General features: G+C 37.6%; 3 protein-coding genes across 3 annotated transcripts; 2 read left to right on the top strand and 1 right to left on the bottom strand.

Annotated features, from left to right (window-relative positions):
• The first annotated feature begins 4,104 nt into the window (after positions 1–4,104).
• LOC107792442 (ABC transporter I family member 6, chloroplastic-like) lies at positions 4,105–6,963 on the top strand. The gene is made up of 4 exons (XM_016614651.2): positions 4,105–4,359; positions 5,300–5,350; positions 6,098–6,274; positions 6,688–6,963. The coding sequence occupies exons 1-4, from the start codon at positions 4,114–4,116 to the stop codon at positions 6,772–6,774; spliced, it is 561 nt and encodes a 186-aa protein (XP_016470137.1). The 5' UTR covers positions 4,105–4,113; the 3' UTR covers positions 6,775–6,963.
• Positions 6,964–7,626: 663 nt separating this feature from the next.
• LOC107792443 (uncharacterized) lies at positions 7,627–13,300 on the bottom strand. Its single transcript, XM_075252090.1, has 4 exons — positions 13,151–13,300; positions 12,429–13,004; positions 11,286–11,558; positions 7,627–8,417 (listed from the first exon to the last, which is right to left on the bottom strand). The coding sequence occupies exons 1-4, from the start codon at positions 13,187–13,189 to the stop codon at positions 8,148–8,150; spliced, it is 1,158 nt and encodes a 385-aa protein (XP_075108191.1). The 5' UTR covers positions 13,190–13,300; the 3' UTR covers positions 7,627–8,147.
• Positions 13,301–25,991: 12,691 nt separating this feature from the next.
• On the top strand, positions 25,992–29,993 carry LOC142180004 (uncharacterized). Its single transcript, XM_075250921.1, has 6 exons — positions 25,992–26,947; positions 27,032–27,365; positions 27,611–27,796; positions 27,911–28,402; positions 29,479–29,575; positions 29,728–29,993. The coding sequence occupies exons 1-6, from the start codon at positions 25,992–25,994 to the stop codon at positions 29,991–29,993; spliced, it is 2,331 nt and encodes a 776-aa protein (XP_075107022.1).
• The last annotated feature ends 30,955 nt before the right edge of the window (positions 29,994–60,948 follow it).

The raw sequence follows: 60,948 nt of genomic DNA, 5'->3' as shown, positions 1-60,948 counted from the left end.
GTGGCTCTTCCGGAGCCTTCAATCAAACTTATATTACCAGAAATTATTGAAACATTTATTTTTTCTTTATGCAAATAAGAAAAGTATTTCTGATCTTTGAATATGGCATGAGTTGTTCCACTATCAATTACACAAATATCTTCATGATTGGCCTTTGATCTAAACACAATTTGAGGATTATCTATATTCTTCAAAATGACATAAACAAAATATATTATAGTAAATATCATCATCAAAGAATAAATTTTTATTTATGTGCAATAATTACATAACCATACTATCTACTACAAACAACAAAAATTAAAATATTTACATTTCTACAGATTCATCACCGATCACATGACTTGTTTCTCCTTCTGGGAGTGCAAAGTAATCAGCTACATCCAAATGTATGAAGTCTAAATTATCTTCAGAAATAAAATTTGTTTAGTATTTTTCTCTGTCTTCTTCAGGGGGGCTTAATAAAGCTCAACTAGGTGCTTTGGCATATGACAGATACGTGACCAGTGCCCTTTTCCTCCACATCTATAGCATGCATTTTCTGCATTTGTTGCTTGCACCGTTTCATGCTTTTGTTCCTTCCTTTTCCATTGCTGGTGGTGAGAAGCGTTCTTTGATGCACTATTATTACCATGATTATAATTTCTTCCCCGACCACGGCCATGACCACGACTGGGGCCACGACCTCTTCCACACTTAGCTCGGTGGAAGTTCGTCTCATTCACTTTAGGGAATGGATAAGAACCAGTAGGTCGGCTCTCATGGTTTTTCATTAATAGCTCATTATGTTCCTCGGCTATAAGAAGATGTGAGATAAGTTCAGAATATTTTTTAAATCCCATCTCTCGATATTGCTGCTGCAGGAGCATATTCGAGGCATGAAAAATGGTGAAAGTTTTCTCCAACATATCATGATCAGTAATATTATTACCACATAATTTTAATTAGGAAATAATTCTGAACATAGCAGAATTATACTTACTGATAGATTTAAAATCTTGTAGCCTTAGATGAGTCCAATCATAACGTGCATGTAGAAGAACGACCATCTTCAGGTGGTCATATCTATCTTTCAAATTATTTCACAGTATGACTGGATCTTTAACAGTGAGATATTCTATTTTCAAGCCTTCATCAAGGTGATGACGTAGGAATATCATTGCTTTGGCACGGTCTTGGTTTGATGCTTGATTTTTGTCCTTGATGGTGTCTGCCAGACCCATCACATCAAGATGAATTCAGCATCAAGCACCCAAGACATGTAGCTTTTGCCTGATATATCCGGGGCTACAAATTCTAGTTTAGAAAGATTTGGCATTATTTAGAAAAGAAAGTTCATACCTCTGATACTTTCAAAGTATTTTCTCGAGATGGCAGAGTCTCGTGCTGATAACGTGTTATAAAATAAAAACTGTAAAGTAAAGACAAATATAGAGAGAAAACTGATATATTATTCAACTTCAAACTGATGTACATAATGAACTGAAAACTCCTCTATTTATAGAAGAAAGGAAAATGTTGTGTTAGCTGCTACTGCAAGCTGCTGTGTAAGCTGCTACTGCAAGCTGTTGTGCAAGCTGCTATTGTACCAAATATAGATAATCTTCTACAAGGGGTAATATTTATCCATAACGGAGTACCGAATAAACTTATTGTACCAGATATAGATAATCTTCTATCAGTGGTAATATTTATCCATAATGGAGTACCGAAATGATAAAATTCTTCAGGAGGCTTATTATTAGTAGAGTACTAAATAGATAAACATATTTACGACGGAGTCCCATATGAATAAGTTTCTTGAGGAAGCTTCTTTATAATTAAGTACTAATAAACATCCATAATATAATATATTCATAACAATATAGGAATATATTTTTATATTTTGAGTTAAAGTAGGCTTTTCATTATTATAAATATAGATGTTTCTAGTTATTTTATGTGTGGAGATCTACACAGCTTTAGATAATATTTAGAAATTTTAAATACTAGTATCCGTACCCACGCGTTGCGCGAAGAATGTAAAATATAACATTTTAAAAGAAAATATTATTTGAAAATACGGTAGACGAAAAGGAAACACATTAATACATTCAAATCATATGGAAATAGACTTATCCCTTATAATACAGCTAGTGAGAAAAGGACCTAGAAGCTTTCTTGTGCAGACCATAGGCAATGGCAGCAGCTAGCTATAAGCTAAGTAATAATACGCATAACATTCAGCCCATAAATTGTAGAAGCGAAAATTGAAAATAGGGAGCAAAATAAGCACATTCAGATCTTTAGAACCTTATGAAAAGTTTGAATACAAATTCTTAAACTGAGTAAAAGCACTCAACCATTACAAAGTTGTACCTTTAGTCTCCTTTCAACCTCATTATCAATAAGAAAATGCAGCAGATGTATGACTATGACATAACCTTTAGTACTACATGGTTTCACTCTAAGTCCTCCTTTTCTTGTCCCTCCCTTTTCTCAAATTTTGTAAGCACCGCAGGACAAAATTATATTTTAGTCATTGCTGAACTTTGTCCATAAGCAATCAACTGGGAAAAAAGTCATAATTGAAGTTTTGAATTCAATTATATTTTTGAAGCATACCAACAGCTACGTACTGAGTAATTACCTATGAATAAAATAAAAAAATTATAAATTATGTTGAAACTGTTTATCAAATATAAATGTAACTATTGGAAAACCTCAATATTTTTGAGCTTTCATAAGTTGAAAAACAACAATCAAAGGATCAGCTGTAGATGCATTCAAGTGAGGTTGAATTTGATCCACAAGTTCACTCCATAAGGTTGCCGAAATCTTGTTCCTCCTATATGTTTCACAGAAAAAGTACAATAAAAAAAATCCGTTTTACTGCAAAGTATAGTTTCTATTTGTGAATGACTTACTTATCATCTTCAAGTTCAATATTCATAAAGACACTTTTGTTGTCTCCTTGCTTGTAGGTCTGAACAGCTTCATAGGTCACAACCTGACCAACGATATCTACAAATATAAAAGTTAATCACATAATTTTAATAAACGTAGTATTAGAATTAAATGGAAAAGAAAAATTACCGAATAATTCAGCCTCATCGACATCATGTTGATTCGTGAATTGGTCAAAAGGACGCAAGTTAAAGATGTCCATATGAAATAAGTAAGCAATTATCAATCAGATGTTCACAAACAGAAATAGAAATAAGACTACACCACATAATCACTTCAAGTGGGTAGTTTCATCTTTTTGAGGATTGCTGGAAACTAATAAACAATTGCATATTGGAAAATCTATGAACCATAGCAGCAAAGAAGAGGAAGAAAAAAGTGAAAGCAATGATAAATATGTTACCTTTGCATCTGGTAATACCAACTCTATCGAATAAGGTATTTCAGGTTTGTAGCGATCCGGGATTTCTCACATTCGAACTTCTCTTACTTTTAAATTTCATTGCATGGAGTTGCTTGAAATTTGTCTGATGTCATGAAGTTTTGTAACCATATTTGCAAAGTTCGTATGTTGACCAAAGCAAAAAGAGAATAGAAAAGGAATTAAAAGGAGCCGCATAAAATTGTCATGTAGTTATGGAGAAAGTGGATAAGTTATGGAGTTAGGTTGGGATACCCACATTTGGGAAGATGATTGTGGTTATTTTAAAAAAAAATATGTTTCTTCCGGTTTATTTTTGAAATCTATCCATATTGCACATTATCCAATTCCAAACGTGGGAGTAACTCCAGACGTGGTTGAAGTAATTTATTTTTTAATTTACAGGTTTAACAAATTAAAAAAATTATACCAACAAACGTGGGAGTCAAAGTAGATATGTACTAAATTGGGAGTTTTAAAGTTTGTGAACTTCTGTAAACCAATTAAAGAAGTTTTAAACGTTTTGAACTTCTTTTAACAAATTAAAAAAATCGCAGAACACATTAGCATATAAGTTCAACTGCATTAGCATATATTTAAATTTCTATTTTAAATTATTTTTGAACCTCCAAATTAGTTGAAGGTTTGTCCTAAAATTGGACACATATTTAATTTATATATTGACACTTGGCACAATAATATGGCTTTGCTTCTCCTATTCTATATAGATAGAAGATTATTCCCTCATGGCGGTTAATTATTCATCAACCCATCCAATTCCTTCTTTCAAAAGCTCCGCTTCCGCTACCTCAGTTCGCCGCATTTTTAGAGTTAATGCCACCGCTATCGTTGAGTCCCCGTCGTATTCCGCCACCGGCGGCGGAGATGACACGCGGAAGCTGCTGCTCCAAGTGAAGGACCTGTCTGCTGTGATAGCTGAATCGAGACAGCCCATTCTCAAAGGCGTTAACCTCACTGTCTATGAAGGCGAGGTGTTTAATCTTCCAAATTACTCATTAACTACCCTTTTTGTTTGGAACCAGTTAATGTGATACTATTTCCATATTAGTTCGTTTTACAAAGAATGGCACATTCTAGGTGGATTTAGTATTTCTAGAATATGCATCTACCACTAAAAAAAGGAGAAAAAAAGTATTAAGTGTGAATTGATCTTAATGTTTCAGGTAAATAACTCAACATTCAATTAAGTGTATCATTTAGCCTTCTTGGAACATTGGGGCCAGCAGATAATATTATATAAATTCTAGGAAATATATATATAAAGATACCTACTAGCGGAAAGACCATGAGTTCTCGTGCACCATCACTAGAACAGTAAATCTGCCCCTGACATTGCTATGTTAAGAACTAGTTATGCTCTATTTAAAAAGTGTTCCGTTTAATGAGAACAACCATACAAATATTATGATATGTTTAAAAACACAAGTTTTAAAAGTGTTATCGCCACATTATTGCATGATTAAGACCACAAGTTCATTTATTTCTTAAATTTCGTGTTAAGTCAAACTACATCACTTAAGTTAGAACTTAGGATGTACATAATTTCATTTCTTTGCAGTTTTCACAAGTTTCACCAATTTATGTTCACTTTTTTCAATCATTAGTGACTAATGTATGTATTTCCATAAAATTTTGGTTTTATGGATTTAATTTAGTACTTTGTTGGACTCCTTAACACTTGAAAAATGGGAGGAACTGTATGTATTTATGCTTTGTGGAGATAGTAATAATTAGATGTTATAACTGAATAAAATAACATGGATAAATGAAATGTTCCTAAATTTTGTAGTTCAATTTAGTAACCCGTGTGATAGGTTTCCAGCAAACTATTGTGTCATTTTCCATTTGTGTCACGGTTGCTAGCTGCTTGGAATGCCTCAGTTCTGATGTGATTATTATTATTTGAACTAGGTACATGCTGTAATGGGAAAGAATGGTTCTGGAAAGAGCACTTTTGCCAAGGTTAGTGCTTTTCTATCAAAAAAAATTTGTTTTAGATTGTAATCACCTAGTTCTTTTATTACTAAGATATGGAATTGAGTATTTTGTTTTTATTTTGGATGATAATATTTGGTATCCACCTTTTTCTAGGCCTTAAATTTGCAACTACATTCATTCTTGTACTTTTTCTCTAAGTTCCAGGAACAATATATAAAACGCTTTCTATTGTTGATTCTTGAATTGGCATTAGCCAATGCTTGGCTATTTTCTATCTACAAAATCATGGTTTCCAGCTTATGTTCTCTGAAACTTATATTACTTTATGTATCTTGTAAATGCATCTCACTAAGATACCTCTTTGATGCTGAAGTCAGTAACTACCAGCTAAGATTAAGATAAGATAGACTTCCTGAACAGAAATGTCAATGAAGGATTTAGCGGTGGAGAAAGGAAGCGCAATGAGATTTTGCAATTAGCGGTATTCCATGTTCCTTGTCTTTCCTGCTTTGTCATTAACATGGGATAAATGTTTATTCTTGTGGCTGCAATATACAGTGAGAATCTAATACTGTCCAGATAATTGTCTGATTTTGACTGGACTTCAAATTTTTTGAATGATATTTTGGTCTATTACTGCCTAAAACTCGCATATTATGAGAACTTTGTCTTTTGATTGCATAGGAAAGGTTGTTCCAGCTCATCTCTAGGATGAAGCGTTTTACTAACAAATGCTTTATAGCTTTCTAACTTTTGCTGGTTTGTCTGCAGGTTCTTGGAGCAGACTTAGCAATACTTGATGAAATTGATTCCGGTTTAGATGTTGATGCACTTCGAGACGTGGCAAAGGCAGTAAATTGCCTGCTGTCCTTTAAGAATTCTGTGTTGATGATCACACATTACTTGAGATTGCTAGAGTTTATCAAGCCAACCTATATTCATATCATGGTAAGCAATTGCTACTGAACAGAGTTACTAAGGGATACAAAAAATAATAAGGTCGACTATCCAAGTTGGATGTTGATGAGCAGAAAACAGGAGAGTTGAGATTGTAACTAGGAATCTATCACCTTTTACGCATACCGCTATATGTTTCAAACAAGTAAAAATGTTTGGCTATATGTGCATATGCTATATTTAGGCAACCAGTACTTGTTTCTTCATATATCTGCATTCTACTAATCTCACTTACTTTTGTTCGCTCAGAGTCTGGACCATGCAGTGTATAGTATGTGTATCTCTCAAGATTATGTGTTTACATACTAATGATTAGTTGCAACAAACTTGTTTGTGTTCTCTTCTTTACTTTTACGCACCCTTAAGTTTTTTAGTTTCAGTGGTTAATATCATTACTTTTCCAGGAGGATGGGAGAATTGTGAAGACTGGAGATATTTCGATAGCTGAAGTTCTGGAGAAAGAAGGGTACAAGGCAATTTCTGGCACATAGGATATATAGTGAAGAGAGGCCCTCCATACAACTTGTTTTGCGTTTCTCATAAGCTCTGAGTAAATTTCGCATTTGGATATCCTGTGATAGCTTCATCCACTCACTTCTTGTAAATTGTGTTTCCTATTCCAGTTATACTTGTTGGGACTTACTTTTTGGCTAATTTATATGTCAGAGATTAGTCTTTTCATCTTCTCAAACATACTACATGATATTCTAGTTTATGATACCGTAGGAAAAAAAATGGTAACCTTTTATTGAAGTTTTGCCACTTTGCTGATTACTTCTTAATTTGAGTTCATTTAATGCAAAAAATCCTAAAGAAGAATCAAAGATGGTAAACACCTTTTAGCTGAGGATCAATTGGTCACCACTGTACCAATGTCCATGCAGAAAACCAATGTGATATTCCTACTAGACAGCGAATTGGTTCTGATTACCCTCCGCATCTTGTTCTATTTGGCAGATCAAAACTATTGGAACTTTGTCATTTGAAGAAGTTGCACTTCGCCCACAGAAGGAAATATGCAGATTGCAACGAGTAGCAAAGCTTTGATACATACGTTACTTAAAGTACCTGTATATCTTATCAAAGATTTGAATGTGCTCTCTTCATTTACTGTAGCAATGCTTGGAGTCTTTAGGACCATGTTGGTCAAGCGCAGACTTTTTGTAAAATTTCTATTTAAAAGAACTGAAGCAGAAGCATTGATCAAGTAATTTATGCTTCTTGGTAGAGGCACCTATGCCATGGCACGATTCATTTTCAGGTGAAGAGCAATGCAAATGACAGAATCTGCTCGAGTGAACTAGGACAAAAAGATAATACCTTTAGCTGCTAAGAACGACTTGAAATTATGGACTCAATTTTAGAAAATCAAAGATGTATGTAAACTGGCCATCGCTTGATGGAAACTAAAGAACTTTAACAAGAACAACACTCAATAGGCAAACTGGCCATCGCTTGATGGCAACTAAAGAATTTTAATTGCAATCCCATATCTTCATGGTGTATATCAACCATTATTACTAGGGACAACTCAAAGTAGTTATTTTTGCTTCTGCCAGGAGGAGCCCCACAAGGTTGCACAATGAAATAAATCACGTATGGATTACATTAAGGATTGATACTTCCAGGGATATCATACTTATTGGTGAACGACATACCATTACAGAAAATTCTGAGTGTATGATCTATATTCCCTGCCTGTGCATGCCAAAGTAGCTGTTAACTCAACCAGAGGTAAGGAAAACTTGCAAACTCAACAGTTAGAGCATTGTTAGTCTTTGGATGCTCTACTTAGTATACTGCCTTTGTAAACAACTCCACTGTAAAACCAAAGAGGTAACCGACAAAAAGTGCTTCAGCTTAATCATCTTGAATCACCTTTTTCAAGCTTTTCAATTTCTTCCTGATGCCTTCTCTCCGCTTCTTGAAGTTCTCTTTCAGCATCCTCTTCATCCTCCAACTCGTCGCGATCTTCGAACTCCTTAGTTGCTGCCATTGCTTTAACAACAGGATCTCTTAGCTCAGCAATTAGACCACCACCAACCCTGTATTCTTCTTCATCACCAATCAGGAATAGACGTTGGTCCGGTCCTGAGGCCATCGGTATATCTACTGCCAATAATTTCATATCATACTGCAGAAAGAAAAGGAGGAGGCAAAAACGTTAGCATAAACATGGCTAGAATGAACATGAGACCAGTCAGATTCTTCTGCTTTGTTTATTTATCTGGTGTTTTAGCAACCAAATCGAGAAGCTTCAACTTCTGGTGACCTTTTCTTTTTAGGGTACTTCAAGTTCTGGACAACTCTAGTGAAAAAGTATATTTCAGACATTTAGAATTAGAAATACTACACACTAAATGATCATTTGACGAACTAACATTATGGCCTTATTTAGTCCAAAGTGAGAAAGGTAGGGCTCAAAACAATCCAGCTCAAATCATCATATCATACTATATTATAAGCAGCTATATTATAAGCGGGAATCCCCAAAGTAAAAGTTGAATTACCATATTACCCATTAAAAGCCGAGTGACCATTTTGCCCTTAAATTACACATTTACTCTTATAATTTTTGGTACTTAAAAGTAAATTTACCTTTCAAAAAATAATAATATCGTATTAAAATGAAATTAGATAAATAGACCAATACTTGCCCAAGTGCAATTCACACTTACTACAGCCTATCCAATGCGTTGCAACTGCTTTCATATTTCAATACTCAGTGCAACCTTTAGAATACCTATTTAATATTTTAATTCTTTTCAACTTTCAATAATAACTACAAATGGGAAGGTGAACCTTTTCAGTACCTTTTATATCCTACTCAAATCTAAAAAACGGACAGTTAACTTATTAAACAATTATTCTTTCTGTCAAGCCATTATCCATTAAACACATCATTCTTCAAAATTATGCATATTGCTTAGCATCAGCTACACAGAAAACCATACTACAAGTGCCAAATCAGGTTAATTGATTTCTTTTTTTAGTCACTTTCCATAGTCTTTTACTAATTCTATAACTAATTAATGGTATTTTACCTTGTTATGTTCTGTGTAAAAGTTTCCCGATAAATCAAATGATAAAAGGAATTTTGAGAAATTCATGAAACCGTCTGAAATTTTAAATTATTTGTGGTCCACTCTATTTCTATTCTTTTATTTCTTTCTTTGGTTCTTTAAGCTTTACAATAATTTAATAACTGTAATATCATTCATTTCTATTTCTTTTTTTCCATTTTTGTCTATTTATTATTCATTGTATGGTTCGATAACAATATCTCCATTTTGTTACTCTTGTGAGATGTACTGATACATCATCTTATATTGTAGTTTTCATGTTCTTTTAGCATATTTCATAAAAAAAACATTCTTCTAGCATAATTTTTAGATAGGCTTGTGAGTAATCTGACATAAGGTAACTTTTCTGGTGCATTAACATACATATGAGCTTGCATTTCATTAATTTTAGTATTGTTATATATATAGTATTGCATCTATAAACTTTTGGTCCTCTAAAACCTATCCTAAAAAGAAAAATTTTTGTCATCTAAATACTCCCTCCGTTCACTTTTACTTAACACATTTGACTTTTCACGCCCCTTAAGAAACAATGATTGACATGATAATTTTACCACGATAACCTTATTAATTGACACTCAATAATTGAACCCAAATTCCCAAATAACTTCCGAAGAAAAAAATACTCCAAAGAACAATAGAATAAAAGATGACTTTAGTGGACTTTTGTGTTTAACGAAGGGTGATAATGAAGAGTTCTCCGTGAATTCCAATATTGAGCATTGGAAAGCTACAATTGACTATTATTTATTCAATAAATATTGGTTAATGAATTAAGGGTATAACAGGAAAAAAAATTGTCTTTTCTTGATATGCGTAAAGTGACAAGTAAAAATGAAAATCTATTTTTAGTATACATGCCAAGTAAAAGTGAACGGAGGGAGTATGTAGTAATTAGAGACATTATTGCTCTTTAGGAAAGGTTGATGATTGGCTTGACATTTTGGTCAAATAATAATCGCCAGCATGTTCTTTTTACGTACTGTTCTAATAATGCTTTAATTAATGTATGTTTACTGAGTATGTTATTTATATTACTGGTATGGTTTTTTTATTTAAATTTTTTATCTTTTTCTTTCATTTTACCGTCATTTTATAAATTCACCATAGACATAAGGAGGCAAATAAGTCATTTACTGAGTAGAATTTCAATACCCAATTTATCAACCATTAATAGTAATGTTTATGGGTCGTACAGTTAGTCTTCATATATTTACCTCAGACAAAAGAAAGAAAAAATCGTACTGATTGGCATGGGATACACGAGCGTCCAGAAACTAGTAGATTATAAAACCAATTAACCCGAACTTATGCTCACGGCATCAATATCTAGCTTCATTAAATTTGAAAACTCAGTATATAATGGGTTAAATCTGCAGCCAAGCCAAGTACTGTGACGATTGCAATTTCATATGGATATCTTCTCCTTTTTGGGGGGTCCTTCTCTTATTAGCTGGAAACAAGAAAATATAATGCTTGATAACACTGGACCACAACGTGAGATCCTATATTTGTATTGATAAAGCTCACTAAACACACACACACACACACACACACACACACACACACACACACACACACACACACACACACACACACACACACACACACACACACACACACACACACACACACACATATATATATATATATATATATATATATATATATATATATATATATATATATATATATATATATATATATATATATTCTTTTAGTTCATGATGCTATAAAAACTATCCCTTTTAAAGCTTTAAATGTTCCACTTAGGCACGATTAGTCAAAAAAAGGAAAGTTACTGGCAGTTTTGAAGCTCAAGATATGTGACAATATTCAGGTATGAAGAGAAAATTACAAAGACACACAGTTAGGCTTCATCATATAAAACAGAAGAAGAAGCTGATTTGAAATCAAACCTGGCCTTTCTTGTTCTTGACTTCAACACTCACTAAACCTTTCCGCTCAGAACCTCGTATTGGAAAAATCAGAAAACATCTTTTGCCCCTGAAACGTGGCTTGAAGTTCTTAAGGGTAATACCACCTCCTGACATCACATATGCTCTCAAGTCTGTTCCAGAGAGTGGAGCCCCCATAACCTCAAGAATTCCAGCTTCTGTATTAAGTCTTCGCATTGCCATTCTGTACACCTTATCAGGATTGATGGTAAATCTTGAGCGAAGATACAAGCCCTAACATAACAAAGCAAAAGTTTTCTTAATTATAGTTATCAAGAAAAAGTACAGAGGATGCTTGTTCAGCAAGAATTCAAGACATAGAAAGAAGAAGGAAAACTGGGAGACTTCAATCATAGACTATCCACTGTTCAAAGCACTAAACAGTTCCTAGTGCCAACTATCAAGCAGGTAGAAGGAGTTGGAGCCCCACATATTGTGATGCGCAACTTTGAATGTTAACTTGGATTGATCATTTCAGGACTTTGAAGCTCATGGTCCAAAAATTAGCTTTTTACCAAGCCAATTATGCCGTTAATTTGCGAGGTTGAGAAGTTCCTATCAGCACCTACTATATTCCATTATTACCTAACAAAAAGGTCCTTAGACATATTTGTGGGTTTTTTGTTAAGCTTGCTCACATTGCCGTTCCAAACCTGGATAAAGGAGAAGGGTTGTGGTAGGCTGACAGCCATCGTAAAACTAGGCAATTTCATGATAAATCCTCACATCCAGAGGATGCAAAGCAAAATATAAGTAAGATTTGCTCCAGAACATGTTCATTAAGTTCTTAAATAAAGCTCATGGAGTAGACATATTTGTGGTTTAATTTTTTATTTTCTATTTTCACAAAGAACATTCCAATTCTCACATTAACAGTTTTTTTATAAGGCACAGTAAGACATCAATACCAGCTAAGACACACTAAGGATGCAATTAGCACATTCAAAAGCTCAGCAAAGAGCAACTCTAACAACAATATAATTTCCAAAAACGCACAATTTACACATCACATATATCTTACGCATCAGCATCAAAGTGAAAACACCAATAAAAGAGTCCAACACAATCAACTACATTCAAACAGGAACTTAAGAAGAAACTCACAGCAAACGCGACAATGGCGGAGGAAAGAGCAAGGAAGCCATACTTGGCCATGCCTTCAGACAATCCAATAAAAGCAGTAGCAATCCCAAACAGAACCCTCCAAAGCAAAATGCAAACCATAACACCCGCTGCGCCAAACAACACGAGAGAATTCCTCTTCCAAAATGCCTCTATCTGCAACCCCACAGCTCCCTTGTACCGCGTAGCCGTGTCCTTTGCAGCCACAACCGGATTCTTCAACAGATTTTTCCCAAAATTCCCACTCTTAAACGAGAAGTACCTAAACCCTAACAATTTCCTCAAATTACCATCTGGGTCCAACTTTTTAGTACCAGGGTTTTGCAAAATCCGGGGTAACGGCGAAGACGAAAAATGGACTCGTTGGGAATTTGAAACCCATGGATTAATAAAGGGTTTTTCGATTAACTTGGGATGATTAGAAAGGAAATGAGAAATACCACTGGAAGTAGCATTGGGGTTTGAAAATTGAGGGGGTTTTGATGAAATGTACTGATAAATATTCCTCAGGACGAATTTTGAAGATGACGATTTCGACATTTCCACAACTGATACAACCTGGGGATAGATTTAGATTCACGTAAAGCACAAACTCTCAGGAATATTGGTGAGCAGATCAAAATAAGATAATCGTTGAGTAGCTGAATATTTGATAGGGAAAGTGAAGCTAAATACAGAAATAGAAAGTGGATTTTAAAAGTTACTTGGACAAGATTTGAAGCGCCTCTAGGGGCAATGAACATTCGGTAGCTTACTCTACAGGGCAGGCTGCTCTGCAAATCTCTCCCGCTCAGGTCAGCGGTGTAGTCAATCGCTCCTTGATAACGAATTTTTGATTTTTCTCCCCCTTGTAATTTGATAAATTTCACTTCAGTTCTTAAAGAAATTAAATTGCACTTCCTCCGTTTTAAAAAAGATTACCATTCTTTTTTTATTAGTCCGTTTAAAAAAGATTGACATATTTAAATATTTTCTTAATAGAAAGCATTTAAAGTCATACAAATGCTATTACTTTTTAAGATCACATTATCTCAAAAATCTTTTTTTTATTAAAATTTATGTTAAATCAAAGTAGGATAATCTTTTTGAAACGGAATGAGCAATCTTTTAGATATTACTTCTTTTTTTCTTTTTCTTCACAAAGTTATCAAGGGGAAGAGGGAATGCAACTTGCTTATTAGTATCCCTGAATCACTGCTATTAGAATTAGTAACACTACAATTCAGTTATGACCTTTTAGCTATTGGATGTCTCTGTATGAGCCTGTGTCATTCTTTGGACTTTTTTTTTGAGGTACATGCCACGACCCAAAATCCTATATCTCAGTACTAGACAAGCCGACAACATCAATAACCCACGATTTTCTTTAAATTAAAATAAAAACATAACGTTTCATACAATACCAAAAATCTAGCAATTTTCGATACAGCATTCCCAAAACCTGTTCACTTAGTACATGAGCATCTAATATGAGTACAAGTCTGGAAAATACTGTCTATAATAGTCTGAGACCAAATACAGTAAACAAGGAGATAGAGAAAGAGAGACAAGGTCTGCGGAACACGGCAGCTACCTCAAAATCTCCTGAAAATCAACTGCATGAAATAATCAATACCCGCTATGTTCAGGAACACCTAGATCTGCACACGAAGTGTAGGGTGTAGTATGAGTACAACCAACTCAGCAAGTAACAATAATAACTAAGGAACTGAAGATAATAACGAGCTACACAGTCATAGTTCACTTTCAGTAGTTCCAGCAAAGAATAGACATGCTTTCAAATCCGGCAGTTTAAGTCAAATCAATTTTTATACAGTTCAATTTCAAGTAATCCGAATATAAATTCTTTCAGAGATTTTACAACAATGACAGATAGCAACCAAGTGCAACAACAAATGCTAAGCAAGTACAGCTTCTCAGGCAACAGTCACTCAACTTATCACAACAGCTCAACCACTCGGCTCCCAGCCCTCAGCACTCACACTCAATGGATATCGCGCTCACTGGGGGTGTGTACAGACTCCGAAGGGGCTCCTACAGCCCAAGCGCCATAATCTGCACGGACAACTCACGTGTTGCACGGACAACTCACATGCTATAATATCCTGCACGGACAACTCACGTGCCATAATATCCTTACCTCACCGACAGGCCCTCGGCCTTACTCAGTCCTCAACCTCTCAGGTCTCTCGGGCTCTCAGAAATCACAAGGATCAGCCCAAACAAAGATAACATAGTATATCAACAAATATCCAGAAAGACTGAGGTATAATACGCAAGAAAAATCATGATTGAGTACAAGACAGCAATTAGCAAATAATTCAATAAGTACGCGACCTCTACGGGTCTCAACAGTACTATAACATAGCATAGATTTATAGTCAAATTTCTTCAACACATAGAGATCATATAGCTAACAATAAATTATTCAACTTTACAGTTTCTCGGAACGGACCAAGTCACAATCCCCTCGGTGCACGCCTACACTCCCATTACCTAGCATGTGCGTCACCACCAAAATAATCACATGATACAAAAATCTGGGGTTTCATACCCTCAGGACCAGATTTATAATTGTTACTTACCTCAACCCGTGTAATTATTTATTCCGCTATGCCCTTGCCACGAGAATTGGTCTCCGAAAGTCTCGTATCTAGCCACAATTAATTCGATTCAGTCAATACAAATTATTGTAATTAATTCCATAAGGAAATACTAATTTTTCCAATAAAATCTGAAATTAACTCAAAAATCGCTCGTAGGGCCCACGTCTCGGAACCCGACAAAAGTTACAGAATATGAACGCTCCTCCAACCACGAGTCCAACCATATAAATTTCACCAAAATCCGACACCAACACGACCCTCAAATCTTCAATTAAAGCCTATGAAGATTTCTACCATTTTCAACCCAATCCTTACCCATTTTAACTTAACAATCTTTCCACAACCTTATTAGTATGTATACATAATACTCTTACATCCAAGAATCATACTATAAATCACTCATTTTTACTCCAAACCCGAAATTGAAGAATTAGGGAAAGAAATTCTTACCTCTTTGAAGCCCTAGCAAGATCCTTGTGAAATCTTCAAACCTTGAACAAGAATTGATGGATAAATGACTAAGTCTTCACTTTTTCTCTCTAAAATGCTCTCACCTATCTCTAAAATACCAGATTTTGGCTTTAAAAAAATGAGCTTTAAGGGCTATAAATCGAAGTTGGGTCGGGTCAAAAATTAGAAAGAATGGAAGCTTCGACACAGTTATGCGATCCGCATACCGGCCGCATAATTTGGCCTCCAAAGCTGGGCGTTACTGACCCGGTCTGCGGTCATTATGCAGTCCGCATACTTGTTCTACGGTCGCATAATGCACCGCAAAACAGGTTTGCGGTCGCATAGTACACCGCAGATTTTCCTCAAATCTTGCCCCTCACCCGATCCACTTTGCGACCATTATGCGGTCCGTAGAGTGATTCTGCGACCGCATAGTGGTCGTAGAAATGACCCTTTTCCGACAAGATTTTCCTTTACACATCGATGCATTGTTCAACCCAAAAAGTCCGAGCCGCGGCGAGCTGAGAAATTTTTATAATCTTTGTACTAATTGATCTACCTCGGCACACTACTAGAAATTCGCTAAAAACCGACCAAAGTTGGTCGGTTATGGCCAATTACCGACCAAAATGCGACCATTACAGTGTGGATGGTGTTTTGATGGTCGGAATGGCTTACCGACCAAAGTTGGTCGGTAGTTTAAAACGACCATCTGATAAGTTTAATTACTTACCGACCAACTTTGGTCGGAAATATATTTTATTAATTTAATTTTACCAACCAAAGTTGATCGGTTTAACTAAATTATATTTTTTTTATTAATTATTAAAATTAAAAAAAAACGACCAACTTTAGTCGGTAATTGAAAAAATATATATTTTAAAAATAATTAAAATTAAACATTACCGACCAACTATGGTCGGTAATCTCAACAGTGCAGGCAAAATACCGACCAAAGTTGGTCGGTAATGTTGAATTCTGGGAATTCAATGTTCATTAACCGACCAACTTTGGTCGGTATTTTGGAATAATTTATTTTTTTTATTAAAAATCGACCAACTTTGGTTGGTTTTTCTGGGTTTAATTTTGGCATAAAATGCCTGTTTTGGCAGCTACACCACCTGCCAGCATACCAATACACCTAATAACAACAACAACACAATAACAACAACAACAACAACACAAAAACAACAACCAAAACATTCAATAAATACTTTAAAACTAACAAATTAAAGTTCAATTGAACATAAAAATTCAAAACCAAGTTAAAACTAATTACAACTAGTTCAAAACTGGTTCTATTTGTCTAGTTCAAAGTATATAAAAGTCAAGAGGTGTTTTCTACAACATCATCATCACCGTCTGATGAACTTTCATTTACAAGACGATATAGAGAACGGTCTTGTGGAGGATGGGAAGCACGATCACGGGGAGGACGGGAGGAACGATCACGAGCAGGACGGGAGGAACGATCACGTGGAGGTCGACCCTCTGGAGATGACTCACGAGATCGGGGAAACAGAAAAGCTCCACCAGATAGGAGAGTTCTGATCTGAGCTTGCATGCCAAGGAATTGAGCATCTCTAAGCCTTTCTCTTTCCTTGGCCGCTTCTAGCTCTGATGTGAGCTTTGTCACTGTCTCCCGTATAGCGGAGAGGCTCTCCCTATTAAGTTTCTCGCCTTGCGAGGAAGTCCCTATTCCTCGCATTCCACACTTATAGCGATGGAAGTTTTTAGTAGGAAGCCCGTATACCTTCCCCCATTTTGGACCACCAACAGACTCCAACCATATTCTTTCAGCATCCTCGTCCGAAAGTTGGGTTGGCTCACCCGATTCACCAGCTGGATGACTACGGATGAATTCCTCCACGTTACTTTGGTAGCGACCCTATATTATTTTAAATTAAATCAGTATTTCAAAATTTTTATCAAAGTAAATTATAATACTTAAAGAAAATTGAAAGCTTATATATGCAGTCGAGGCCCGGTCCTCGACCCACCTATCTTGATCCTCCTCTTTCTTCTTCTTCACAATATGTGTCTCCTTGAATAGCTCATCATGACTCATTGAACGCCCATACTTCTTTTCCTGAAAACAAATTAATTTAGTTAATAAACAGAATATATATACTTAGAAAAGTAAAATAATTTAAGCAATTACGTACCAATCTTCTTTTTATTGTCCCTAGGCTGATCGCACCTCCAGTGTGCAAGGAGCCTCCCTTCTCGGATGCGCGAGTTTTCTTTCCTTTTTCGCTCCTCTCTAAGAACTCTTCGGCAAGCCATTGCCTTTGCAAATCATTCCACAAATTCTCAAGTAACCAGCCAGGCCTCTTGTTCTTCTTTCTTGCATCCGAGAAAGCATCCGCCAATCTCTTGCGAGCTTTATAATGAAATTTGTAGCCACTTCCGTGCTATAGCGGTCTTCCCATACACACTTGCTCTGTATTTCAAAAGTTAAATATTAGATGGAAACATCATAAATATAAATTATTAAACTATTTAAAAGAACATTTATACCTTAAATTGATTGAAAATTTGCTCCTTTAGTGAGAATGGGCAATCAGTCCAAGTCGCATAAGGGCCATCATTAAATTAGCACGCAAATTGAAATTCTGCTTGGTTGATATGTCATATGTTTCAACCTCATCATACCACAATTGTTTTAACTCATCAATCAAAGATTGCAAATATACATCAATCAAACTTTTCGGATTACGTGGACCGGGGATAATACAATTTAAGAATATATATGTACTAGTCATACACAAACTCGGGTGGTAGATTATAAGGTGTAAGAAAGACAGGCCAACATGAATATGGTGTCGCGGATATAGAAAAAGGCGTGAAGCCATCCGCACATAGACCTAACTGAATGTTCCTTGGTTAACTAGCAAAATCTGGATATGTCCTATCAAAGTGCTTCCAAGCTTCTTCATCTGAAGGATAACACATAACACCAGGTGGTCTTCTATTTTCAAAGTGCCATCTCATATGAGGAGCAGAACTCATCGACGCATATAACCTCTTTAACCTAGGTATAAGAGGTAAATAATGCATCGCCTTGACAGCGACCATATTCCCGCTGGAAAGCCTCTTGAAACGAGGCTTTTCGCAAAATTTACAACTGTCTAAAGTTGCATCATCTTTATAATAAAACATGCAACCATCTTCACAACAATCAATTCTCATTGACGAAAGTCCTAACTTAGAAACCAATCTCTTTGCCTTATAGAAATCACCAGGTAAGTTGCTATTAGGGTCAACTAGTTCACTCATAAAGTCAATGAAAGAGTCCATGGTTGTTTGAGAAATATTCCAATTAGATTTGATACTTAGTAATCTAACTGCAACAGATAGCTCAGAGTGCGGACTTCCTTCATGTAGTGGACGACTAGCTTCCTCTAACTGTTCATAAAAACATTTTGCGTCATCATTAGGAGTTTGTTCAACATTTTCATTGGGCTCACCCCCGAAGTGCATCCCAAAAGCATCCGCAACCATATCCTGAATTCTAGAATCAAGATTTGTATTCTCCACCGACCTATTACTTTCACCAACAATCATGTTATGAAATATCCCACGACTACCATCGATCTCTCCATGATTAGTCCACACAAAGTAATTCTCTATAAACCCCTTCCTATAAAGATGAAGCTTAACTTCCTCCGATTTTTTAAACTTCATACAATCGCACCTGACACAAGGGTACCTAATTACTCCTTCACTTTGGTTTGGTGGAAGTGACATTGCATGTCTAATAAAGTCATCAACCCCTTCTACAAAATTCTCCCGCAATCCCCGCCGATTAGGATAATTCCTATTGTACATCCAAGTACGATGTTCCATCTATACAAATAAAACAAGAACAAATTAATTTATTCTACAATTATAAATTAATTATATCTTTTTTAGTTAATTCAAGATAATAATTGGCTCCTAATTACACCAATTTATATCCTAAAAGTTCAATTCATATCCAAAAGGTCCAATTCATATCTTAAAAGTTTAATTCATATCCTAAAAGTTCAATTCACAAGAACAAATCCTAAAAACTAAAATTTCAATTCATATCCTACGAGTTTAAATATAAACTAACTAAACTAAAGAAATTCAACCCATACCCTAAAAGTTCTATTCACAAGAACAAATTAATTTATTCTATAATTATAAATTAATTATATGTTTTTTAGTTAATTCAAGATAATTATTTTTTCCTAATTACACCAATTCATATCCTAAAAATTCAATTCATATCCAAAAGGTCCAATTCATATCTTAAAAGTTCAATTCATATCCTAAAAGTTCAATTCACAAGAACAAATCCTAAAAATTAAAATTTCAATTCATATCCTACGAGTTTAAACATAAACTAACTAAACTAAAGAAATTCAATCCATACCCTAAAAGTTCGATTCACAAGAACAAATTAATTTATTCTACAGTTATAAATTAATTATATCTTTTTTAGTTAATTCAAGATAATTATTTTTTTCTAATTACACCAATTTATATCCTAAAAGTTCAATTCATATCCAAAAGGTCCAATTCATATCTTAAAAGTTCAATTCATATCCTAAAAGTTCAATTCACAATAACAAATCCTAAAAACTAAAATTTCAATTCATATCCTACGAGTTTAAACATAAACTAACTAAACTAAAGAAATTCAACCCATACCCTAAAAGTTCGATTCACAAGAATAAATTAATTTATTCTACAATTATAAATTAATTATATCTTTTTTAGCTAATTCAAGATAATTATGTTTTCCTAATTACACCAATTTATATCCTAAAAGTTCAATTCATATCCAAAAGGTTCAATTCATATCTTAAAAGTTCAATTAATATCCTAAAAGTTCAATTCACCAGAACAAATCCTAAAAACTAAAATTTCAATTCATATCCTACGAGTTTAAACATAAACTAACTAAACTAAAGAAATTCAACCCATACCCTAAAAGTTCGATTCACAAGAACAAATTAATTTATTCTATAATTATAAATTAATTATATCTTTTTTAGTTAATTCAAGATAATTATTTTTTCCTAATTACACCAATTTATATCCTAAAAGTTCAATTCATATCCAAAAGGTCCAATTCATATCTTAAAAGTTTAATTTACAAGAACAAATCCTAAAAACTAAAATTTCAATTCATATCCTACGAGTTTAAACATAAACTAACTAAACTAAAGAAATTCAACCCATACCCTAAAAGTTCGATTCACAAGAATAAATTAATTTATTCTACAATTATAAATTAATTATATCTTTTTTAGTTAATTCAAGATAATTATTTTTTCCTAATTACACCAATTTATATCCTAAAAGTTCAATTCATATCCAAAAGGTCCAATTCATATCTTAAAAGTTTAATTCATATCCTAAAAGTTCAATTCACAAGAACAAATCCTAAAAACTAAAATTTCAATTCATATCCTACGAGTTTAAACATAAACTAACTAAACTAAAGAAATTCAACCCATACCCTAAAAGTTCGATTCACAAGAACAAATCGTAAACCCTAAATTCTAACTAAACTATTCATGACAATACAAAGTTAATAATTCAATTCTAACTAAACTATTCTAGACAATACAAACTCAAAATTGAAACACTCATCAATTAAAACTAATTCATAACTAATTGACTAATTAACAAAACTAATTAGTTAATAAAATTAACTAACAAAACTAATTAAAACAAGACCTAAACCCTAATCCTTAATAAAATACAATGTTCAAATAATTGAAACACTAATCAATTGAAACTAATTCATAACTAATTAACAAAATCTAGAAATAATAAATAAATGGGTTGTAATTTAAACCTAGAATTTTTAGGAGATGGAGAAGGAGAGGGGCGGCAATGGCAGTGGCAGCGGCGACGGCGAGGGCTGGGCGGTGGCGACGCGGGGTGCGGAATGGGATTTATGTGAGGGAAATAGAGAAGGAGAGGTGAAGGTTTTGAGTGAGGGAAATAGAGAAGAGAGGGGAAAATAAGAGAGAAATGGGGGTTTTCCCCGTTTTTCAATTCTCTGATTTCAGAATTACCGACCTGTTGGTCGGTAATTTTGGTCGGCACATTAAGTGTTGACCGTTTGACCAAAAACCGACCAACTTTGGTCGGTTTTTTTTTAAAAAAAAAATTAAATTCTTTTTTTTGTGTGTTTTTTTCTTAAAATATTATAAACTATAAGCATTTATTTTATTTAACTATGCAATTATTATAAATAATTATAAACTATAAGCATAATCTTTATAAATAATTATATTAACTATTTAATTTTAATAAATTATAATAGCATCTATCTAAGTAAATTTTCTAAGTTATAATTAAGTATGTGAGTAATTTCTCACACACACACATACACTATATTATAATTGATGCTAATAACTTCTTTTTTCATTCGTTCATCACTAATAATGCATGACATAGATTAATCGATATATAGGTCGAGACGTTTTGATGAATCATCGATTAATATTCATCGATACATCTAAGTAAGTTATAAGTCGATGAATCAATTTACAAATAGATATATTTGATGATAAAGTATATATACTAATTAGTATCTTCCCAAGTCTATCCCTAAAAGAACCCGACCCTGTGGTCCTAACGCTTTGTGTTCTTATGTTCTTATATATATACAGCTATATATATATATATATAGCTTGTTATAGTATATGTTAGTGTGTATATATATAGCTTGTTAAAGTTTGACCATGTTTGACCTATTAATTTAACTCGTTTACTTAATACTAATAGCTTCTTTCGTTTATTTAATTTGTGATCCATATATATATATATATATATATATGTCAAAGATGTATATATATGTCAAAGATGTTTAGTATTAATTCTTTTATTTTTCATTCATTCATCACTAATAATGCATGGCATAGCTAGATTAATCGATATAGGTCGAGACGTTTTATTTTTACTATTAGTCGATATAGGTCAAACGTTTTGTTTTTAATATTCATCGATGCATCTAAGTAAGTTATAAGTCGATGAATCAATTTACAAATAGCATGTTATATATAGTATATGTTAGTGTATTCATTATTTGTATTACAAAAGTGTTAACGAATTACATTTATATTATTTAGATAGTAAATATAAAAGTAATTCGAAAGTTTGACCAATGTTGACGTAATAACCGACCAACTTTGATCGGTAAATGCTTCCCCTACATTAACCGACCAACGTTGGTCGGTAATTTTAAATATAAATTCTTAAATATTATAAAACATTTTAAATAATAAAATAATTATTAAAATTTAAAAAATTGGATCCAGATTACCGACCAACGTTGGTCGGTAATCCAAAATTTTCTTGTCTGACCAGCTGGGTCAATTCGTTGACCAATTTACCGACCAACGTTGGTCGGTATTTAGTTTTAAAAAAATATAAAAAAAATAATTTTCCCAGTTTCCGTCCAACCTGGACGGATTTTGGTCGCTTTTTTTGACCGACCAACGTCGGTCGGAAATATTTGGTCGGTTTTTAGCAGATTTTTAGTAGTGGCACCACCAAACCTTAATTTCCTTAGCAAAATTCCTCCGGGGTCGTTACACATAAGTCAACATCCGGTCAACCTTTTTCAACTTAAATTCAAAACCTTGGAACTAAGTACTCCAAATTATTTCAAAACCTCACCGGACCCAAACTAATTACCCCGGCAAGCCAAATAACAACTGTAATTTATAATTTGAGCAGTACATGGGAAAACAGGGCTATAATACTCAAAACGACCGGTCGGGTCGTCACAGTACATTATTGAGTAATTTCTAGAAACCACTATTATTTTGTGACTATTAACTTCTTATAGCTATCATATACATAATTACTTCCTATAACTACTATTCAGTTATTCCATAGTGTATTCGATGTATTCACATTGCTGTATTCATGAATACAACAGTAAAAAGCGCCTAAAATCAGGGCAGTCCAGTTGTACGCGCATGTATTCACATGTATTCGCGCTGCTGTATTCATGAATATAGTTGTACGCACAAGCGCCTAAAATCAGGGCAGTCCAGTTGTACGCGCATGTATTCGTGCTGATGTATTCATGAATACAGCAACAAAAGGAGCCTAAAATCAGGGCAGTCCAGTTGTACGCGCATGTATTCAAATGTATTCGCGCCATGTATTCATGAATACAGTAACGACAATCACCTTAAAAATATGTATGTCCAACTTTCTAATAACGGAAATAATATCAATTAGCGTGATACACTTCTAATATAACTCAACAAAATCAATTCTTACATGCCTCATTATCAACCCAATTAATTAGAATGATTTTTCTGTTGTATTTAACTTTAGTATTTAGTGTGTTTCAATATTTGTTTTACTGTTGCATTCATTAGATTCAATATTTGTATTTATTGTATTCGCTATTTTATATTCAGTGTATTCAAATGAATTTGTATTAGCAACATTTTAGTTATTTCTAATACATGTTATTATTGTTGTATTCGGTATATTTTATTGGTTGTATTCACTACATTTCTATTTGTATTTATATTATATTGTATTTCACTATATTTTAAAATTAAATGTATTCACTGTTTATATTCTGTTCTATTTTAATGTTTGTATTCAGTGTATTTCAATGCTTATATCTTGTATTCATGCATGAATACATGTGTATTCAGCTGTATTAAAAAAATAAAAACCTACGAAATGCATAAATACAAGCAAAAAATAATGTATTTATACAAAAATACAATGTATTTGAGTGAATTTGTACATAATATAATGTGTTTGTATCATTGTATGTGACTAAATAGCAAAGAATGGAATAAAGTTCGTCGGATATGGTGTTTCCCGGCCAAGCAAAATATTGTATACATTGTATTAAAACTAAAAGGACATGAACAAAAAACCCGGCCCTCAAATCTTCTCCGGCGTAAAAAAATATTGCAGTATCTGTGTAGAGGAATCCATTGCAATATCCGGCGTAGAGAAAGTTGCAGTCTCTTTCTTTCTAATATTGCAGTACAAATCCATTGCAAATATCCGGCGTAGAAACTAAATCCATTGCAAATATCCGACATAGAAACTAAGCAGTACAAATCCATTGCAATATTCGGCATATAAACTAAGCAGGTATTCTACTCGAACAGAGAGAGAAGGAAGAAAGAGAGAAAGAAGAAAAAATTTGTTGGAATTTTGAGAGAGAATCGTGTGATAATTGAAAAAAAGAAAGAGAAGGAAGAGAGAGAGAGAGAGAGAGAGAGAGAGAGAGAGAGAGAGAGAGAGAGAGAGAGAGAGAGAGAGAGAAGAAGAAAAAATCTGAGAGAGAATCTTGTGTTAATTGAAAGAAAGAGAGAGGAAAAACATAAATAGCGTATTTCATGCCTTAATGGTAATATATACCATAAATACCTATTTTGCTATAAAATATAAAAGATAGCTATAGAAAATAATATTTTAAAATAATTTTGGTTTATAATAAATAAGGTGTATACCTTTGCTATAAGAGGCAAAAATTCCTACATTATTTTTAATTTTATAGATCATGAACTTTACAATGATGAAATTTAAGTGTTAAGAACTGAATTATAAATATAATACGTGTGCAAATTAAATATATTTTAACATAAATACAGTTTTAAAATAAAAGCAAATCGAACTCGCATGTGAGCTTCCACCTCCGACCCTGCTTCTAGAAGCAATTAGTCGATGTTGCGGCCAAACGCACACGCAAGTATACGCGGTCGTCAAGTAATAAAGTGATTGAAAGTCGGATGTCGAACTCACGAGAACTTGTAATTAACTATTAACTAAATTAGACTATCCTAATTATCTAAACAATGATTAACCTAGAAGTGTTTGAATCTAAACTAATTAAAATAAAGAAAAAAGCAAATAGTGAACTTTGAACAGAGGAAGAGAAGATTTTTATGTTATCAATGTGATGAAAACGATCTACGGTTATGGACTATATAACAATCCTATCGTATTCTTCAATTGAATTGACTAACTAATTCATCTAGCTTATTGGTTGACATGGTTAATATTGCTCATAAGAATCTGTCGAGTTCTTACTCGCCTATTCAAGCTAACCTAACGCCTATATGTCTATGGATTTAGAACTAGCAATAACACATTTTAGAACTCATGTAAATCAACCAAGCAAGGCAATTAGGCATATGTCTATCCTAACCACGAATCTATTCCCCGATGCCCAGGTTCAAGAACTTGCTCTACTCAATCATGTATGCAATCTAGAATTCCCACTTTCGAGTTCAACTCAAGATTCGTAGATAGTATTCAATTGGTGATCAATCAATCAAATAATTAAGTGTAGAATTGAATAAATAAACTAATATGATATCTGAGCAATTTTATAAACAAAGTATTTTCTAGGGTGGTTCATGATAGGCTGGAGAACATCCTGCCTTCCTTAATCTGTCCAAACCAGTCTGGCTTTGTTAAGGGGAGAAGTATGTTTGAAAACATCTTGATGACTCAAGAAATTGTTACTGATATAAGACTGAGGGATAAACCTACCAATGTGGTCATTAAACTGGACATGGCAAAGGCATATGATAGGGTGTCATGGAAGTACTTGATGCATGTGTTAAGAAAAATGGGATTTGTAGAATGCTTTATCAACATGGTGTGGAATCTGATTGCTAACAATTGGTATTATGTCCCGATTAATGGGCAAACTTCAAGTTTCTTTCACTCAACTAGGGGTGTCAAACAAGGGGATCCTCTATCTCCAGCTTTGTTTATTCTTTCAGTAGAAGTTTTGTCTATGTCCCTAAATAAACTTTTTGAAGACAAGCAATTCAAAGGATTTGGCTTGCCTAATTGGACTGTCCCTTTGAATCACTTAGCCTATGCTGATGACACTATCGTTTTTGCCTCTTCTGATCTGTATTCCCTACAGAATATAGTTGAGGTTTTGACACAATATGAGCACACCTCTGGCCAGTTGATTAACAAGGCAACGAGTTCTTGCTACATGCATACCAATGTTGCTGGAACTTTGGTTAATACAGTAGGAACTACCACTCATTTCTCAAAGGGCGAATTTCTTTTTACCTATCTTGGCTGCCCAATCTTTTACATAAGAAGGAGAAAGGACTACTACAATGATTTGATAAAGAAGGTGAAGGCAAAACTGCATTCTTGGAAGGGGAAACTACTGTCCTATGGGGGAAAAGAAACATTGATCTCTAGTGTGTTGCAAAGCATGCCTACCCACATTCTTTCTGTACTTGATCCACATACTAATGTACTTGAACACTTACACAAAACATTTGCTAGATTTTTTCGGAGCAATAAGGAAGAAGGCAGGAGTAGGCACTGGACAAAATGGCAAAACCTATGCCTTCTTAAGGAGGAAGGAGGTGTAGGTTTTAGATCCTTGGTAGATATTTCTAAATCATTATTTGCTAAGCGGTGGTGGAGGTTTAGAACTACCAAATAATTATGGTCAAACTTTATGTGGAACAAATACTGTAAAAAAGAACTACCTACTATAGTCTAATTTAGGGAAGGCTCACATGTTTGGAAAAGATTGTTAGAGGCAAGGGAAGAAGTTGAACATGAAATACTATGGGATATGAATAGGGGGTCGACTAATGTGTGGAATGAGAACTGGACTGAACTAGGGGCATTATATCACTTGGTCCCTCCAGATTTCCACATTAATGAAGATCTTCAGGAGGTGGCTCAGTTGAGAGAGGGAGATGATTGGAATGTGCTGTTGGAACAATCTTTTCCTAAAGATATTGCAGATCATATTAGGCAGGAGGTCCCCTTTGACAACAATGATGAGTATTGGGACACACCTAGGTGGATGCCTACAGCTTCAGGGAGATTCACAGTAAGTAGTGCATGGCAAATCTTGAGACATAGAGCTCCCACAGATATTGAATACAAGTTGTTGTGGACCAAGGGATTGCCTTTTAAATTATCCTTCTTTTTATGGAGACTATGGAAAGTCAAAGTACCTACTGATGATATATGGAGAAGGAGTGGGCACATGGTGGTTTCAAAATGTTGGTGTTGTATCCAACCTCATGAGGACTCTTTCCAACATCTATTTCTAAAAAGTGCAATTGTTGATAGGGTGTGGTGAACCTTTATGCATGGAGCAGGTGTAGTAGGGAATCTAGTCCAAGTACATCAAGTTATAAGGATGTGGTGGAATATAGATTGCTGTCCAAAACTCAAGCCTTTGTTCCAGGCAGCTCCAGCAGTGATAACATAGGAGATTTGGAAGAGGGGAAACACTATGAAACATGGAGGTGCAATGTCATTTAGTAGGGTTATCCCCGGTTACCACACATTCCATTACTATGGCCAGACATGATCAGATTTTTGGAAGGTTATAAACCATACGTTGTGATTAAGATTGTGGCTTGGCAGTCACCCCGTGAAGGTTGGTTCAAATGTAACACTAGTGGTGCGTCAAGGGACAACCCAGGACCAAGTTCCTATGGCTTTTGTGTGAGAAATCATGATAGAGAGTTGGTGTTTTTTAAGACAAAACAGATCGAAGATACAACTAATATTGTGGCAGAAGCTAAGGCAATTGTTGAAGGTCTTGCATTTTGCATTAAGCAACAACTGCATCCTCTAATAGTAGAGACTGATTCTCTGGTTATGAAAAGGATCATAGAAGATGAATGGGAAACACCATGGAGTATTGGAAAGGAAGTGAAAAGGATCAAAGGGATGAAGGAGAATTTCAATGTAACATTCCAACATGTTCTGAGAGAGAGCAACACATTAGCAGATTTTTTAACTAACACAACTTTTTCTTTTCCAGGTGCAATAAACTTTAACTCATGTTCTGAAATGCCAAGTGCAAGGAGAAGATTACTAAACCTCGACAAGGCCCATATTCCTAATCTTAAGGTCAGGGTAGCAAAGAGGAAGGCTCCAGACTAATTTTCATATCTGTCATCACAAGAGCATGAGCTTAATAATTGTTTTATTGTTAAAATCTGGGTGTTTGGTTCAAGATGATAATCCAAAATCACAAAACCATGCATTTGAGCTACCTCTTCTTCCTTACTACTGGGATTACAGTACAATCAAGAGTTTAAACACATCCAAGAGGCTACACATAAAGTATTTGACCTCTGCTGCAACTCAAGTACATGCCATGAAGGATGTACATGCTTGATTGGTGTTAGATGTTATACTTAGTGTGGTCTCATTATGCTAGCCAAGCAGCAGACCTCCTGCAATCCAAAACCTCTTCATTGCTCCCAGAAAACATAAGAACATGGGAGCACAAAACACATTCCTAACTCTGTTTGACACATTTTGCCGGTTTCAATAGCAGGATCAGAAAACTGAAGTAATAGTATGAATTGACATACCATTTCATAGGATAATAAACTTGTACTATTTCTGCACAGGGATTAACAGACTGGTCTGGCCAATTGTGAAAGAAATATGCAGAACCAGTATAACAAGTGCTAGTTCAATTGGTTATTGTTTAGGTTTTTGTTTGCTCTGGTATTAAATTCTAGTTATATACCAATAAAGCAGCAGGCACAACTTTCCTAAAATACTCACTGGTCTGGCCAATTGTGAAAGAAATCTGAAGAATCAGTATAACAAGCGCTGGATCAATTGGTTATCGTTCAGGTTTAGCATTAAAAATCAGCTAAATGAGACAAGGAGTGATGTTGATCTCCAACATATAATTTCACATAAGGCTCAAGCTCTATTGTATCAGGAAACCAACAACTCTTTTTCTAGAACTGATTGGTTTGTCGATTGAAAAGATACTACTATGAGTAATCACATAGTAACATGGTTTGTTTGATCTTGTTGGTTATCTATGCACAATTAGAATGCTTCACAGTGGTATTAGCATGTTACTATGCTCAGTCTGGGGGTGGTCTAATGGTGTAAGGAGAATCACATAAAATCAAGGGTGGACAAATTGTCGCAATGATAGTAAATGGTACCATTTACAGTGTACACATCAAACTGAGTGGTGCATAGAGGAAATGCAATATCAGTTGAAAAACAGCTCTGCACAGCTTGATGTCGATATGGAGATGCACTCAAAGTGTACTGCTGTTACATCATTTTGAATGCTACTGTTCAACTAGATCGACAACAGTCTTCAATTAGTCACTACCCAATCCTTATCACTGCTCCCAGAACACACAAGAACCTGGGAGCAGTTTCTCACCTACTAACAATTTTGCTACATTGTGCAGGTTCCACAGTTAGGCTCAGATTAATGAGGTATCAGCATGGAGTGCTATTAGCACCCAAGTCCCAGATAGAGTGCACAACTATAACTGAGCATCTCAGCAGGTTCCAGAATATCATGGTTATGCCTGTGCCAGTTTCAGTTGGTACTAAGAAATACAACAATTGGAGCTACAACTGCAACACTTCTTCTTCTGCTCTACCAATCCAACACACATCATTGTTGCAGCTAGATTCAATTCAGTGCCAAAATGCTCATTATGGGAGTTGATCAACACACTACTGCAACAGCACATCAGCAACACAAATGTCAATACACATCAAATTAACAAACTGGAAGGAATCCTGCTACACTACAAGCAGCTTGACTTGGGTAGCAATCTGATGTGCCTACATAGACAGTTATCACATTTCCTGAGCTTGACTACTGTGTATGTTTGTGTGGTGTTAGACTATTTCTCAGTGGTATTAACTTGTTATCATGCTCATTCTGGGGTGGTTTAACATCATACAGAACCATGGAGTCAAGAAGGCATCTCATAGAGTCCAACATGAGTTCAAAACCCCCAAGTTCACAATGCCCAAAATGCTTTGCTTTACAACTACTGGATTTATACATACATGTCTCCTTTGGATTGCAACAAATGGGGCCTGGTGAGAGTTTTGTAGGTGCTACAATAAATTGTTGGCAACTGGTGTGTGCATTCATGGTCGTCGGTACCAATTGGACGTTTCAAATTACTAGCTTTATATTTTCCATATTTCATTACGCTACTGCTATATTGTATTTGGTAGCAATAGCCATTGGATTTCTCTATCATATTGTTTTTTTGTAACTTTGACCCAATTTGGGATTTATTTACTATATTAGCTACTAGGTGAATAACCTAGTAGTATATTGCTAAAAAAAACTAATATGATAAATCAAGAAACCAAAATCAATATTCGAATAACAATAGTCATGAAAGAACCACAACCATAGAACGTGAAGTTTAGCTCCACGTAGACATGGTATCTAAACAAGAAATCATATAGAGAAACATAAACATTACTAAGTTTGGCGGAAGAAGATGAAATCCGGCCTCCACGGAGGCTCCTTTCTCTCCCTAGGTCGAATCCCCTTCAAAAAGTGTGTTCGATGCCCTAAAATAGGCGTTTTTGACTTATATATTGCGTACAAAAGTCGTGGACCAAAGTTTCCCTTTTTCTTTTCCGAATCAGCTTCAGGGATTAATGCTCGGGTGGATGCTTCACGTCCGCCTCAGCTTGAACATCTCAGCGTCGGATGCTGGGGTGGATGCTTCGTGTCCACCCTTTGTTCCTTCAACCTTGTTGTGACCAGGTGCGGATGCTAAGGTGGATGCCTTCTCCCGACTTCACTGATAAGGGTGAACCAACTAGCCTTTTTTCCAAGGTGGATGCGATGCATCCACCCTCTTCTCATATAGCTGGAGCACCTTTTCTTTATTTTTTCACACCAAACATCCTAAATCATCACATACAACTTAATTAGTCATAAAACTAATAATTAACGCAAGTTGGGCATTTTAAAGACCAAATAGCACCAAAAAGAGATTAAAATATGGGTAAAGTAATATTAAAATATATAAGAATATGCCCAATACCACCACCCCACACTTAAAGCTTTGTTCATCCTCGAACAAACCATCACTTTAGTAGACAAAACAAAATTAAGCTCATATCATTCAAAGCACGCCACACCTATGATCATGGTTGATTGCAACAATTAAACTCTAGCATATGCATTCAACACACACTTTCTTTTAACTTATGCCATATTTTTAAAATTATTCTAAACAAAAGCAATATGCTCTTAACAATCCTAGTCTCAAAACCCGACTCAATGTCACAATGCACTCATGGCTTGAACACCCCACATCATAGAGAAGTCTAATAATATAACCAATCACTCGTGAAACCATGTTCCCTCACAACAAAATCAAGGAGAGTGAGTTGAATCAAAACATCAAATCTCATGATCAAATATAATTTAAGGACCTCACATATATCAAAGAAATAGCCCACTCTCACAAAGAAGTCACATGCACGTAATTGGTACCATAGGCTTGCCCATAATGTAAACCTCTACTAATGTAGGCTCGCTCGATCTAAAATTAATTAGGACTTTTTCATGGTTATAATGTGGGCTAAGGGACGGGTAGGATATATTTTAGGAATAGTGACTAACCCCCCAAGCACTTTAACACATCACATGGTAAACTTTAAACGCATTTTCTTCAACACCACTTCAGTTTAACAAACAAGATCACACCCCAAAAATATTCCCTCTTTCTTTAAACACTACCTTAATTTACATCCCGCTAGCAAGAACAAGACAATAATTTATTCATCTATATATTTTTTCTTTTCTTTTTTCCAGTTTTTTCTCTTCTTTTTTTTCAACTATTCTTTTTTTCTATTTTCATTTTTTGTTTGTGGGGTATTATTTTACAGAATAAGTGCACATTTATTCCTTTCATTGGTTCCACTCGAAAGCCACCCAAATACCCTCCTTACTTCTTTTAGCGCTCATTTCACAATTAAAGTATTTTAAGAGGTAAAAGGATCAAGAGTTTCAATTAAGAACAAAAGGATATAGGCTCGTAATGTGCGTGCCAAATAAAAGGTCTACATGCTCAAAAGGGTTAACTAGGGATATATTTTATTTGTGATATTCAATTAATCTCAAAAATATCAAAGAAAGCCTAAAATTATTTTTCAAATCGAGCATCACCTAAAATTTTGCTTCAACTGACATACAAGGCAAGTTCTAGACTCAATTACCATACATGGACTACACAAAAATCTCACAACACATGACACATGACTCACTAAGGACGGTCCCATTCGGACTCTCAAACAATGCAAGTACTCACAAAGCCACAAGATATTAAGCATGAAGCACAAAGTGAACAATAGTCAAGTAAAAGAGACATAGGCGTCACAAGACATGCTATCCAATATATAAAGGCACCGTGCTCAATTTCAAACACATAGGGAAGATATTTCACATGTCAAAGCCTAAATATGCTACTATCAAATAAGTCAAAGGCTCTAGGTTCATCATTTTTCCTTTATTTATTCCCTAAATATTAATCTACTCTAGAAATTAAAAAAAACTACTACCTGTCACACCTCCTTTTTCTCGAGGGATAGGGAAAATTTTCCAATTAAAGTGACATTATTCGAAATGAGATTATTTATTTTATCAGAGTCGCCACTTGAAATAATTATTAAGGTGTCCCAAGTCATCGACTTATTTTAAAATCCCAAATCGAGGAAATTGGCTCTATTTATGGTTCGCGAACACAGAAGATCGGGTAAGAAATTCTGTTAACCCGGGAGAAGGTGTGAGGCACTCCCGAGTTCCGTGATTTTAGCATGGTCACTTAACAATTAATACTTGGCTTAATTATATGAATTATTACATGTTTTAAACTTATTGTGTATTTTACCTTTGACCGCTTTTAATTATGTATTTAAACCGCTTTCTAGTATTTATGGAGTTATTCCTTGAACAAGTTACGATGTCGTACACTTGTCATTTTGGTACACATTGCAAACCGCACCACGTGAAATGCACTCGCGATTTACAACATATTTATTATTATTGTTTGAAGTTGTGGTCAAGTCGCGTAAAACGCGCACTCGAATTGGGATTTACGTATCATGACTATGTTACGGGAATCGTACCGATAATCATGATAATTTATTTAAACGCGCCTACGGCAACTAGCGCATTCGAATTATTTTCCTAAACTAATTTGAGATTATTGTGAGACCATAAATTATGGAATAGTTATGAAAAATGAAGTAAATTGGTTATGAGAAGATGGGCTAGCTTTGTTATTAAACAGGAAATGGGCCAGCTATGTTATTTATTACTCTGGGCCTCGCAAATTAACCATGTTCGCTCATCTCTGTGTTCATGAAGGCAACATAAGGTCCACTATTTTATAACTGTGTGTCTAACATATCTATAAAGTGCTACTTATACTAAAACCTTATCGAGACAGACCTCCAAGTTCCAAACCAATTAATCACGAAATGCAACAAAAGATTTAATTAAAAAATTTATTATGGCAAAAAGAAACAAAATAGAATAAAGCTTGGACATATAGAGATACCACCAAGACATCAAACCAAACGTGAACCTGTGGCCCGTCAACATTGAAAGTATTTTAATTAGAGTCTTTGTTCATGATGAACAAATTAATGAAAACAAATTATCAAAATTAACATGTCCAATATGGTTTCCTTCCTATCACATTAACACAATTAAATAGGTAACTCAATGAAATACCGTTAAGGCTAGTCAAAGCACGAAATTTATTTAAAAGTAGAAGAGAATGGACCTTTACAATTGCTTGACTATTTCCTTCAAAATTCGAACAAGAATGTACCTCTGACCGGAGTCGGAACCGCTAAACGGAGACCTCACTAGCGAGATCGAACTGCGACCTTGAACCCGACCAAAGCTATGGATGGAGTTGGACTGAGAAGTATCAGCTACAACAAATTGGTTTTGGGTTGATGTTTTAATGGATTTTAGGGCTGTTTTATTGCGTTTTTGAGCTTGAGTTTCCAACTAGTTTTCATGGAGTTTCGAGAAAGGAAAGTGAAGTTTTGTGTGGATGTAAAGATGGAGAAGAGCTTGCTTTAATGGAGTTTTATTGCTGTGCTTTTCGTGGTGTTCCCACAGTGAAGGTGAAACCAAGTAAAGAAGAAGGGAAAGAGAGACCTACTATTGTTGCACGCGAGAAGAAGAAGAAGAAGAAGAAGAAGAAGAAGAAGAAGAAGAAGAAGAAGAAGAAGAAGAAGGCACTGCTTGGTTTTTAGTTCTCAAATCGTTCTCTTTTCCCTGATCTATTTCCTCTCTTTTCCATTTTTCCCCTATTTTTGTTTCCTCCCTCTCTAGCTCTATTTCCCAGGTATTCTCTGGGTTTTTTTTCAGCCCCTTTCGTGTGTGTATGTTATATGGAGAGTAAAGATGAAATTCGTGGGGTTTTTTTTCAGCCCTTTTTGTTTCCTCCCTCTCTAGCTCTATTTTCCGGTCATGTGAGGAAAGTCTGACAAAAAATGTGACGTGGGGGAATCAAAAGGGAATGCGCAAGTGATTGTTTTATAAAAAGAATCCAACGTGTAGAGTGTGTGAATTAATAGGAAATTGCCAAAAAAGTGTCATGTGAGTTTGTTACCAAAAGATAGGAAAAAATCTTGGTTAGGTGACATTTTTGCATTTCTTCTTTTTGTCTTTTCTTTAAAATATAATCTAAAATTAAAATATTATACTAATATCTAAACTAGAAAAATGTAAAAAACTACTAAGAAATGTTATAACATTACTAGTGTTACAAATTAGAGGAAAAACATATTTTTTGTAAATTTTCTTTTCTTTTGCAAATGAAATACATCTAATATCTAAACGTGTAATTCTTCTTGTAGTTTTAATTTATTAAATAAACCTACTAAAAAGTGAAATAAAGGCTAAAATATCAAGATTAAACTTAGCAAATATTTACATACTAAAAGGTGATAAAAAATTCAAATATAGTCAAAAATTAGGTGCTCACAGGAATCAAGAAGGTTGGAAAACATGAAGAGTTTTCAAATAAAGACAAGGTGAGCCATGTGACTAATTTTTGACCAAATCTTTGTTCAAAAGGGAAAACAAACAAAGAAAATTATGCAACCGAGTCCTGGTTTTGGACAACCTACATATCCCGGGTCATAAGGGAATCAGGTCATGTGTAGTTCAAGAACGATGGAATGATGAGTTCGAGAGTCGAGTGAGGTTCCGTCGAGGCTTCGTTCTGTGGTCCTGCTATTGTATCAAAATCAAAAGAAACTAAATAAGCCTACCAGCTATGAGTTACAAGATTCATATCTATAAGTCTTCTGAAACTTGATCTTGAATCTTGACTTGTTGTTCATGCAGACTCTGATCTGAACCTTGATGCTTGCTAGTTGCAGGTGTTAGTTCATTCTTCTAAGGTTTCTTCTGATCAAAATGGGAAATGCAGTATCGTGACTTCAGTCATGTTTTGAACAGTCCACATACTTTCATCCACTTCTGTATTTTGGATTCACTTTTTGGAAAAGAAGGCTAGGAAATAAAAATTCTATGTCTAAAATAACATCAACTAGGGAGCGAAGACCCTATGTTGGAAAAGAGAATAGGGAGTGGAGACCCTATGTCTAATATAAAATCAACTAGGAAGTGGAGACCTTATGTTGGAAAAGGAGACTAAGGAGTGGAGACCCTATGTCAAAAATAAAAGCAACTAGAGAGTGGAGACCCAACGTTGGAAACAGACACTAGGGAGTGGAGACCCTATGTCTAAAATAACATCAATTAGGGAGTTGAGACTCTATGTTAGAAAAAGAAACTAGGGATTGAAGAGACCCTATGTCTAAAATAAAATCAATTAGGGTGTGGAGACTCTTATTGAAAAAGGAGACTAGAGAGTGGAGACCCTATGTTAGAAAATGAGACTAGGGAGTGGAGACCCTATGTCTAAAATAACATCAACTAGGGAGTAGAGACCCTATGTTGGAAAAGAAGACAAGGGAGTGGATACCCTATGTCTAAAATAACATCAACTAGGGAGTGGAGACCCTATGTCTAAAATAACATCAACTAGGGAGTGGAGACCCTATGTTGGAAAAGAGACTAGGGAGTGGAGACCCTATGTCTAAAATAAAATCAACTAGGGAGTGGAGACCCTACGTTGGAAAAGAAGATTAGGGAGAGAAGACCTTATGTCAAAATAAAATCAACTAGGGAGTGGAGACCCTATGTGGTAAAAAGAGACTAGAAAATGGAGACCCTATGTCTAAAATAAAATTAACTACGGAGTGAAGACACTATATTGGAAAAGAAGACTAGGGAGTGGAGACCTTATGTCTAAAATAACATCAACTAGGGAGTGGACAAGCTATGTTGGAAAATAAGACTAGGAAGTGGAGACTCTATGTGTTAAATAAAATCAACTAGAGAGTGAAGACCCTATGTTGGAAAAGAAAACTAGGGAGTGGAGACCCTATGTTGGAAAAGGAAACTAGAAAGTGGAGACTATATGTCTAAAATAAAATTAACTAGGGAGTGGAGACCCTATGTTGGAAAAGAATACTAGGGAGTGGAGACCCTATGTTAACGCTGGCAAGTGGGCCGGTCCAGGTCCGGGACCGCGGGCCAAACGGTTCAAACGGGCCAGGACCGTTAGGATCGGTTTTAGTGGGCCTGGGCCGGTCCTATGCTTTGGGCCCGCCAGGACTGGGACCATTTGGCCCGCCATGGCCCGGGATCGGTCCATTCACGAGCCAAACGCTTCCAACGGTCAACTTTTTCAAAATTATTCTATAAGGTGTAGTACTATATATATTAATATTTAAGTTTTAGCAACAACAACATATGAATATAGCATATGTTAATATAGCATTAATATGTATACATATGTTGTTGTTGCTACAACTTAAGTATTATCTTTAATTATCTTTTAACTTTCTGACTGTGTAAATATTTCATGTAATGGCAGTTTTCGAATTCAAACTCTTCTTAAATACAGTATCAAAAGGTGATTTAAATAGGAGTACTAAACTTGGAAATGATTGCAGGCTAAATGAATTTAAGTGAATCATTTCATATCTTTTCTTAAAGGCATCCAAAGAAGTACAGATTTTCTAAAAAGAATAGGATGTTAAAAAATAGTAAAAATAAGGAAAAAAGTAAGTTAAAAAAGGTTACTTTACTTAATTGCTGTCTAATTGTTTGCTGAAGTGTGAACAATTGCAACAATTACCTCGTAAGTCTCATTCTTAGCATGTGTTAATTAAAGTCTCACGAGGCTCTAAACATTATTATAAAATAATTTGCAAAGCACAAGAATTTTCTTGATTTCTCAATAAGATTCTCAAGATTATTGTTAATTATTCGATAAATGTCTTCTGTCCACCAACAAGCAAACATGATATAATTTAGCATTAATATGTATATGTATGTATACATATGTTGTTGTCACTACAACTTAAGTATTAATATAGCACTACATCTTATAGAACTATATATAATTTTAATATCCTTTTGTCTCTAATTTTTATTTAATTTTTTTAAAAAATTTATTGGGCCACTTAGCCCATTTAGCCCGCGGGCCCGGGCCCGGACTGGACCACTTGGCCCGTTTAGGCCCGTGACCGGCCTACTTGCCACCCTTACCCTATGTCTAAAATAAAAGCAATCAGGGAGTGGAGACCCTATGTTGGAAAAGGAGACTAGGGAATGGAGACCCTATGTCTAAAACACTAGTAAAAAACAACAAATTTGCGACCGTCAAATCAGTTGAAAATCGTATTTTTCCGACGGATTTTCCGACTGAAAAGTGTTAGTCGGAAAACACGTGGTCGCAATATATTTGCGACGGATTCAGTCGCAAATTGAAAAATACGGGGACATTTAAAATTAGGCCATTTGCGATCAATTTAGTTGCTGACCTGAATTAAAATATATATATAAATTAAAGGTTGCGATTGATTCCGGCGAAAACTTAAAAAATAAAATTAATTATTCCGACTGAATATGTCGTAAATATTAATTATTAATTAATTAAAATTATTGATATTTCTCCATTTGCTACTGATTCAGACGCAAATGTTAATAAGGTTTTGTTAAAAATTTTCAATTTGCGACTGAATCAGTCGCAAATCTAGGCATTATTAACTAGAATTCTGTTGTATTTCTAATTACACCACCTGCCAAATAAACAGCCAACCAAATGCCTAACAACCAAACAAATACCTAATATAACAATCCAAAACCTAATATAACAATCCAAATCCAATATTTACTACAAAACGAACAGTAATATTTATAACAATTCAACAAACTAATCAAACAATCAACTATCAAACAACATAAATTACACATGTCTCTAACTTCAATTCTAAAACATTCAAATAGCCTATTCAGAATCAGTCTCCTCCTCAGACTCAGACTCCACTGCAGCTCCTTTCTTGCTTTTTCTTTTTTAACAAATTTTGGATCAAAGCCTGAGTTGCTTGAAATTCTTGCGACATTTGATCCGCTTTTTGACGCATGGCTTCCATGTCTTCATGGAAAACTGATGCCCCAGTGAATAATGGTGTTGGTGGATGACTGGGCTGTACTCCAATCCCGTAGACTAGACCTTTATTTATTATTTTTACGAGAAATAAAGAAAAGAAAGTAAAAGAAGTAAGAAAATAAACACACAACTTTCAAACTAATACCAAAATAGATAATTACATAATATTTATACCTTTATTCATGACACCAGCCGCCTGTGTCCAAATTGCAGTCATATCTTTCGGGGCCGGCTAAGTTCCTTCGGGCTGAGTTTGTCGCCATGCATCAAGATCAATATGGTACTTGTCGTGAAATAAACATAATACATGTTATACAAATAAAGTAAACCAGGAGGGAAAAATAATATAGTGTTTGTTTTGGGATCATACAAATGTCTCTGAAGCATGCGATTCGACCTATCCTTCTCGTGTGCCGTCCTTCTTCTTCTTCTTGTGGGTCTCCGCAAAGATCTTAGCATAAATCACATCTCCCCCACGATCCGTTTCCTGAACATTAAGAAGTAATTAGATTTATATATATATATATATATATATATCTGTGTGTGTGTGTGTGTGTTCAATTTGCCTACTTGTAAAACTAAGAATATTTTGTAATGAAATTACCATTCTCAAATGATGGGCTGCAAAACTAATAGAACATCTCAAAGGCATCCCTCATCATGTCATTGAATCTAGAATATTCAATAATTTTCTTGTCACGACCCAAAACCTAACCCGTCGTGATAACACCTATCTCAAAACTAGGCAAACCGACAATCTCAATAAACCACATATCTTTTAAATTTGAAAACATAATGATTAAATTCAGCGGAAGAAATCTCACAAGTACAAATATAAATACTCCCAAAATCCGGTGTCACCGAGTACATGAGCATCTAATATGAATACAAGCCTAGAAAATACAGTCTATAATAGTCCGAGACCAAATACAGTAAACAAGGAAATAGGGAAGGAGAGGCAAGGTCTACGAAACACAGCATCTACCTTTGAATCTCCGAAAAATCAACTATGCGAAAGAATCAACTCCCACTATGTCCGGGAATACCTGGATCTGCACACAAAGTGCAGGGTGTAGTATGAGTACAACCAACTCAACAAGTAACAATAATAAATAAGGAACTAAAGATAGTGACGAGCTACACAGTTACAGTTCATTTTTAGTAATTCAAGCAGAGAGTAGACATACTTTCAATTCCAGCAGTTTAAATCAAATCAGTTTTATACAGTTCAAGTTCATGTAATCTGGATATAAAATCTTTCAGAGAATTTTACAGTAATGACAGATTGCAACTAAGAGCAACAACAAATGAAAAGCAAGTACAGCCTTTCAAGGCAACAGTTACTCAACTCGTCACAACAGCTCAACCACTCGGCTCTCAGCCCTCAGCACTCACACTCAATGGGTACCCGCGCTCACTAGGGGTGTACAGACACCAGAGGGGCTCCTACAGCCCAAGCGCCATAATTTGCACGAACAACTCACGTGCTGCACGGGCAACTCACGTGCTATAGTGTAAATATCTGGATCCGCACAGATAACTCACGTGTTGCACGGACAACTCACGTGCTATAGTATAATATAAGGATCCGCACGGACAACTCACATGCTGTACAGACAACTCACGTGCTATAGTATAATATAAGGATCCGCACAGTGGATCCGCCCGGACAACTCACGTGCTATAGTATAATATCTCACAATCAGGCCCTCGGCCTCACTCAGTCATAAATCTCTCCAGTCTCTCGGGCTCTCAATAGTCATGATACTCAGCCCAAATAACAATAATATGATGCATCAATAATGAACAATAGAGTCTGAGATAAAATAAACAAGTAAATTGTGACTGAGTACAAAACAACAATTTAGCAGATAATTCAACATGTACAAGAACTATGTGGTCTTTACAGCACCATCACATAGCCTAAGCATGCTTCACTGTCAAAGTTTTATAGCACATAAAGGGCACATAGCTAACGACAAGCTTATTTAACTTTTCGGTTTCATGGAATGGACTAAGTCCCAATTCCCACAGTGCACGCCCACACGCCCATCACCTAGCATGTGCGTCACCTCCAAAATACTCACATAATATAATAATCTAGGGCTTCATACCCTCAGTACCAGATTTAAAACTGTTACTTACTTCAAACTGTAAAATTCTTATTCCGCTAAGCCTTTTCCTCGTGAATTGGCCTCCAAACGCCTCGAATCTAGCCACAAATAATTCGATTCAGTCAATAAAATTTATTAGAATTAATTCCATAAGAAAATGTAAAATTCCATAAAAATCCAAAATTTAACTCAAAAATTGCCCGTGGCGCCCACATCCCGGAACCCGACAAAAGTTACAAAATCCAACAACCCATTCAATTACGAGTTCAACCATACTAATTTCACTCAAATCCGACTTCGAATCGGTGTTCAAATTTCAAAATTTGTTTTTGTAAAATTTCTACAATTTTCCCAAAATTTCCATCTCAAAATACTGATTACATGATGAAAACAATGATATATTCATGTATGTTAACCAAATCTGATTTAGAATCACTTACCCCGATAAATTTCTTGAAACCCCATGAGAAATCGTCACAGACCGAGCTCTCTAGGTCCCAAAAATGAAATAATACCCTAGGCCTCGGTTATATAGTACACCCTTTGACCTCCCAACGTGCGGTTGGCACATTTCCAAGTGCGGTCGCACATCCTAGCTTCTACGGTCGCACAAATATTGTGTGGTCCGCAATTCGCAACCTCTCCACTACCATGCTTCAGTAAATTGGCCATAACCTTCTCTACAAATGTCCAAATAATGATTTTTTTACCTTTCTGGAAACTAGACACGAAGGGATACAACTCTAATTTTTGAATCATCTCCAAATTCCTTTTAGTCAAAAGATATAAGCTTCCGAAGTCGGACCAGTGAACCTGCAGAAATCACCAGAAGTGCGGCTGCTCACAAAATTGTGCGGTCCGCACTTGTCCTCTGTGGTCCGTACTTTGCCTCTGAAGTGCGGCCGCACTCATATTTGTGCGGTCCGCACTTTTCCAATAGTTCGAGAACAACATTTGAGTGCCGAAATGCCCGGACATCGCTCAAAACTCACCCCGAAACTTACCGAGCCACTCGGGATCCCGTTCAAATATACCAACAAGTTCCATAAGATAACACGGACCTACTCGAGGCTTCAAATCACATCAAACAACATCAAAATGTCGAATCGTACCTCAAATCAAAATCTATGAACTTTGAACTTTCAAATTTTATATCTTGTGCCGAAACACATCAAATCAAGTCCGACTAACCTCAAATTTTGCACACAAGTCATAAATAACATAACAGACCTATTAAAATTTTCAGAATCGGATTCCGACTCCGATATCAAAAAGTCAACTCCCCGGTCAAACCTTCCAAAAATTTAACTTTCGCCATTTTAAGCCTAATTCCTCTACCGACCTCCAAATAATTAACCGTACACGCTCCTAAGTCCAAAATCACCATACGGATCTATTGGAATTATCAAAATTCTATTCTGGGGTCATTTACACATAAGTCAATATCCGGTCAACTATTTCAGCTTAAACTTCCAATATGAAATTCATTCTTCCAAGCTAACTCCGAAATACCTTAAAACCAAAACCGATAATTTACACAAGTCATAATATCTCGTAGGAAGTTATTCAAGACTTTAAATAGTTGAAAAGAGCGTAAATACTCAAAACGACTGATCAGGTCATTATAATCTCCCCCACTTAAACATACATTCGTCCTCGAACGTGCCAAGAGTTGTTCCTAAGCCTTTAAATCATTGTTCCTCCTTACCATGCACATACCTGGGGGGTGATCCCACGTCACCCTATTCTATATAGGCCTAACAACATAACACAACTAAAAATCATTAATTTAACCTTAGTCCAAAACTTGGAGCCCAATTTCTAACACCCAGAATTCTTTCCAAGATCTAAATCTCACACACCGTATAAGTCTAAACAAGATGTATCAAGCCATAGCCATAACCCTAGATATAATCATATTACATACTACACAACTCACATGCTCGCAGCACCATTTCCGATCACAGTAATTACTCCTTACCAACCAAGTACAAGTATTAAACCTCATATCGAGCCAAACCTCATTTCAAAACCTTTGTACACTGCTGATAATAAAAGAAACATGCAAAAATATCATGACCCCTTGTCAGAGCAACAAGTCATGGAGCTCTCTCGCCCCAACCAGAACCAAAATCACATTCGAAGCCGACTTTCAATATTATCCTCCTGAATATACTGTAATCAAACCTGATAGTACCCATTCTAGGTCCAATGACCTTATATTATTAAACACAACTATCCCACAGACACGTCACATCAATATAACTCAAGCCACAACTTCGCAATTCGTGTACCCAAATATGGGAGATGTCTCAAGGAAGAGAAATACATTGCAAGTTTAACAAGCACCACCACAACCGTAATGTTACAACCAACTCCTCAAATTTCGTGAAGGGGATAACCGTAGGTATAACGACCCGACCGGTCATTTCGGGAGTTATAGCCCCGTTTCCCCCATTTTGGTTTCCTTTATGCTCTTAAGCTATATTATGATATATCGGGTTGGTTGGTTCGGGTCCGGAGTGGTTTCGGAGTGGAATGAGACACTTAGTCTCTTATTTAGAACCTTAAGTTGGAAAAATCAACCAGATGTTGACCTATGTGTAAACGATCTCGGATTTGAATTCTAATGGTTTCGTTAGCTCCGTTAGGTGATTTTGAACTTAGGAGTGCGTCCGGAATATGATTTGGAGGTCCGTGGTAGAATTGGGCTTGAATTGGTGAAATTGGAAATTTGGTTATTTCGGTCGGCAGTGAAAAATTTGATATCGGAGTCGGAATGGAATTTTGGAAGTTGGAGTAGGTTTTTAGTGTCATTTGTGATGTGTGCGCAAAATTTCAGGTCATTCGGACGTGGTTTGGTTAGTTTCGGCATCTGTTGCCGAATTTGGATATTTAGAAGTTCTTAGGCTTGAATCCGAGGGTAATTTGGTGTTTGGATGTTGTTTTGAGTGATTCGAAGGTTCGACTAGGTTTGTATGTTGATATATAACTTGTTGGTATTTTTTGTTGAGGTCTCGAGGGCCTCAGGGTGATTCCGGATGGTTAACGGATTTGTCGAAGTTGGAAGATGTAGTTGAAGCTGCTGCTTCTGCTATTTTCGCACCTGCGGAAGGAAGAATCGCAGGTGCGGGGCAGCTGGTGTGCATGGGGGTTCGTAGGTACGGGGTCGCTGGTGCGCATGGGGGTTCATAGGTGTGGGGCCGCTGGTGCGCCTGGGGGTTCGCAGGTGCAGGCAATGCTGGGCTAGTCAGGATGCACAGGTGCGAGAAGGCTATCGCATCTGCGACCCGCAGGTGCGAGACCTGGGGCGCTTATGCAGAAGGAAGGAAGAAGGCTAGCTTCGTAGATGCAACAGGTTGGCCGCAGATACGAAACCTGGGCATTTAAGTGACTTGTGCAGGTGCGGTCGCGAGGGTGCGAGTAAAGGGCCGCAGGTGCGAGAAGCCTGGGCAGAAGGTATATATTGTAAACTTTGCGAATTTTGGTGCATTCTTCACCATTTCTATTCGGTTTTGGAGCTTTTAGGAGAGCTTTAAAGAGGGAATCAAGGGGGGTTTTCATTGAGGTAAGTTACTTGAGCCCTAATATTCGTATATATGGTGATTTTCCCATTATTTAATCATGTAATTAGTGAAAATGAGGGGTTAGGGCTTGGGATTTTTGGAGAAGTAATTTAAGGATTTGAAGGACCAAACGATGTCGGAATTTAATAAATTTGGTATGGTTAGACTCGTGAGTGAATGGGCTTTCTAGTTTTGTAAATTTTGTCGGATTTCGAGACATGGGCCCGGGGTCCGAGTTTGAGCCAATTTTGGGTTTTGGTCTAATTCTGTAGCTTTTCTTGTGGAATTCATTCCATTAACGCGTATTGATGGTATTGTACTGATTGTGAATAGATTCGAAGCATTTGGAGGCCGAGTCCAGAGGCAAGAGCATTACGGGGTAGAGATTTGACAGGTTTGAGGTAAGTAACGATTGTAAATCTAGTCCTGAGGGTATGAAACCCCAGATTTTTTTATCATTCTACTATTTTTAAGTGACGCACATGCTAGGTGATGGGTGTGTGTGCATGCACTGTTGGGGATCATGACTTGGTCCGTCCCGTAGCAACTGTAAAGTTGTATATTTTTGAAACTATATGATACGTATGTGTTTTAGAAAGAGATTCTGTAAATTGGGCTGAATGCCATGTTTGGGCCTTGTGCCAGTGCTGTTTGGACCCTTAGGGGCCTTTTCTTACTATCCTCTCACTGTTTTTGATTGAAAACCTATACTCAGTCATGGTTATACCTATTTACTGCATAATGCGATTTTTATTACTCAATTTTTGATGCACATAAATGTTGTTTTGGGTTGAGCACCATGTTTTTACTGAAATGACCGAGTGGCTTGAGAGGTTTATGACTGAGTGAGGCCGAGGGCCTGATTTGTGAGGATATTTATGGGATCGGGTTGCATACCGCAATATGTTTGATATAGGCCGAGGGCCTGAGTGATTTATGCCATGATTTGGCTTGATATAGCGCTTGGGCTGAAGGAGCCCCTCTGGAGTTTGTACACACCCCCAGTGAGCACAGGTACCTACTGAGTGCGAGTGACGAGTGTCAATGCCGAGTGCTGAGTGACTGTGAGGCATGAGTGATTGTGAGGTATGCCTGAGTGGAAAGAGTGATGGTGAGGTATGCCCGAGTGGTAAGAGTGATGGTGAGGTATGCCCGAGTGGCAAGAGTGATGGTGAGGTATGCCCGAGTGGCAAGAGTGATTGTGAGATATGCCCGAGTGGCACGAGTGACTGTGAGGTTTGCTCGAGGGGCTGTTTATGATTTCATCATTTTTGCTTACCTTTGCATTGAGTCTTTGTTTGAAAAATTATTGAAAAATATCTTTAAATGATTTTTACTGGAACCGGGTTTAATCGAGATGATTTGATTCAAACACTGATTTATTTTAAGCATGTTGTACTTTACTGAAATTTTATGATATGAACTTGATATGCTTTATTGCTCGTCACTATTGCTCAGTCTTTATTTATTATTATTACTTACTGAGTTGGCGTACTCACGTTACTCCATGCACCTTGTGTGCAGATCTAGGTGTAGCTGGACACGGTAGCGGTTATTGATTATTCTGGTTGAAGATTTTTATTTCTCGGGGATAGCAAGGTAGCTGCTTGGCGACCGCAACCCCCGCTCTTCTCCCTCTTATCTTTCTTCAGTTGTATTTAGCTATTTTCCAGACTATGTTAGTCTTGATATTGTCAGACAAATGGTAGTAGATGCTCATGACTAGTGACACCTTGATGTCGGGCTTTTCTTTTTCGCACTTTCATTTTGATTTGAACTCCTTTACGAAGGTTTTTGTGTTGAATATCATTGAAACTTATCTTTAAAATGAAAATATCAGTTTGTTTTGAGAATGAGTCGGCTTGCCTAGTTCCACAATAGGCTCCATCACGACAGGGGTTAGTTTGGGTCGTGACAGATTGGTATTAGAGCCTAGGTTACATAGGTCTCACGAGTCATGAGCGGATTTAGTAGAGTCTTGCGGATTGGTACGGAGACATCTGTACTTATCTTCGAGAAGATGTAGAACCCTTAGGAAGATTCCACATTCTTGAATTCTTGTCGTGCGAATTTGTTTATTTTAGTAACTAAACATCTGTTGTTTCATTCTCTCATAGACGGTGAGGAATCGTACTACTGGTCAGGAGGGCCAGCAACCAGTACCACCAGCCAGGGCCGCGAGAGGCCGTGGTAGGGGCAGAGGTGCAGCCCGTACCGCAACTGGGGCAGTACCTACAGATCCACCAGTTGTCCTAGATCAGGACCATATTCCAGTTGTTGATGCACCAACTCAGGCACCACCTGTGCCTATTATGATTCCAGGCCTTCAGGAGGCCCTAGCTCAGATTCTGACAGCGTGTACTGGCTTTGCTCAGGCGGTCTCTATCTCGACGGTCGCAGCCACTTCTCAGGCCCGGGGAGGCACTCACACTCCCGTCGCTCGCACACCCGAGCAGGTTGTTCAGGGACTTCAGACACCGGAGGCACCACCATCCCAGCTGGTTGCAGTTGCTCAGGATATGTGGTTCCTGCTATGCCTGAGGATGATCAACGTAGGTTGGAGAGGTTTGGGAGACTTCAGCCACCACCTTTCAGTGGCACAGAGAGAGAGGATGCTCAGGACCTTTTGGACAGGTGTCAGAGGATACTCCGTATTGCTGGTATTTTGGAGACTTGTGGGGTCTCTTTCACTACTTTTCAGTTTTCCAGGGCTGCACTCAGATGGTGGGAGACTTACGAGAGGTGTAGGCCTGTTGGCGCAACACCCCTTACTTGGCAGCAGTTCTCCGTGGTCTTTTTGGAGAAGTTTGTGCCTCTATTCCGCAGAGAGGAGCTGCGCAGACAGTTTTAGCGGCTTCGCCAAGGTGATATGTCTGTGACACAGAATGAGATGCGGTTCTCTGAGTTGGACCGTCATGCTATCTGGTTGGTTCCCACAGACTGGGAGTGGATCATGAGGTTTATTGATGGTCTCACTTATCAGCTACAGTTGCTCATGACCAGAGAGAGGGTTTCGGGTGCTACTTTTGATGAGGTTGTCGACATTGCTCGACAGATTGAGATGGTTCGTGGTCAGGAGAGAGTTGAGAGGGAGTACAAGAGGCCTCGTGGTCAGGGTGGATTCAGTGGTGCTCCTTTTGGGGGTCGGTTCCAGCACGGTAGAGGTCGTCATTTCAGACAGGCTCAGTCAGCTCGGCCATTTCACCGTGGTGCATTATCTGGCCATAGTTCTCACAGTTCTCCACCTGTTCAGGGCTCTTCTATGCCAGGTTCTTCTACCAGTTATCTCGGTGCTAGGGGTTCCCTTCAGTTTCCGCCACCAGTACCAGGGAGTTGTTTTGAGTGTGGGAAGTTTGGGCACATGTGGAGGCATTATCCTCGTCGTCATGGAGGTCTATCTCAGCAAAAGAGTCAGCCTCCGACTTCAGCACCAGTTACTTCACCACCCTCCCAGTCAGCTAGGGGTGGAGGTCAGTCAGCTAGGGGTCGCCCTAGAGGGGGAGGCAGATCAGCGAGTGGCCAAGCCCATTTTTATGCTCTTCCTTCCAGACCAGATGCTATTGCTTCAGATGCTGTGATTACAGGTATTGTCTCAGTTTTCCACAGAGATGCCTCAGTATTATTTGACCCCGGTTCCACGTATTCATATGTTTCCTCGTATTTTGCCCATTTTTAGGATATGCCCCGTGAGTCTTTAGTTTTATCTGTATATATATCTACTCCTGTGGGCGATACTATTATTGTGGACCACGTATATCGGTCATGTGTGGTGACTATTGGGGGTTTGGAGACCCGAGTGGATCTATTATTTCTCAGTATGGTTGACTTTGATGTGATATTGGGTATGGATTGGTTATCTCCATGTTATGTTGTTCTAGATTATCACGCAAAGACTGTGACATTAGCTATGGCGAGATTTCCGAGGGTTGAGTGGAGAGGTTCTGTAGATTATGTACCAAGTAGGGTGATTTCATATTTGAAGGCTCAGCATATGGTTGAGAAGGGTTGCCTATCTTATTTGGCTTTTGTGAGGGATATTGGTGTAGGGAATCCTGCCATTGATTTTGTTCCAGTGGTACGTGATTTTCCGAATGTGTTTCCTGTAGACCTGTCGGGCATGCCGCCTGACAGGGATATTGACGTTGGTATTAATTTTGTGCCAGACACTCAGCCCGTTTCTATTCCACCGTATCGTATGGTACCAGCGGAGTTGAAGGAATTGAAAGAACAACTTCAGGAACTCCTTGATAAGGGGTTTATTCGGCATAGTGTGTCACCTTGGGGTGCACCGATTCTATTTGTGAAGAAGATAGATGGTTCCATGAGAATGTGTATTGATTACAGGCAGTTGAACAAGGTAACAATCAAGAACAAGTATCCTTTGCCTCGTATTGATGATTTATTTGACCAGCTCGAGGGAGCGAGGGTGTTCTCCAAGATTGATTTGAGGTTCGGTTATCACCAGCTGAAGATTCAGGATTCAGATATTCTTAAGACAGCTTTCAGGACCCAATATGTCCATTATGAGTTCTTGGTGATATCTTTTGGGCTGACCAATGCCCCAGCAACGTTCATGCATTTGATGAATAGTGTATTCCAGCCCTATTTGGACTCATTCGTTATTGTATTCATTGATGACATCCTGGTGTACTCTCGTAGCCAGGAGGAGCACGCTCAGTATTTGAGGATTGTATTACAGAGATTGAGGGAGGAGAAGCTTTATGCAAAGTTCTCCAAGTATGAGTTTTGGCTCAGTTCAATAGCATTCTCGGGATACGTGGTGTCAAGTGAGGGTATTCAGGTGGATCCGAAGAAGATAGAGGCAGTGCAGAGTTGGCCTAGACCGTCCTCAGCCACGGAGATTAGGAGCTTCCTTGGTTTGGCGGGTTATTACCGTCGCTTTGTGGAGGGATTTTCATCTATTGCATCGCCCTTGACCAAATTGACCCAAAAGGGTGCTCCATTCAGGTGGTCGGATGAATGTGAGGAGAGCTTTCAGAAGCTCAAGACTGCTTTGACCACAGCTCCAGTGTTAGTTCTGCCATCAGCTTCAGGTTCTTACACCGTGTATTGTGATGCCTTGAGGATAGGCATTGGTTATGTTTTGATGCAGGAGAGTAGGGCGATTGCCTACGCCTCACGCCATTTGAAGACCAATGAGAAGAACTATCATGTCCATGATCTTGAGTTAGCAGCCATTGTTCACGCCTTGAAGATTTGGCGCCATTATTTGTATGGGGTTCCTTGTGAGATCTATACTGATCTGCAGTATCTGTTGAAGCAAAAGGATCTTAATTTCCGCCAACAGAGATGGTTGGAGCTTCTTAAGGACTATGATATCACTATTTTGTACCATCCGGGGAAGGCCAATATGGTGGCCGATGCTTTGAGTCACCGAACGGAGAGTTTGGGGAGTTTAGTATACCTTCCAATAGCAGAGAGACCTTTGGCATTGGATGTTCAGGCCTTAGCGGGCCAGCTTGTGAGATTGGATATTTCGGAGCCTAGTCGGGTATTGGCTTCTGTGGTCTACAGGTCTTCTCTTTATGACCGTATCAGAGAGCGTCAGTATGATGACCCCCACTTGATCGTTCTTCAGGACAGGGTTCGGAGAGGTGATGCTAGGGATGTGACTATTGGTGATGACGGCGTGTTGAGAATGCAGGGTCAGATATGTGTACCTAATGTAGATAGGCTTCGAGAGTTGATTCTTGAGGAGGCCCACAGCTCGCGGTATTCCATCCATCCGGGTGCCGCGAAGATGTACCAGGATTTGAGACAACACTATTGGTGGAGGTGGATGAAGAAGGATATAGTTGGGTTTGTATCTCGGTGTCTCAACTGTCAGCAGGTTAAGTATGAGCATCAGAGACCGGGTGGCTTTCTTCAGAGATTAGACATTCCGGAGTGGAAGTGGGAGCGGATCACCATGGACTTTGTAGTTGGGCTCCCACGGACTTCGAGGAAGTTCAATGCTATTTGGGTTATTATGGATCAGCTGACCAAGTCCGCGCACTTCATTCCAATTGGTACTACTTACTCTTCAAAGCAGTTGGCTGAGATTTATATCCGAGAGATTGTTCGCCTGCATGGTGTCCCATTTTCCATCATTTCAGATAGGGGCACTCAGTTTACATCGCAGTTTTGGAGGGCAATGCAGCGAGAGTTGGGTACTCAGGTTGAGTTGAGCACAACTTTTCACCCTTAGACGGACGGGCAGTTCGAGCGCACTATTCAGATATTAGAGGACATGTTGCGCGCTTGTGTTATTGACTTTGAGGGTTCATGGGACCAGTTTCTATCACTCGCGGAGTTTGCATATAACAACAGTTATCAGTCGAGTATTCAGATGGCTCTGTACGAGGCTTTGTATGGGAGGAGGTGTAGGTCTCCGGTTGGATAGTTTGAGCCGGGTGAGGCTAGGCTCTTGGGTACAGACTTGGTCCAGGATGCATTAGATAAGGTGAAATTGATTCAGGAGCGGCTTTGCATGGCGAAGTCTCGGCAGAAGAGCTATGCGGACAGGAAGGTCCGTGATGTATCTTTCATGGTTGGGGAGAAGGTTTTGCTGAAGGTATCACCCATGAAGGGTGTTATGAGGTTTGGTAAGAGGGGAAAGTTGAGCCCTCGATTCATTGGGAGTTTTGAGGTGCTTCAGAGTATTGGGGAGGTGGCTTATAAGCTTACCTTGCCACCCAGCTTTTCGAGTGTGCACCTAGTGTTTCATGTTTCCATGCTCCGGAAGTATATTGGAATCCGTCCCATGTTTTGGACTTCAGCACGGTTTAGTTGGAGGGTGATATGACTTATGATGTGGAGCCGGTGGCTATTTTTCGAAAATTGAGGTCAAAGGATATAGCTTCAGTGAAGGTGCAGTGGAGAGGTCAGCCTGTAGAGGAGGCCACCTGGGAGACCGAGCGGAAGATGCAGAGCAGATATCCACGCCTATTCGAGACTCCAGGTATGTTTCTAGACCCGTTTAAGGACGAACGGTTGTTTAAGAGGGGGATGATGTAACGACCCAGCCGGTCGTTTCGGGAGTTATAGCCCTGTTTCCCTCATTTCTGTTTTCTTTATGATCTTAATCTATATTATGATATACATGGTTAGTTGGTTCGGGTCCGGAGTGGTTTCGGAGTGAAATGAGACATTTAGTCTCTTATTTAGAACCTTAAGTTGGAAAAGTCAACCGGATGTTGATCTATGTGTAAACGACTTTAGATTTGAATTCTGATGGTTCTGTTAGCTCCGTTAGGTGATTTTGGACTTAGAAGTGCATCCGGAATGTGATTTGGAGGTCCGTGGTAGAATTAGGCTTGGATTGGCGAAATTGGAAATTTGGCGATTTCGGTCGGCAGTTGAAAAATTGATATCGGGGTCGGAATGGAATTTCGGAAGTTGTAGTAGGTTCATAGTGTCATTTGTGATGTGTGTGCAAAATTTGAGGTCATTCGGACGTGGTTTGGTTGGTTTCGGCATCGGTTGCCGAATTTGAAAATTTAGAAGTTCTTATGCTTGAATCCGAGGGTAATTTGGTGGTTGGATGTTGTTTTAAGTGATTCGAAGGTTTTACTAGGTTTGTATGTTGATATATAACTTGTTGGTATTTTTGGTTTAGGTCCCGAGGGCCTCGGGGTGATTCCGGATGGTTAACGGATTTGTCAAAGTTGGAAGATGCAGCTGAAGCTGCTGCTTCTGCTATTTTCGCACCTGCAGAAGGAAGAATCGCAGGTGCGGGGCCGCTGGTGCGCATGGGGGTTCGCAGGTGCGGGCAATACTGGGCTAGTCAGTATGTGCATGTGCGAGAAGGCTATCGCATCTGCGAGCTCGCAGGTGCGAGACCTGGGGCGCAGATGCGGAAGGAAGGAAGAAGGCTGGCTTCGCAGATGCGGCGCGCCACGCACAAGTACACAAGCGCATGTGCGACAGGTTGGCCGCAGATGCGGAACCTGGGATTTTAAGTGACTTGCACAGGTACGGTTGTTGGGACCGCAGGTGCGGTCGCGCGGGTGCGAGTAAAAGGCCGCAGGTGCGAGAAGCCTGGGCAGAAGGTACATATTGCAAACTTTGCGAATTTTGGTGCATTCTTCACCATTGCTATTCAGTTTTGGAGCTTTTCGGAGAGCTTTGAAGAGGGAATCAAGGGGGTTTTCATTGAGGTAAGTTACTTGAGCCCTAATACTCGTATATATGGTGATTTCCCGTTGTTTAATCATGTAATTAGTGAAAATGAGAGGTTAAGACTTGGGATTTTTGGAGAAGTAATTTAAGGATTTGAAGGAACAAACGATGTTGGAATTTGATGAATTTGGTATGATTAGACTCGTGAGTGAATGGGCTTTCTAGTTTTGTAAATTTTGTCAGATTTCGAGACATGGGCCCGGGGGCCGTGTTTGAGCCAATTTCGCGTTTTGGTCTAATTTTGTAGCTTTTCTTGTGGAATTCATTCCATTAGCGCGTATTGATGGTATTGTACTGATTGTGAATAGATTCAGAGTATTTGGAGGCCAAGTCCAGAGGCAAGAGCATTGCGGGGTAGAGATTTGAACGGTTTGAGGTAAGTAACGATTGTAAATCTAGTCCTGAGGGTATGAAACCCCGGATTTTTGTATCATTCTACTATTTTTAAGTGACGCACATGCTAGGTGACGGGCGTGTGGGCATGCACTGTTGGGGATCGTGACTTCGTCCGTCCCGTAGCAACTGTAAAGTTGTATATTTTGTTGAAATTATATGATACTTATGTGTTTTAGAAAGAAATTCTGTAAATTGGGCTGAATGCCATGTTTGGGCCTTGTGCCAGTGCTGTCTGGACCCTTAGGGGCCTTTTCTTGCTATCCTCTCACTGTTTCCGATTGAAAACCTATACTCAGTCATGGTTATACCTGTTTACTGCATAACGCAGTTTTTATTACTCGATTTTTGATGCACATAAATGTTGCTTTGGGTTGAGCACCCCGTTTTTACTGAAATGCCCGAGTGGCTTGAGAGGTTTATGACTGAATGAGGCCGAGGGCCTGATTTGTGAGGATATTTATGGGATCGGGCTGCACGCCGCAGCATGTTTGATATAGGCCGAGGGCCTGAGTGATTTATGCCATGATTTGGCTTGATATAGCACTTGGGCTGAAGGAGCCCCTCTGGAGTTTGTACACATCTCCAGTGAGTGCAGGTACCTACTAAGTGCGAGTGCTGAGTGCCGAGTGCTGAGTGGCTGTGAGGCATGAGTGATTGTGAGGTATGCCCGAGTGGCAAGAGTGATGGTGAGGTATGCCTGAGTGGCAAGAGTGATTGTGAGGTATGCCCGAGTGGCCCGAGTGACTGTGAGGTTTGCACTTGAGGCTGTTTATGATTTCATCATTTTTGCTCACCTTTGCATTGAGTCTTTGTTTGAAAAACTGTTGAAAAATATCTTTAAATGATTTTTACTGGAATCGGGTTTAATCGAAATGATTTGATTCAAACATTGCATGTTGTACTTTGTTGAATTTTTGTGATATGAACTTGATATGCTTTATTGCTCGTCACTACTGCTCAGTCTTTATTTATTGTTGTTACTTACTGAGTTGGCATACTCACGTTACTCTCTTCACCTTGTGTGCAGATCCAGGTGTAGCTGGACACGGTAGCGGTTGTTGATTATTCTGGTTGAAGATTTTTGTTTCTCGGGGATAGCAAGGTAGCTGCTTGGCGACCGCAGCCCCCGCTCTTCTCCCTCTTATCTTCCTTTAGTTGTATTTAGCTATTTTCCAAACTATATTAGTCTTGATATTGTGAGACAAATTTTAGTAGATTCTCATGACTAGTGACACCCTGATGTCGGGATTTTCTTTTCCGCACTTTCATTTTGATTTGAACTCCTTTACGAAGTTTTTTGTGTTGAATATCATTGAAACCTATCTTTAAAATGAAAATATCGGTTTGTTTTGGAAATGAGTCGGCTTGCCCAGTTCCACGATAGGCGCCATCACGATAGGGGTTTGTTTGGGTCGTGACAGTAGGTGCATATGCATAATTGTAGAGGAAGGAAATTAATAAATCAGATAAATTATCATAGAAATAGAATTTCCACACACGGCACGGACAACTCACGTGCCAATAATATAAATCGCATGGCATGGTCACAGGCCTCTAGTCCCAGCATATCATACAAGAGCAATTAAACAAGTACACATGTATATGATAATGAAATAAGATTCTCATAAAGGTGGACTGGTATAAATAACACTCCATAGCGTAAGCATGTGCAAAGTCTGCTATCACACTTCAAATCGACAAGTTAACGCAGAAATAGTAACTACCCCATTTATTCAGGGGAATTAGCGTCTTTGTAACCTCAAATGTTGCCCAGATAGTTCTCAACAAAGGTACGAACACGAGAAACATTATAACTTTATGCTTAACAATCAACTCCAAGCATATCATAGCCTAAGCATTCTTTCGAGTATGAATACTTGCCCCGATGCCCGCACATTGGCTCAAACCTCACATATATGCACACTTATAGCGCATAGCTATCGGAAATAATTAACGCAACTAGTGCCTCCACTGAGTTAAAATAAAATATTCACCTTAAACAGGTCATAACCCGAAACAATATACTTCTGAGAACTCCTAGTCTCCAAATTCATCCAACACATGAATCCCCGTAACTGATCCCAACTCCAGCACTAGAATGACTAACACATCTTCCATTCACGATCTTCCCATAAGGAATACTTTCATAATTCTTCCGTGCCACATAGCAATAATTTGAATATCGGCAGTCTATCAACGAGGTGAGTACTGCAATACCAATGAAAATCTGTAAGTCAAAACACAATGCGCCTTTTGAAATGCGCACCCTTCTTAGGGATTACCGAGCAATTATAACATTCATCTAATTATCTAAAATTGACCATTCTGTCTAAAATTCGTGATCTTCCTTTCAAGAATGAACTGCCACCTTGTACATGTAAATCTTAATCCCGCACCACACACCACATCTATCATGCCATCATGTGACAAGCACGAGAAACTCATTATCAACTTTGGGTAACCAGCAAATTACATACTCGGTCATTTAGTAACCTTCATCTTGCTTCCTTCCAGGAGGAATTCATAATACACAACATGTTTTCTACACCGGTAGAATATATCCGGTTCAACCCATGGTAGAAACCATTAATAACACTTTGAAATTCATTTGCCCATAACCAAGCTATCAGAACTGAATCCCTCTAACTCGACCAAGCCACGCAGGTCACCAAACCCAAGAATATTGCCACCAAAATTTCTATAAAGTCTCACAACATCATAATTATCCGATAAATACCACAACCGTAACACTCACTCTGAAAATACCTTATGTGAATTTAAAATTGTTCCTCATTCCTTTCTTATACTGAAATGTAGAATCCATAGTAATACAAAATTACCGCAAGTCCCGACACCTTCAAATGCAAATCTTAGATTTTATCCATACACAAGTCCGGAAACATTCTCAATTGCTATATATAATTCTCAAACCCATTAGAATTTTCTCGGGAATCACCCACTTTGCTCAAATCCAAATTGCACCGTCCAAACAGGCCGAAGGGCACAAGCCCCATTAGTACAACAACCCCCAAAGAAGTAACCCTGCCTTAACACGGCCAATCAAATTCATACTTCGTTCACACTATGTTCTTCAAAATAACAATTTAATCATTCCTCGATTTCCATATTTCTATAAAGTGCCATATAATCTGTATTCAGGAATTTCCTTACTCGAGTCATCCTCGATTTCCATCTATGCAAGTCATAACTGATCCACAAGTATGTCTCCGACCAAAACTAAAATTTAACACATAACCCTGAAATCAAATTGTCAATAGCAGGCTCCCCCACTTAGCTTTAAGCTGCAATTATATAAACTTAGAACCCACAAGGATTTCTCCTTCTCAATTAGCATGATCTCGCACCATTAACCAGCTAGACTTCTTGAAGTCTTTTATTAAGCTTTTTATGAACATTCTGAATCACCAGCCATCGTCACACACTCGACTTCTTACCGGTTGCAAGTAATATTCCTCACAGAAGCTTCATCAACATCACACCACCGCTAACTGCTCACAGGAGATAACCCACATGTGGAATTCCTTACCGATATCTTCCAATGACACTGCACTAAGTGCAACGACCACTAAATTCGTAAATTCTCCTGAGTTCATGCTCGCCCACCATTTGTATAAATCTGCACTTTCCCTATTGACATCAACTGTACGTTCAATAATACCTTTCGAACTCCAGTCATATTGCGCCTGAAACAATAATCATATCTTTACATCCCTCTTTATTTCAAACAAACTCCTTTCTGCCATATTCAATCTTTCTTCGTACAGTATCCATCACTCCAAATAAAGTTTGTAGGCCAAATCACATTCTATCATGATTCCAAACCGTTCTACACTTCCTCAAGGCGTGCGACTACCCTACCACAAAAGCCATATGCTAATCTTTCACTCTTACTTCGGTTAAATCATCTCCTTTAAGCAACTTCTCAACCTATATTTTTCCTACTTGATCTGCTAGTACTTCAACCACCGCGAAATACTTCCCGTCATGTCTTCCCTCGTATATTGCTGCCCAACTGTTGCATCGAATCAAAATGCATCCCTGTCGCACCTGAACCAATAAAATGTTACCGACTCTAAGACTCTTCGAAGATCATCTTTCTCGAGCCATCAACATTAGAAATGCCCATTCGCAACCACAATTACTACACAATCACTTACTCTTCTTGAGTCCAAACTCATTGATAACACATGAGCGTTTAATTTGTCCCTCAATTTGACAACGTGAAAGATCCTTCAATACACTCACAACTCGAGACTATACGTCAAATCAAGTCAGAAATTAAGTACCCAATAGCAAACTCTTGAGTCATAAGCAAACTTTATTCATCATATTCAACCCTTTGACACATGCCACATTCACATCATACTCATCATATAGTCACTTCCACAACTTATCGAGTCACAAATTCCACTCGTAGGAACATTACCGGACATATGAGTCAAAATGTACACGTTACAACTGAAGCTATCGAGCTTAAGCGGTGGTCTAACCCTGGCCTCAAGTCCTCCAGACTAGCCCATCACCAAAACACAAAATACACATCTCGAACCTCGTTCATGGAATCAAAAGCCAGCGATGCACAATTGATATTGAGTGCTCACATGCGCACACAAATGCGTGGAAGGAATTCAAAGAATTATGTTTCAAGATGAATCAATTTCGCACGATAGAATACAAGAAAGTAAAATTTTCCTAAGGTTTCGGAAGCCTCTCGAAGATAAGTACAGATGTCTCTGTACCGCTCCGCAAGACTCTACAAAACCTGCTCATGACTCGTGATACCTATGTCACCTAAAGCTCTAATACCAACTTGTCACGACCCAAAACCTAACCCGTCGTGATGGCGCCTATCTCAAAACTAGGCAAGCCGACAATCTTAATAAACCATATATCTTTTAAATTTGAAAATATTATGATTAAATTCAGCGGAAGAAATCTCACAAGTACAAATATAAATACTCCCAAAACCCAGTGCCACTGAGTACATGAGCATCTAGTATGAATACAAGTCTGGAAAATAAGGTCTATAATAGTCTGAGACCAAATACAGTAAACAAGGAGATAGGGAAGGAGAGGCGAGGTCTGCGAAACACGGCAGCTACCTCTGAATCTCCAAAAAATCAACTGTGCAAAAGAATCAACACCCGCTATGTCTGGGAACACCTGGATCTGCACATGAAGTGCATGGTGTAGTATGAGTACAACCAGCTCGGCAAGTAACAATAATAAATAAGGAACTGAAGATAGTGACGAGCTACATAGTTACAGTTCATTTTCAGTAATTCCAGCAGAGAGTAGACATACTTTCAATTCCAGCAGCTTAAGTCAAATTAGTTTTATACAGTTCATGTAATTCAGATATAAAATCTTTCATAGAATTTACAATAATGACAGATAGCAACTAAGTGCAACAACAAATGAAAAGTAAGTAAAGCCTCTCAAGGCAACAATTACTCAACTCGTCTCAACAGCTCAACCACTCGGCTCTCAGCTTTCAGCACTCACACTCAATGGGTACCCGCGCTCACTGGGGGTGTACAGACTCCGGAGGGGCTCCTACAACCCAAGTGTTATAATCTGCACGCACAACTCATGTGATGCACGGGCAACTCACGTGCTATAGTGTAAATATCTGGATCCGCACGGATAACTCACGTGCTATAGTATAATATAAGAATCCGCACGGATAACTCACATGCTGCACGAACAACTCACGTGCTATAGTATAATATAACGATCCACACGGACAACTCACATGCTGCACGGACAACTCACGTGCTATAGTATAATATCTCACAATCAGGCCCTCGGCCTCACTCAATCATAAATCTCTTCAATCTCTCGGGCTCTCAATAGTCATGATACTCAACCCAAATAACAATAATATGATGCATCAATAATGAACAATAGAGATTGAGATAAAATAAACAAGTAAACTGTGACTGAGTACAAAATAATAATTTAGCAGATAATTCAACATGTACAAGACCTCTATGGTCTTTACAGCACCATCACATAGCCAAAGCATGCTTCACTGTCAAATTTTTATAGCACAAAAAGGGCACATAGCTAACGACAAGCTTATTCAACTTTCCAGTTTCACGGAATGGACCAATTCCCAATTCTAACAGTACACGCCCACACGCCTGTCACCTAGCATGTACGTCGCCTAAAAATACTCACATAATACAATAATCTAGGGTTACAAACCCCAGGACCATATTTAAAACTATTACTTACTTCAAACCATGAAATTCTTATTTCGCTAAGCCATTGGCTCGTGAATTGGCCTCCAAACACCTCGAATCTAGCCACAAATCATTCGATTCAGTCAATAAAATTTATTTGAATTAATTCCATAAGAAAAATGCAAATTTTTCACAAGAATCCAAAATTTAACTCAAAAATCGCCCATGGGACCCACGTTCCGGAACCCGACAAAAGTTGCAAAATCTGATAACCCATTCAATTACGAGTTCGACCATACTAATTTCACTCAAATCCGACTTCAAATCGGTGTTCAAATCCCAAAAATTCATTTTATAAAATTTCTACAATTTTTCCCAAATTTCCATCTCAAAATACTGATTACATGATGAAAACAATGATATATTCATGTATGTTAACCAAATCTGAGTTAGAATCACTTACCCCGATGAATTTCTTGAAAACTCACGAGAAATCGTCACAAACCGAGCTCTCTAGGTCCCAAAAATGAAATAATACCCTAGGCCTCGGTTATATAGTACACCCTCTGACCTCCCAATGTTAGGTCAGCACATTTCCAAGTGCGGTCGCACATCCTAGCTTCTGCGATAGCTTAAAAATTATGTGGTCCGCACTTCGCAGCCTCTCCACTATCATGCTTCAGTAAATTGGCTATAACTTTCTCCACATATGTCAAAATGATGATTTCTTTACCTTTCTAGAAACTAGACACGAAGGCTACAACTTTAATTTTTGAAGCATCTCCAAATTCCTTGCAGATCAAAAGATATAAGCTTTCGAAGTCGGACCAGTGAACCTGAGAAAATCACCAGAAGTGCGGCCGCACACAAAATTGTGCGCTCCTCACTAGGTGGAGTGCGTCCGCACACAAAATTGTGCAGTCCGCACTCAAATTTGTGCGGTCAGCACTTTTCCAACAGTTCAAGAACAACATTTGAGTGCCAAAATGCCCGGACATCGCTCAAAACTCACCTCGAAACTCACCGAGCTACTCGGGATCCCATTCAAATATACCAACAAGTTCCATAACATAACACGGACCTACTCGAGGCCGCAAATTACATCAAACAATATCAAAACGTTGAATCGCACCTCAAATCAAAATCTATAAACTTTGAACTTTCAAATTTTATATCTTGTGCCGAAGCACATCAAATCAAGTCCGAGTGACCTCAAATTTTGCACACAAGTCATAAATGACATAACAGACCTACTAAAATTTTCAGAATCGGATTTCAACTTTCGTCATTTCAAGCCTAATTCCTCTGCCGACCTCCAAATAATTTTACGGACATGCTCCTAAGTTCAAAATACCATACGGAGTTATTGAAATTATCAAAACTCTATTCCGGGGTCATTTACACATAAGTCAGCATCCGGTTAACTATTTCAACTTAAGCTTCTAACATAAAATTCATTCTTCCAAGCTAACTTCGAAATACCTTAAAACCAAAACCGACAATTCACACAAGTTATAATGCCTCGTAGGAAGTTATTCAAGATTTTAAATAGTTGAAAGGAGCGTAAATGCTCAATACGACCGATCCGATCGTTACAATTCTCCATTACGGGACTACCCT

Source organism: Nicotiana tabacum, chromosome 4 (assembly GCF_000715075.1).
Source record: "Nicotiana tabacum cultivar K326 chromosome 4, ASM71507v2, whole genome shotgun sequence".
Classification (NCBI taxonomy): domain Eukaryota; kingdom Viridiplantae; phylum Streptophyta; class Magnoliopsida; order Solanales; family Solanaceae; genus Nicotiana; species Nicotiana tabacum.
Note: the sequence above shows the minus strand (reverse complement) of the source record. Positions and strands in the feature narration are given on the sequence as shown.

Excerpts from the sequence above, each read along its gene's own strand:
- LOC107792442 (XM_016614651.2), top strand. The coding sequence starts at position 4,114 with ATGGCGGTTAATTATTCATCAACCCATCCAATTCCTTCTTTCAAAAGC. Across the intron at positions 4,360-5,299 it reads TCACTGTCTATGAAGGCGAG|GTACATGCTGTAATGGGAAA; the intron begins GTGTTTAATCTT and ends TATTTGAACTAG. Across the intron at positions 6,275-6,687 it reads CAACCTATATTCATATCATG|GAGGATGGGAGAATTGTGAA; the intron begins GTAAGCAATTGC and ends TTACTTTTCCAG.
- LOC107792443 (XM_075252090.1), bottom strand. The coding sequence starts at position 13,189 with ATGTTCATTGCCCCTAGAGGCGCTTCAAATCTTGTCCAA. Across the intron at positions 13,005-13,150 it reads GCGCTTCAAATCTTGTCCAA|GTTGTATCAGTTGTGGAAAT; the intron begins GTAACTTTTAAA and ends ATCTATCCCCAG. Across the intron at positions 8,418-11,285 it reads TCAAGAACAAGAAAGGCCAG|TATGATATGAAATTATTGGC; the intron begins GTTTGATTTCAA and ends TTCTTTCTGCAG.
- LOC142180004 (XM_075250921.1), top strand. The coding sequence starts at position 25,992 with ATGACTCAAGAAATTGTTACTGATATAAGACTGAGGGATAAACCTACC. Across the intron at positions 26,948-27,031 it reads TTTGCTAAGCGGTGGTGGAG|GGAAGGCTCACATGTTTGGA; the intron begins GTTTAGAACTAC and ends AGTCTAATTTAG. Across the intron at positions 28,403-29,478 it reads CCCATATTCCTAATCTTAAG|TGTACACATCAAACTGAGTG; the intron begins GTCAGGGTAGCA and ends TACCATTTACAG.